Below are 72,089 nucleotides of genomic sequence, written 5' to 3'. Positions count from 1 at the left end.
ATGTAACCAACCAACAAAAAAAAATTATAACATTTAAGGGAATTCGCAACTGCCGATCTTAATATATATATATTTTTCTTATAAACAAAACTTGATTCTTAAAGGAATTGATAACATGAAAATTCGCCATATAAACAAATCATAAATATTGCTAACATAATCAAACTGATATGTTTAGCCAAAACATAATAAAAAAGTTATGATAATAAATTCATAAAAAAATTAATGATTAATAAACAATCACCATTAATGATTAATTATCAATCACGTTTTAATAGTCAAGCATTAACTTATATTTTATAAGAATAATATTCATATATAGGTAATAAATTACAGGACCAAATCAACTGAAGTCAATATCACATGGGTTAGGTCATTGTGAATTGAAAGACAGTAATTTACAAAAGACAATATCAAAAATTGAAAGTAGAAATTATGTAGGTTTAGTCCATAGTAATTTCAATTTAAAGGAAAAGTTAAATCTTTTATGTATAAACCCTAAATGGATTTAATCTTAATTAAGCAAAACTTAAAAGAAATTTATCAGGAATTTTAAAAATTCAACATGAAATATCATATCTATGAAATTTGAAAATCGAATCAATCAAAATTAATAGAGAATCAATTCATTCTCAATGATTCAACATGGCGAGGCTCTGATACTACTTGTTAGATTTGTAAAATAAATCTGAAATAAAACTTAATAAACCAGTATCTATCATGTTAAATCATCAAGAATAAATCAAAAACAAAACTAGATGCGGAAGTGTACCTGAATCCATGAATTTCTTGAAGTTTTACCGGATCTTGGGGACTTGATCTTCCAAATTAGCACACAAGAAATTCAGAGAATATCTGCTCCCTCTTTCCTAATGATGGGATATTAGAAAAGATATCTTGTGTATAATTTGGGGACCATAACCCTAATATTTATAATCTTGGCATATTAGTTCTAATCAAATTCTAATTAGCCCATCATTAATCAGAGATTAGAATTCAATTGCTAGAGTATCTACACATATTTGACCATACTTTATTTAATAATAAAAACCCAATAAAATTTTAACCAAATTAGATCACTTTTAATTTGGGCTAACCTATTATGATAGTAAATAATACCATATAATTACCCATATTATATATGTAATGTCTATATTTTCCAACATTCTCTTTCACCAAACCCTTCTTCAAGTCTATCCCAATACCTCTCTGCTTTTGAATTTTTAACTGGTGTTATAGGCCATGCATAAGAGCCCGCAACTGAAGCGCACATTTCAAACCATTTATGTTCATTTTGGGTTATTTGGCCCGACATGATTGACTCATTACTCGAAAAAGACTCAAAGTCCATTTACTTGGATCCTGGTTAAAATGTAAACATTCTAGTAACTTGCATTTTTACCAGGATAATTGTTGTAAATCCTAAAGGATAAGAATGTATAGAGTTTAAATCACTTAGAACTCTCACTTTTTAGATAAGAACTAATCTCAGCCATTGATGTAACTTAATTTGTACCATTGGATTCGGGAGAGCTCAACTATAAATAGGGCTCTCCCCTTTCATTTGTAATCACTTCATTTTTGAGTTAAAAATATATTTTAAAGCATTTACTCAAACACTTGGTGTGCGTTGCTTTCTTGTGGCTTTTCAATTCTTTTGTTGCTCATTCGCTTTTGAGTTTGCTTTCGCTTTATTTTGTTGTTTTAGAGAATTTCCTTTGTGAATTCTCCTTTTTGAGAGTAAGAATGACTTAGCAGATTTGAATCAAAGAAGTCCCCTTCGTGAATTCTACCTTCGTGACACTAGCACCTATATATATTGAAAGTAAAGGCCTAAATGGGTTTAATATCATAAATCAAGTGAAAACATCATCTAGCACAAGCTAGTGGATGATGTAACACCCCTAAATCGTAACCATTGTCGGAATAGTTTAAGAGGCATTACCGGACTCATAACACAGATCAGAACCGTTAAATATCAATTATCCTTCCATTTCAATAAACATAGATTATTCATATTCAACGTGAACTTAAAACGACCGTACGAAGTTTAAAACATGCTTTCAGGATCAATTCGATAACATATAAAAGTTTCAGAACTTACAAAAATTTTCAACTTTTAAAAGGTCACAAGCCCATGTGTACTGGCTGTGTGCCCTACACGACCTTAGACATGCCTGTGTGTTTAAGCCATGGCAAATTAGGGCATAGCTACTGACTTGCCCACATGGCTACAAGACACGCCCATGTGCCTTGGCCGTGGTCGAGTCTTACTTGGGCCACACGGCTAGCCACACGCCCGTGTGCTTTAGCCGTGTTCGGGCCTGACCTACAATTGTAAGGTACCCCTGAGGACACACGACCGTGCAACATAGTTGTGTGTCGCACACGGCTGAGACACACGCTCGTGTATTTGCCCGTGTGGACAAAAATAGGCCATTTGAATAGCCAATTTGCCACCCCAAATTTGGGTCAACCTACAAGCAAAGAAACAAGCATATATGCACCACCATTTCAGCCAATTTTGTGCCAAAACATTCATCATTTATATCATAACTATATCAACCACTTTCCTATTTTTAAACCTTACCAATTCATGCCAACATAAAATAAGATCATACCAAAATATTTCCTTCCATACATCATTCAATCTCAAGCTAAACTTACCAAAACTTACCAACTAAAACAAACCACAATTGCATAAGCCATTATCAACTATGAGTTTAAACACCAACTAGCCAAATCACATGGCTAAGTATATACATCACAAAACATAATTCCACAACCACTAGCCTATACATGCCATACTTTAAAAATATACATTTTCAAAAGTACCAAAATGAGATTCGATAGTGTGGTGATCCCCGAGCTTGCAGTAGCTTCGATATCTATAAAACAATGCAAACACACACAAAGTAAGCTTGCAAAAGCCAAAAATCATCAATACATAAGTACTTACGAATTCTCAAATCATCTATCAAATCTATACCAATACAATCCATATGTTTATACCAAATCAATGAGCTTCACATACATAGTATCATCTACCACATAGGTATCATACATACCTGAATCTTCCTGTACTTATTCACTTTCGTTCTCACCTTTCGTTTAAATATTTTAAGACTTTTCGTAAATTATTCGTGCTTTGAACATCCGCACACTTAGTGCTGCAACAGTTAGCCGAAGCTAGAACGATTCCGCACACTTAGTGCCATCTCAATTAGCGGAAGCTTAGTGCCATCTCAATTAGCGGAAGCTAAGTCGGTATTGCACACTTAGTGCCTCATATAGCCGAAGCTAGTTTAAATCGCACATTTAGTACCAAATACTATTGATTTATCATCGTATTCATCCAAACCAAACATATATACAATGTATATATAATCAAAACATCAAAATATACTTAACATCATGTTTTAAGTATGAACATACCTCGTACTCAAAATTATCGACTCGATCATTTATTCTATAATCTTTGACTTCCCTCGGTCTAAATCCAAATTCCTCTTTTCTTGATCTATATGTATTCAAAATTAACCCTTTTATTCACCAAATAATTTAAAACAATCCATACACGCATATTTAGGGCATTTTACAAAATAGCCCTCACATTTTCACATTTCAACACTTTACTCCCTAAATCACAAAATCACAAAATCACAAAATACACATAATTTGCTTATACTCATGCTTGGCCGAATTCTCCTAGCTCTCATACAAGTCCATACATTTCATTTATTTCACATTTTAGTCCCTCAAAATGACATTTTTACAATTTAGCCCATAATACTCAATTTCATAAAAAATTCAAAGACAAAACTTGTAAACCCAACATTAAGCTTTCATAATTCCCCAACTAACATCACAAAGCTCATAGCTTTATCAATGGCACATTTCAAAATCATCATCAAAATCAGAAATTGAGGCATGGGTTTAATAGTAATCGAAGCAACGATTACAAAAATATAGAAATTATCAAAAACCGACCAAAACACATACCTCAATCAAGGATTACAAGTGCCGAACCCTAAGCAAACTTTTCTTTTTTCTTTTCTTGTATTTTCGGTCAAAGAGGAGCATGAAATGGTTTATTTCATGTCTTTATTTTAATTATAATTCATTTATAATTAGTTTACCAATTTTCCCTTGTATCATAACATTAATAAACCATGCATATCAAGGTCATATATGTCCATTAACCATGTAAATGGCATAATAGCCACAAAAGGACCTCTCAATTATAAAGCCAAGTCAAATAAGCACTTTTAACATCTAGCACACAGCTTTTACCTTTTACGTGATTAGGTCCTTTTTTTTGCAAATTAAGCACACAAACAGTTAAATTTTCACACGAGACTTTCACACATGTCAATTCACTTATAATAGGCATGGAAAATAATATTAAAATATTTTTCTAACTCGGATTTGTGGTCCAAAAACCACTATTCCGACTAGGGTCAAAACCTGACTGTTATAATTCTCCCCCCTTAGGGATTTTCGTCCCCGAAAATCTTACCATTAAACAAATTCAAATATTGCTGTCTCATAAAATCTTCAAGCTCCCACGTGGCCTCTTCAATACCATGTCGTTGCCACATCACTTTAACTAACGGAATTTTCTTATTTCACAGCTTGTTAACCGTACGAGCTAATATACGGATTGGCTTTTCTTCGTAAGTCATATCAAACTAAATCTCTATCTCAGACGGAGGAATCACATCTGAAGGATCGGCTCTGTATCGTGAAGCATTGACACATGAAACACATTATGAATCTTTCCTAACTCTGGTGGCAATAACAATCTATAAGCTACCAGCCCAATACGCTTGATAATCTCGTACGGCCCGATGAACCTCAGACTTAATTTGCCTTTTCTACCAAACCGAAGCACTTTCTTCCACAGAGACACTTTGAAAAACACTTTATCACCGATCTCAAACTCAATGTCTTTTCTTTTCAAATCTGTATATGATTTCTGACGACCGGAAGCTGCTTTCAAACTATTTCGGATCACTTTCACTTTCTTTCAGTTTCTTTTATCAAATCAACTCTGTGAATCTTATTTTCGCTGAGCTCAGTCCAATACAAAGGTGTATGACATTTGCGACCATATAATGCTTCGTAGGGTGCCATTTTAATGCTTAACTGAAAACTGTTATTATAAGCTAATTCAATCAAGGGCAGATATTGTTCCCACGTACCTTCAAACTCAAGAATACAACATCTCAACATATCCTCTAGTAGCTGAATAATCCGTTCGGATTGACCGTCCGTTTGCGGATAAAAAGTAGTACTGAAGTGCAATTTAGTACCCAAAGCATATTGCAATTTCTTCCAGAGTCGTGATGTGAATCTCAGATCTCTGTCTAACACTATAGACAGTGGCACACCATGCAATCTCACAATATCAGAAATATATAACTCAACTATTTTATCAAGTGAGTAATCGGATTGAATCGGAATAAAATGAGCTGATTTCGTTAAACGATCGACTATAACCCAAATTGCATATTTCTTTCTTGAAAACAGGGGCAAACCCGAAACAAAGTCCATGGTCACTAAATCTCATTTCCACTCTGGAACCATAATCGATTGTAATAATCCCGATGGCACTTGATGTTCCGCTTTAACTTGCTGACAGATCAAACATTTAGAAACAAATTCAGAGATATCTCTTTTCATTCCAGACCACCAATATTGTTGTTTCACATTATTATACTTTTTCGTACTACCCAGATGCACAGATAAACGACTACTGTGAGCTTCACTCAGAATCATTTGAATTAATTTTGGATTTCTCAGAACATAAATTCGATCTCGAAACCTAAAACAATCATCTTTGTCAACTCTGAATTCTGAATCAGGCTCTACATCGCATTGAACTCGTTTTGCTAAAATTTCATTATCAATCTTCTGAGCTTCGATAATCTGCTCTAAGAACAAAGGTCTTGCTTTCAATTCAGTTAAAACTAAACCATCACCGGATAGAACCAAATGAGTATTCATCGCATGCAAAGAAAACAATGATTTTTTACTTAAGGCATCAGCAACAACATTTGCTTTTCCCGGATGATAATCAATCACAAGTTTGTAGTCTTTTAGCAATATATCCATCTTCTCTGTCGCAGATTCAAATCTTTCTGAGTCATCAAATACTTCAAACTCTTATGATCAAAATACACGTGACATTTCTCACTGAACAGGTAGTGACGCCAAATTTTTAGAGCAAACACAATTGCAGCTAACTTAAGATAGTGAGTTGGATAGTTCTTTTCGTGTGGCTTCAACTATCTCAAATTATAAGCAATGAATTTTCCTTCTTGCATTAAAACACATCCTAAACCAATTAACGAAGCATCACTGTAGATCACAAATTCTTTACTCGATTCAGGTTGTACTAAAACTGGAGCTTCAGCCAACAAAGCTTTTAACTGATCAAAACTGTTCTGACACTTTTCTGACCACTCAAATTTCACATCTTTCTGAAGCAGTTTTGTCAACGGAGTCTCAATCATTGAAAAGTCTTTTACAAATCTTCTATAATAACCAGCAAGTCCCAGAAAACTGCAGGCTTTAGAGACATTTCTCGGAGGTTTCCAATCCAGAATAGTTGAAATTTTGCTCGGATCAACTCGGATACTAGATGCTGATACAATATGACCCAGGAAACCAACTTCTCATAACCAGAACTCACTTTTACTGAATTTCACCTACAACTGCTTATCTCGCAAAATCTGTAGCACTAATCTCAAATGCTCGGCTTGTTTGGATTCATCACGAGAATAAATCAATATGTCATCAATAAATACAACAACAAATTGATCTAAATACGGTCTGAAAATTCTATTCATCAAATCCATAAAGATAGCAGGTGCATTAGTCAATCCGAAAGGTACAACTAAGAATTCATAGCGGCCGTATCTCGTTCGAAAGGCAGTTTTTGGAATATCTGAGTCTTTCACTCGCAACTGATAATAGCCCGATCTCAAATCTATTTTCGAAAACACAACAGCTCCTTTCGACTGATCAAACAAATCATCAAATTGGGGTAGAGGATATTTATTCTTGATAGTCACTTTATTCAACTTACGATAATCAATACACATTCTCATCGTACCATTTTTCTTTTTCACAAATAGAATCGGAGCACCCCAAGGTAAGAAACTCGGTCTGGCATATCTTCTATCGGTCAACTCTTGCAACTGAGACTTTAATTCTTTTAACTCGGTCGGAGCCATTCTGTACGGAGCTATTAAAATTGGAGTAGTACCAGGTACTAATTCAATACCAAATTCTACCTCTCTAACCGGAGGTAATCCCAGAAGTTCTTAAGGAAATACATCAGGGAACTCACACACAACAGTCATGGATTCAACTTTGTTTTCTAACACTCTTGAATCAATCACATATGCAAAATAAGCTTCACAACCTTTTCTCACAATACTTAAAACTTTCATCGAAGCTATTACAACAGGCAATCAATTCAAATCACTAGATTCAATTCTATCTATTTTGTTATTCTTGCATCTCAAATCAATAGTTTTTCGTTTGCAGTTCACCACAGCATCATGCAAAGTTAACCAATCCATACCCAGAATTACATCAAATTCATCAAAAGGTAACAACATCAGATTAGCCGGAAAAAAAAGTGTCTCGAAATATTAACAGACAATTCTTGCATACTTTATCAACCAGAACACATCTGCCTAAGGTGTTCGAAACTCTAATTACAAATTCAGTAGACTCTACAAGTAAAGTCTTACTGTTCACTAAGTTCATGCATATATACGAATGTGTCGATCTAGGATCTATCAAAGCAATCGCATAAGTATCATAGAGAGTAAATGTACCCGTGATCACATCTGGCGATGAAGCTTCCTCGCGAGCTCGGATAGCATAGGCTCTGGCAGGTGCACGAGCCTTAGATCTAACAGCTGTGTCTTTTGTTCCTTTTTGACTATCGCTTATATTTCCCGAATTTCTGGGAGGTATACCATGAGATGCATTACCACTCTGCCTCAGATTCTGAACGTTATCTTTTTCAACTAAATCTAAACAATCTTTTATAAAATAATTTCTTGAACCATAACTATAACAAGCTCGATTATTACTTTTTCCCTATCTTTATCCGAAATGTTGTCTTCCATATTGATCACACTCAGGCTTTTCATTCTTTGCATTATCAACACTAGTAACAGACGTAGCTGAAGATTTGAAATTTGATTGTGATCTTGTAACATCCTAAAATAGGGCCTAAACAGAATAGTGGTTGTGAAACCACGAATTTGAGATAGAAAAGTTTATTGCGATTAGTTTTATGATTTACCGAGTGATTAGATGCATGTGTTAGAATACTGAAAAGAAATTTTAATGATTTCATGTCTGATTTGCATATTAGGGCTTAATTACAAAAGTTGATAAATATAAGTTCTAAATGCTAAAGGATTAAATTGAAGTGCATAATTGAAGTAGAGCTCCTTAAATGGTAATTAGACCATTATATTTTCATGGACAAAAATGGATATATATAGGTAGCAATAACTAAAAATTTTAATGAAGGGCATTTTATTAAAGTGTCAAATAAAAGAATTAAAAAGGGAAAAAGATGGCAAAAATGTGCTCATCTTCTTCCTTGGGCTGAATGTCAAGGGTTCTCCATAGTTAGGGTTTGTTTCAAGCTTCCAAGCTCTATAGTAAGTGATTCCAAGCTCCGTTTTTAATGTTCTTTACGTTTTTGGAGTCCCGGTAACTTGATTAAGCTTATTCTAGCAATAATTTAACCTAGGGTTTATATTTGGAAAAATACCCATAATGTTTATTTTTATGTATTATGGTAGAAGAAGCATGAAATTGTGTTAAACAACTTTTGCTAAGCGATTTTACGTGAAAACGAGTAAAACGATATAATCGGTAAAAATACCTAATGTTCATAAGTACATGTTAGAGTGAGAATTTGATGTTGCCATAGAAGGGAAAAATGATCATTATGTCATAAAAAAGAAGAAAATAGGATGAAGTTTAATTTCTGAACCTTGGGGAAAAGTGAAAATATGTAAAAGTTTAGGGGCAAATGTGTAATTTTTCCAAAGTTTAAGTCAAGGATTGTTTTAATAAATGTGAGTATTAAATAAGCTAAATTTTTTATTATAGATCAAGAAGAACGAAATCCAGAGTTAGACCGGGGAAAGAAAAAGATAGTGGACTAAATCGATATAGTTGATCGTATTTTGTTTCGAGGTAAGTTTGCGGTAAATAAATGCAATATTCTATTGTTTTATGTTACTGTTGTTAATTTCCAGCATGTGTATATTTATTTTATGAAATTGTTGAAAGAAGACTCAAGCATGAATTGACGGAGAAGTAATTTCAAAAAGTCCCTGTTGAACCTTAGAAATGTGTAGGATACAAATGTCATGACATTAGGGTTTAAGGATACCATGTAAGTTCATGCCAAGGCATGGCAATTGGTAAGGTTTCTAAGGCAAGGACACCATGTAAGACCATGTCAAGACATGGCATTGATAAGTTACTATAAGGCAAAGGTCCCATGTAAGACCATGCCAAGGCATGGCATTGATGAATTCATAAGGCAAGGATACCATGTAAGACCATGTCGAGACATGGCAATGTCAAGTTTCAAAAGGATACCACGTAAGCCCATGACAAGTCATGGAAATGGTAAGGTAGCCATGTATCCTTAGTATTCCAAGTGGTTCAACGGGAAAATTTAAAGAGAATATCAATGTAAGGTAAGGTAAGATGAGTTATACTAAAAAGGTAAGACAAGTTTATGCTAGAAGAGCAATGGTAAGTATATAATGTTCATGTATGCTTGATAAGGAAAAAGGCAAGTAAAATGTATTAGTAAATTTGATTAAGTGAGTAAGTGAGTAATTGAAGAAGTTTAAAATATGTATATGACAATTAATGAAGTTGCATTAAGTAGTATCATGCCAAGTAGTAAGATAATTCTTAAGAATGTTGTTATTTATTTGCACGCAAACTTACCAAGCTTAATGCTTACCCCTTTTTCCTTCTTTTTATAGTTTTTTCAAGCTAACTCGGTGGTCGTAAAGTACATCGAAGGTCTAGGGACACTATCACAAGGATTATTTTGGTATAGCTAGACGTTTCATTTTGAGTATGCCATGCATAGCATCGTAGCCATTTTGTGTGTATATTTTATGATATGGCTAATGAATGGTATGTAAATGCTTGATAATGATTAGCTATTGGAATAGCTAATCAAGGACATGTTTGGTGTTATGTATGCCTAAATGTTAGTTATTCCATGGAAATCATGAAAAAGGTGAAATTAGCTTTAAAATAGTATCGGACAGCAGTAATGACGTGAATTTGAAAAATCACTAAAAATAGTAGAAATGGATTTAGTTAGTGAATGAGATATAGAATTAAAGCTTGCTGAGTCTATTTTCATATCAAAGAAACAAATAAATAAAGGAGTTGTATTTTATGAGATATTTAAATTTTGGTGAGACATGGTTAGAGTGATTTCTAAATCCCCTATTCTAACTTTAGAAATTCACTAAAAATTGTACAAAAATAATTAGGAGTTATACTTGATATGTATAGATTAATTATTGAGTCTACTTTTAAGAGAAATAAATGGCATGGTTATTTGAATTCTGTACAGGGAGGAAATTAATTTGTAGTGAACAGAGATCAGAGCAGCTGAACACTAAAATAGGGGAAACTTTAAAACTTACTAATTGGCTAGACCAAAAATTCTGAAACAAATTTAGTAAGAAGATATATGAGTATAGTTTCAGAGAAAATTTACAGATTTGAATTTCAAGTTTCATAACTCGAGTTATGATTTATTTAGTGACTATGACGCAGATAGACAATTTATTTATGAAAGATGAAATAAATTGTTTTGATTTGTTTAAGTGATTGAAAATTTTTTATTGATTCCAATTTGTTCTCGAACCATTTCAATTTCAGGTTTTAGGGTCTCGAGGACCCTTTTTTGGGACATATTGAATTAATGAAACTAAATTAATTTTAAAAGCAAATTTTTATGCCCCAAATTAATAAGCTAAGTCCGGTAACGCCTCATGCTCGACTCAGGCGACCGCCTTGGGTAAGGGCGTTACATTTATTGGTATCAGAGTAAAGGTTTAGTCGGTTCTCGAAATATTTAGTATGGTAAGAGTCTAGCTATACATGCCATACTTATATGTTGATAGTGTGACGACTCTTGATAATTTTAAAAAGTTTTCTTTTATAGTTATGGATCCCGAACAAGCTGGTGTAGATGATGTAGAGAGTAACGCACCCGCTCCCGTAGATGGGACGATGCTACCATATAGTAGTGATAGGCCCGTTATAGTTAGCCAGAGAAGAGGGGCTCGAGAAGCCTTCTTCCAAGCTATGAATGAATGGTTTGCCGAGTTCGTTCGTAGGAATCCGGCTGTTAGACCACCACCCCCTCATGATCCTCTGACCACCCATGTAGCTTCCCCAGTCACAGGTACAGTTATAAGAGAAAAGCCAGCAGTTGATAAAATCAGAAAACAATGAGCTGAAGAGTTTCGAACTACAAAAGATGATGATGCAGAAAAGGCAGAATTTTGGCTCAAGAATACTATCAGAGTCTTTGATGAGTTATCCTGCACACTTGAGGAGTGTATGAAATGTGTTGTATCACTTCTTAGAGATTCGGCCTACCATTGGTGGAAGACACTTGTATCAGTTGTATTGAAAGAGAGAGTCACTTGGGATTTCTTTCAGGAGGAATTCTGTAAAAGTCAGAGGTTTATTGACCAGAAAAGAAAAGAGTTTCTACAGTTGAAATAGGGCAATATGATAGTGACTGAATATGAGCACGAGCTAGTTAGACTTAGCAATTATGTTCGAGAGTGTGTGTCTACAGAGGCTATTATGTGCGAAAGATTTGAGGATGGGCTTAATGATGATATCCGATTGTCTGTTGGTGTCCTAGAAATAAAAGAGTTTGTTGCCCTAGTTGAGAAAGCCTGTAAGAAAGAGGAGTTGTTAAAAAGAAAGGGAAAAGTTGAAATTGAGACGCAAGACACGAAGAAAAGACCAATGAGCAAGTCATTTTAGTCTACATCCAAGAGGCCAAGAGAGTTCTCTACTAGATCAAATTTTTCAGCTGGATATTCTAGCCGAAACAAAGATAGAAGATTTATGAGTCTGAAAGCTCAGACCACTTCGATTGCAAGTGTTGGCAGTGTTCAGCCTGATGACCAGAGTGTCCCCGATGTGGTCGATGTCACCCAGGTCAAGCTGAGCAACTGAGGCAGGTTGTTTCTAATGTGGTGCATCAGACCATTTTATTCGGGAGTGTCTCGAGATGATTAAAAGAGAAGCAATACCGAGTGTAAGATCAGGTAATGCTCATGTCAGAGGCAGACCACTGAGAAATCCAGGAGCTGGGGCAAGTAATAGAGGTGCATCTAGAGATTCAGCAGTGAGGCTAGATGTTAGAGCACCTGTGAGGACCTATGCTATCCGTGCTCGCGAAGAGGCATCCTCCCCCGATGTGATTATGGGTACATTTTCTCTACATGAACTAGAGTTATTGCTTTGATTGATCTGGATTCAACCTATTCATATGTTTTCTATGCCTATAGAATCTACAAAATTTGTGATTAAAGTATCGAATCCATTAGGCAAGCATGTATTAGTAGATAAAGTATGTAGAAATTGCCCTTTGATGATTAGAGGTCACTGTTTCCCGGTCGATCTCATGCAATTTCCGTTTGATGAATTTGATGTGATTCTTGGTATGGATTGGTTGACTACACATAATGTGATAGTGAATTATGGAAAGAAATTCATTAAGTTGAAATGTGAAAATGGTGAAATTCTTCGGGTTAATTCAGAAGAGTCAGATAGTTCATTTGTCATGATTTCTGTTATGTCTGCTCAGAAATGTTTGAGAAAAGGGTAGGAAGCTTGTCTTGCTTTTGTCTTGAACACTAAAGATCTAGAATTGAAAATTGAATTAGTGCCTGCGCTATGCGAGTTTCCTGATGTTTTTCTGGAAGAACTACTAGGTTTGCCTCCTGTTAGAGAAGTTGAGTTTGGTATTGAGTTCATTCCAGGTACCACACCCATTTCTATTGCTCCTTATAGAATGGCCTTGTTGGAATTGAAAGAATTGAAAGCTTAGTTGCAGGAATTAACAGATAAAGGCTTTGCAAGACCTAGCAGTTCACTATGGGGTGCACCAGTGCTATTTGTGAAAAATAAATACAGATCGATGAGATTGTGCATAGATTATCGGTAGCTTAACAAGGCAACAGTAAAGAACAAGTATCCACTTCCTAGAATTGATGATTTTTTTGATCAAATGAAGGGAGCCACTGTGTTCTCCAAGATAGATTTGAGATCCAGATATTATCAGTTGCGAGTTAAAGAGTCAGATTTCCCGAAGACTGCTTTCCGGACTAGGTATGGTCGTTATGAGTTCCTTGTGATGCCATTTGGCTTAACTAATGGTCTTGCCATTTCCATGGACTTAATGAACCAAATTTTCAGACCATACTTGGATAAGTTTGTAGTTGTGTTTATTGATGATATCTTGATTTATTCTCATGATAAGACTGAGCATGCGAGCATTTGAGAATAGTTTTATAGATTCTGAGAGATAATCAGTTGTATGCAAAGTTCAGCAAAAGTGAGTTCTGGTTACGATAAGTTGGTTTTCTTGGACATATTGTCTCAGGTGAAGGTATCAGGGTTGATCCGAGCAAGATTTAAGCTATTGTTGATTTGAAGCCTCCTAGAAATGTATCAGAAGTCAGAAGTTTTCTTGGTCTTGCTGGATATTATAGACGATTTGTTGAGGGATTTTCCATGATAGCTACCCCGCTGACAAGATTGCTACGAAAGGATGTCAAGTTTGAATGGATTGCGAAGTGTCAACAGAGTTTTGACAAGTTAAAGGCATTGTTGACTGAAGCTTCTGTTTTAGTACAACTAGAACAAGGTAAGGAGTTTGTGATTTACAGTGATGCATCCTTGAATGGACTTGGTTGTGTAATTATGCAGGAAGGAAAGGTAATTTCTTATGCCCTTAGACAGCTAAAGCCACATGAGATGAACTATCCGACACATGATTTAGAGCTAGCTGCCATTGTTTTTGCGCTGAAGATCTGGAAACATCATTTGTACAGTGAGAAGTGCCGAATATTCACTGATCACAAAAGTTTGAAATATTTGATAACTCAAAAAGATTTAAAGTTGAGGCAAAGATGGCTAGAGTTGATTAAAGATGGCTAGATTTGATTAAAGATTATGAGCTAGTGATCGATTATCACCTAGGCAAGGCAAACGTTGCTGCTGATGCTTTGAGTAGGAAATCTTTGTTTGCATTAAGAGCTTTGAACACTAGTCTAGCCTTATCAGATAATGGTTTTATCTTAGCTGAGTTGAGAGCTAAACCGATGTTTCTTGAAGAAATTTATGAAGCTCAGAAAATGATAGTGAGTTGCTAGCTAAAAGAGCTTAGTGTGAGTCGGATATAGAGTCAGATTTTCTGATAAGTTTTTATGGTTGTTTGATGTTCAGAGACAGGGTATGTGTACCAAAGAATGATGAGCTTATTCAAAAGATCTTACAGGAAGCACATAGTAGTTCTTTGTCTATTCATCCAGGTAGTACAAAAATGTATAATGATTTGAAGGAAATGTACTGGTGGGTAGGAATGAAAAGGGACATTTCGGAGTTTGTTTCTAGATGCTTGATCTATCGACAGGTAAAGGCCGGACATCAGGTACCTTCAGGTTTATTGTAGCCTGTGCTAGTCCCTGAGTGGAAATGGGTCTGAGTTACTATGGATTTTGTGACAGGATTGCCGTTGACATCGAGAAAGAAAGATGCAGTATGGGTTGTGATTGATAATTTAACGAAGTCGGCTCATTTTATCCCAGTTCGTATGGATTATTCACTTGACAAGTTGGCCAAGTTGTATATTTCAGAGATAGTCAGACTACACGGGGAACCATTATCGATCATTTTAGACAGAGATCTGAGATTTACTTCACGATTTTGGAAGAAGTTACAGGAAGCTTTGGGCACAAAGTTGAGTTTTAGTACAGCTTTCCATCCTCAGATTGACGGTCAGTTAGAGAGAGTTATTCAGGTACTTGAAGATATGCTTAGATGTTGTGTACTGGAATTTCAAGGTAGTTGAGAAAAGTACTTACCATTAGTAGAGTTTGCCTACAATAATAGTTATCAGTCGAGTTTGAAGATGGCACCTTATGAAGCTTTGTATGGACGTAAATTTCGCATACCTTTGTATTGGACAGACCTTAAGGAAAATCAAATTTACGGGGTTGATCTAGTTAAAGAAACAGAAGAGAAAGTAAAAGTCATCAGAGACTGCTTGAAAGCAGCTTCAGACAGACAGAAGTCGTATGCAGATTTGAAGAGAAAAGAGATTGAGTATCAAGTTGGTGACAAAGTGTTTTTGAAAGTATCCCTGTGGAAGAAAGTTCTCAAATTTGGCAAGAAAGGCAAACTAAGTCCACCTTTTATTGGACCGTTTGAAGTGATTGAGAGAGTCGGACCATTAGCATATCGGTTAGCTTTGCCAATTGAGTTAGAGAAGATTCATGATGTATTTCATGTGTCTATGCTACGTCGTTATCGTTCAGATCTGTCACATGTGATTTCTCAGACAGAGGTTGAGATTTAGCCAAACATGACTTACAGTGAAGAACCAGTAAAGATTCTAGCTCGAGAGGTAAAGCAATTAAGGAATAAAAGTATTGCACTTGTGAAAGTATTATGGAATAGACATGGGGTAGAAGAAGCTACATGGGAGCCCAATGTAATGGCCTAAATTCAAGGTTATCGGAACAATGGTTTCGTAACCATAGATCCGATTTAAAGAGAAATTTATTTCAATATTTTTGCTTGAAAATTGATATGATAGGAAAATCGTATGAAAATATTGATAGAAAAATTTTACCAATTCAGTGATTAGATAGAAAAAGAAATTATTGAAGAAATTGGGTAAAAATAAGGTATCGGGACCTCTATCTCGTAAAACCGAGTCGAAAATAATTTTATAAATATTTATGAAATGTTATTAATGTGGTATTAAAATTTCGTTAGGAAATTTTAATGTTTGGGTAGTCAATTAAATAAAAAGGACTAAATTGTAATAGGTGTAAAAGTTGCTAGAATGATTAAATAGCTTAAGAGTCTAATGAGAAAGGATTTAAAAGGCAATTAGACCCAAAATTTATTTGGGCTGGACGGCAAGGGTATGAAATCAGCAGAAAAATTGATAAATTAAGGGTAAAATTGGAATATTGCAAAATTAACTAAATAAAACTAGGACTAAAGAGGAAATATCTAGATTTCTCTTCATTTCTCTTCAATTCCAGCAGCTAAAAACGCCATAAGAGAGTTCTCTAACCTGGTATTTCATAATTTTTGCACCAAGTGAGTTAATCCTTGCCTTTTTCTTGTAATTTTTGTGTTTCTAAGACTTTTACAACTAGGTCCTACTATTAAATTCATTAGTTTTTGATTTCATTAAATTCATTAGTTTTTGATTTCATGGATGAAATTGAAAGTTACCATGGTTGAGTGCTGTAAGTTTATGATGAAATAGAATGAAATTAAAGCTTTAATTTGTTTATGAGATGATTTTATTAGGCAATTTCAATGGAAATTGATTTTTAGGCCCTACTTGTGAAAATGTTTGGAATTAAAGTCTATTGCTGAAATTCTGATTCCTAAAGGTTGTAAACTAGTTTAAGGTGATAGAATAAAATGTTAATTGAGAAAAATCAGCTCAATTGAGAGGCTAATTGAGTAGGGACGAAATTATCATTTATTAAAAGCTTAGGGGAAAAATGGTAATAAACACCTTGCACTAAAACAGTTTGGACAGCAGCAGTAGACTAACTTTGAAAAATCACCATAAATTGTAGAAATCGAATTAGAAGATAAAAAAAATAGGTAATTAAATCTTATTGAGTCTAGTTTCTCATAGAAGAAATAGTGTAAGCAATGGATTTTTAAATTTTGAGATATAATGAATTTTGTGATACAAGGTCAGAATGAATTGGGGTTCCCCTGTTCTGACTTTGAAAAATTATAAAAAAAATTGAATAAAAATAATTAGGGACTTAAATTTATAATTATAGAATTCTGAATGAGTCTATTTTTAATAGAAACAAACGAGAACATCATTTGAATTCTGTATAAAGAGATAATTTATTTTTAGTGAAGAAGGGTCAGAACTGTTGACAACAGAACAAGGGTGACTTTGAAGAATAAACTGTACTGATTGGCTAAACCAAAAATTATGAAAATTTTATGGTAAAAATATATATTAGTCTAGTTTCAGGGAAAATTAACAGATCTTAATTTGGAGTTCCGTAGCTCAAGTTATAAATAATTTAGTGACTATGACTCAAGTAGACAGCTTTGAATGAACTATAAATAATAGTTGAATTATAGAGAATGTTGCATATGAACATGAAATGTATTAAATTGATAATTAAATTTAATTATTTAGATCCAGAAGATTCAAATACGAAGCTAGATCGAGGAAAGGAAAAAGTTCGGGATTAGTAGATTTTTACTGTTTACAAACAAGTATCAAGGTAAGTTCGTGTAACTTGAATTATATTCTTAAATGCTTGAAATGCATGTTTTTTATATGAATATGATTTGAATGTTCATTATATGAAAATTTATGAAACATTGATATATTTGATAAAATGGGAAGAAATCCTATTTGAATGAATGGAAAATTCGATGGATCTCTGAAAAGGAATTGACGGTAAAAAGGATCTAGCCCGGACGGGTGATCCTATCCTGATATAGCCCTCCCGAAGAATATGTGTAAAATGGATTTAGCCCGGACGGGTAATCCGAATTAGGGTCTGAATTTAGCCTGGACTGGTAATTCAGATCCAAGCTCATTAGAGTAATTGTCGTTGCAGGGGATTTAGCCTGGACTGGTAATCCCGCTACAAGGTTGAGGTTCGCGGGAGTGTGCTCTCTGAAATGGATATTTGCGCACATGAATATGAATTGACGGACCTGGAATTGTACACTAAAAGTGTACCTCTGAAAATCCATCAAAAATTCCAAGAAATTCAACGGGATAAATATGGAAAAATAACAAGGAAATGGAAATCATGGTATTGACGAGCTCATCAATCATAGTATATATTATTGGTACATGGAAATTATTGTACTAACTTGAATGTTGAGTTTGTGCATATTAGGGTAATAATGCATTGAATGGATATATGGATGTTTATTGTATTGTATTGAAAATATTAGGTAAGTATAATTTTTGTTACATGAGCTTACTAAGCACAAAGTGCTTACCCCGTTTCCTTTTTCCCTGTTTTATAGTGTTAAGAGCTCGGAGGTCGGATTTCGTCAGAGACACATCACACTGTCAACCTCAGGATTTCGGTATATAAAGAAACTTTATTTTGGAAATCAATGGCATGTATAAGCTAACAAAGTAAATGTTAACGTGAAATGAATGTAAAGTTAGCCATTAGTATGGTTAACAAACCTGGTTTTAGATATGTGATGACGTTATCTTATAAATATGCATGAATTTATCTTGAAAATATGTTGAATTGATTTGGTTGATGTGGATTGGTCTCGATTTAATATTGCAGGGAAGGATAGATATTTATAAAGGGGCTATATTGAATATAAAAAAAAAATTAATTCGTAAACTCCAGTAATGCCTCGTACCCTATTCCGGCAATGAATACGGGTAGGGGTATTACACCCAAAGAGGCTTTGCAAAAAAAGTACCCAAATCTCTTCACAGGTAAAATTTTTGAGGACGAAAATCCCTAAAGAGAGGGAGAAATGTAACATCCCGAAATAGGGCCTAAATGAAATAGTGGTTACGAAACCAAGAATCTGAGATAAAAAAGTTTATTACGATTAATTTTATGATTTACCGAGTGATTAGATGCATGTGTTAGAATACTGATAAGAAATTTCAGTGATTTCATGCCCGATTTGCATATTAGGGCTTAATTGCAAAAGTTGATAAATATGAGTTCTAAATGCTAAGGGATTAAATTGAAGTGCATAATTGAAGTAGAGCTCCTTAAATAGTAATTATACCTTTATATTTTCATGGACAAAAATGGATATACATAGGTAGAAATAACTAAAAATTTTAATGAAGGGCATTTTAGAAAAGTGTCAAATAAAAGAATTAAAAAGGGAAAAAGATGGCAAAAATGTGCTCATCTTCTTCCCTAGGCTGAATGTCAAGGGTTCTCCATAGCTAGGGTTTGTTTCAAGCTTCCAAGCTCCATAGTAAGTGATTCTAAGCCCCGTTTTTAATGTTCTTTACGTTTTTAGAGTCCCGGTAACTTGATTAAGCTTATTCTAGCAATAATTTAACCTAGGGTTTATATTTGGAAAAATACCCATAGTGTTTATTTTGATGTTTTATGGTAGAATATGAAGCTTTAAATTGTGTTAAACAACTTTTGCTAAGCGATTTTACGTGAAAACAAGTAAAACGACATAATCGGTAAAAATACCTAATGTTCATAAGTACATGTTAGAGTGAGAATTTGATGTTTCCATAGAAGGGAAAAATGATCAGCATGTCATAAAACATAAGAAAATAAAATGAAGTTTAATTTTTGAGTCTTGGGGAAAAAGTGTAAATATGTAAAAGTTTAGGGAAAAAATTGTAATTTTTTCAAAGTTTAAGTCACGGACTGTTTTAATAAATGTGAGTATTAAATAAGCTAAATTTTTTATTATAGATCAAGAAGAACAAATACGGAGTTAGACCGGGGAAAGAAAAAGATAGTGGACTAAATCGATATAGTTGATTGTATTTTGTTTCGAGGTAAGTTTACGGTAAATAATTGCAATATTCTATTATTTTATGTAATATCTTGATTTTGGGCCTAGTCAGAATGGTGGTTTCGATACCACAAATCCGAGATAGAAATAATTATTTTATAATTATTTTGAGGTCTATGATATGATTGCATAATTGTGTGAAAATTTCGTGAAGAAATTCTATGCATAAAGTGCTTAATTTGAAGTTAGGGACTAAATTGAATAAATTGCAAAACTTGTGTTCTAGAATCATTTTGCATAAAATTGAATTAGATTATTAATTAGAGGTCCTTAAAGAGTAATTTGACCAATTTTTAAAAAAAACTGGACAAAAATGGGCTTGGAAGGGTAAAAATTTAGTAAAAATGGCAGTTTGGTCATTTAGGGGTAAAATGAATTAAAAGACAAAATTTAAAACCCAAATGTGTCCATCTTCAACCCCATGGCCGAATATAGCAAGGAGAAACCATGGCTAGGGTTTTTCAAGCTTCCAAGCTCGATTAGTAGGGAAAACTGAAATTCGGGCTAAAATGGGGAAAATACCAAGTTGTGGACGAAATGGTAAAAGTAGCCATTTTCGCATACGAGGTAAGTTCATATGTAAATGTTGGTAACATAGTTATTATTTTAAATGTTTTAATGTTATTTAAATGATATGATAATTATTATGAAATATTATACTTGTGATAATTGTTTGATAATATGTCAAATTATGTGATATACTTGGAAAATGTGAAATACTACCGAGTATCGGTATCGGCATTCCGTAGAAGATGGTTGAGACACATGATTGGGAAAAAGGTCCCGTTGAACATTAGGAATGAATTAGGATACAAGTGACATGTCACTGGGATATTTGGGCATCCGAACTCGTTGAGTTGAGTCCGAGTTCACTTATGGATGCGAATGTCCGAACTCGTTGAGTTGAGTCCGAGTTCTTGAGATGTAACTAGGCATCCGAGCTAGTTGAGTTGAGTCTGAGTTCACTTATGGATGCGAACGCCCGAGCTCGTTGAGTTGAGTCCGAGTTCGCTTATGGGCGGGTTACATGGTAGCTTGGCTACATATGTGGCACTTATGTGCAAACTTTCCATGTATCCGAATTATATTCCGATGTGTTCAACGGGTAAAGTTCTACTCAAATGGAGGAATACTCGAGATGAAAGGGACATTTTGGTAAGTGTTGTGAAATGGATGCTTTGAATAGGTATGTACTTAACCCTCGGGTTGAAAACTCAATATAACAACAATATGGTAAGATGATAAATGAAAATATGATATGAATGTCTTGGTGATGATTATGCAAATGATGTTTTATGTTTGCTTATATGGTTATGTTACTTGCTATTTGCATGTGAACTTACTAAGCATTTATGCTTACTCCCTCCTTTTCATTCCTTGTAGTTTTGACAAGTCAGCTCAGAAATCGGGAACGGTCGGAGGCTCGTTCACACTATCCATATACCATCTTGGCATAATGGCTTGTATATTTTGGGTATGGCATGTATAGCATTATAATCATTTTGTATATATGGTCTTATGATATGGTTATTGAGTGGTATGGAAATGCTTGATAATGATTAGCCATTGGAATGGCTAATCATGATCATATTTGGAGTTATGTATGTCAAATTGCTAGCTAATCCATGGAAACCATGAAATAGATAAAATTTACCATAAAATAGATTCAGACAGCAGTAGTGACGTGAATTTGAAAAATCACTAAAAATAGTAGAAATGGAATTAAATGATAAATAAGTTATGTAATCGAACCTTGATGAGTCTATTTTCATATGAAAGAAACAAAACAGGTATATGAGTTATATTTTGTGATATATTTAAGTTATTTTGGAATAGGGTCAGAGTAATCTCTGTATCCCCTGTTCTTACTTTAAAAATTCACTATAAATTTTAAAAAAACAATTAGGAGTTTTATTTTATATGTATGAAATCCTTATTGAGTCTAGTTTTATAAGAAATAAACAGCATAGTAATTGAAACTCTGTACAGGGAGATATCTAATTCGTAATACACAGGGGTCAGAGTAGTCAAACCCTGAAACAGGGGAGCCTTTAACTAATAAACTGTACTAATTGGCCAGACCAAAAATTATAGAAAAAAAATTAGTAGATATATATATGAGTCTAGTTTCAGGAAAAATTTACGGAATTGGATTTTGAATTTTGGAACTCGAGATATGAATTTTTAAGCGACTATAATGCAGATTGCCAGCTTGTCTGGAAGTTTTAAAAATAAATTATTTGAGCTGTTAAATTGATGAATTAAGTTTAGTAACACCTCAAGCTTGACTCTGGCGACGGTCTCGGGCGTGAGGGAGTTACATTTTATGTTAATGTTGTTAATTTCCAATATGTGTATATTTATTTTATGAAATTATTGAAAGAAGACTCAAGCATGAATTGACAGAGAAGTAATTTCAGAAAGTCCCGGTTGAACCTTAGGAATGTGTAGGATACAAATGTCATGAAATTAGGGTTTAAGGATACCATGTAAGACAATGCCAAGGCATGGCAATTGGTAAGGTTTCTAAGGCAAAGGTACCATGTAAGACCATGTCAAGACATAGCATTGATAAGTTACTATAAGGCAAAGGTCCCATGTAAGACCATGCCAAGGCATGGCATTGGTGAGTTCATAAGGCAAGGATACCATGTAAGACCATGTCGAGACATGACAATGGTAAGTTTCAAAAGGATACCACGTAAGGCCATGAAAATTCATGGCAATGGTAAGATACCTGTGTATCCTTAGTATTCCAAGTGGTTTAATGGGAAATTTTAAAGAGAATATCAAGGTAAGGTAAGGTAAGACGAGTTATACTAAAAATGTAAGACAAGTTCATGCTAGAAGAGCAAAGGTAAGTATATAATGTTCATGTATGCTTGATAAGGAAAAAGGTAAGTAAAATGTATTAGTGAATTTGATTAAGTAAGTAAGTATTTAAGTAAGTGAGTAAGTGAAGAAGTTTAAAATATGTATATGACAATTAATGAAGTTGCATTAAGTAGTATCATGCCAAGAAGTAAGATAATTCTTATGAATGTTGTTATTTATTTGCCTGCAAACTTACTAAGCTTAATGCTTACCCCCTTTATTTTCCTTCTTCTTATAGTTTTGTCAAGCTAACTCGGGGATCGTAAAGTATGTCGGAGGTCCGGGCACACTATCAAAAAGATTATTTTGGTATAGCTAGACGTTTCATTTTGAGTATGGCATGTATAGCATCGTAGCCATTTTGTGTGTATGATTTTATGATATGGCTAATGAATGGTATGTAAATGGTTGATAATGATTAGCTATGGGAATGGCTAATCAAGGACATGTTTGGTGTTATGTATGCCTAAATGTTAGTTATTCCATGGAAATCATGAAAAAGGTGAAATTAGCTTTAAAACAATATCAGATAGCAGTAATGACGTGAATTTGAAAAATCACTAAAAATAGTAGAGATGAATTTAGTTAGTGAATGAGATATAGAATTAAAGCTTACTGAGTTTATTTTCATATGAAAGAAACAGATAAATAAAGGAGTTGTATTTTATGAGATATTTAAATTTTGGTGAGACAGGGTCAGAGTGATTCATAAATCCCCTGTCCTGACTTTAGAAATTCACTAGAAATTATAAAAAAAATAATTAGGAGTTATACTTTATATGTATATATTACTTATTGAGTTTACTTTTAAGATAAATAAACAGCATGGTTATTTTAATTCTGTACAGGGAGAAAATTAATTTGTAGTGAATAGAGGTTAGAGCAGTCAAACACTAAAATAGGGGCAACTTTAACTAATAAACTGTACTAATTGGCTTGACCAAAAATTCTGAAACAAATTTACTAAAATGATATATGAGTTTAGTTTCAGAGAAAATTTATGGATTTGAATTTCAAGCTTCCTAACTTGAGTTATTATTTATTTAGTGACTATGACGCAGATGGACAATTTATTTATGAAAGATGAAATAAATTGTTTTGATTTGTTTAATTGATTGGAAAATTTTTATTGATTCCGGTTTGTTCCCGAACCGTTTCAATTTCATGTTTTAGGTCCTCGAAGACCCTTTTTAGGGACATATTGAATGAATGAAACTAAATTAATTTTAAAAGCAAATTTTTATGCCCCGAATTAGTAAGCTGAGTTCGGTAATGCCTCGTGCTCGACTCCGGCGACGGTCTCGGGTAAGAGGTGTTACAGGTCTAACACGATCTCTGTTCGAATATCCCACACTAGTCTTTGAATGACTTCTATCATCTCTAAACTTTGATCCAGATTGAAATGATTTGCCCGATAATCTCTTTCGTACCTCTCTAGCTTCAAAATCAGCTTTTCTTCTCTTTCCCAAGATCTTCAGCTTTACATGTTCGTTCCACTAGTACAACGAATTCGTTGATTTCCAGAATCCCGACTAACAAAGGAATATTCTCATTAAAACCATCATCAAATCTATTTCACATTATTGCTTTTAAAGATACACATTCTTGAGCATACTGACTCAACCTTACAAATTCCTACTCGTATTCTGTGACAGACACACGACCTTGTTTAAGCTCGAGAAACTCTTTACGTTTCTGATCGATGAATCTCTAACTGATATATTTCTTCAAGAATTCAACTTGGAAGAAATCGTAAGTAACCTGTTCCCTCGGAACCACAGATGTCAAAGTCTTCCACCAATGATACGCTATATCTCTTAGAAGGGAAACAACACATTTTATGTATTCTTCTGGACTCAACGACAATTAATCAGACATTCTTATCGTATTCTCTAACCAAAACTCGACTTTTTCAGCATCATCGCTCATTGTAGCTCGGAACTTTTCAGCACCATATTTTCTAATCTCATCAACTGATGGTCTATTTAACTGAACTAGATTCACTGGTGACATCACAGGAGCTTGAGAAAGATTAACCGGGGGTGGAGGTTGTTGTACAGTTGGATTGGTTCTAATATATTGGGTGAACCAATCATTCATCATTTGATAGAAGGCTTGTTTAGCCTTACCATCATGGCTGCTTGTAGCCGGTCAAGAATCAGATGGTATCGTCCTTTGCGCAAGAGCAGGCGCATTGCTTTCAACATCGTCTGCTACGACTCTTTCGAGATCAATTTGCTAAATAAAAGCACATTTCAATGTCAGGATTCATCACACTACCGCAATTCATAAATATGGCATGTATAGCTAGACTTACAAACGCTATGGTAGTCCTAGAACCGACTAAACCATAGCTTTGATACCAATTAAATGTAACACCCCTAACCCATAACCATTGCCGGAATAGGTTAAGAGGCATTACCGGACTCATAACACAGATCAGAACCATCAAATATCAATTATCTTTCCATTTCAATAAACATAGATCATTCGTATTCAACATGAACTTAAAATGATCGTACGAAGTTTAAAACATGCATTCAGGATCAATTCGATAACATATGAAAGTTTTAGAACTTATAAAAATTTTCAACTTTTAAAAGGACACACGCCCATATGAACAGTCCGTGTGCCTCACACAGCCTCAGACACGCCCGTGTGTCGAAGTCGTGGCAAATCAGGGCATAGCTATTGACTTGCCCACATGGCTACAAGACACGCCCATGTGCCTTGGCCATGGTCGAGCCTGACTTGGGCCACACGGCTAGCCACACGCCAGTATGCTTTGGCCATGTTCAGGCCTGACTTACAATTGTAGGGTACTCTAGAGGACACACAATCGTGCAAAGTAGCCGTGTGTCGTACACGGCTGAGACACACGCCTGTGTCTCTGCCCTTGTGGACAAAAATAGGCCATTTGAATAGCCAATTTGCCACCCCAAATTTGGGTCAACCTACAAGCAAAGAAACAAGCATATATGCACCACCATTTCAGCCAATTTTATGCCAAAACATTCATCATTTATATCATAATAATATCAACCATTTTCCTATTTTTAAACCTTACCAATTCATGCCAACATAAAATAAAATCATACCAAAACATTTCTTTCCATACATCATTCAATCTCAAGCTAAACTTACCAAAACTTACCAACTAAAACAAACCACAATTGCATAAGCCATTATCAACTATGAGTTTAAACATCAACTAGCCAAATCACATGGCTAAGTATATACATCACAAAACATAATTCCACAACCACTAGCCTATACATGCCATACTTTAAAAATATACGTTTTCAAAAGTACCAAAATAAGATTCGATAGTGTGGTGACGATCCTTGATGATCCACGAGCTTGCAGTAGCTTTGATATTTATAAAACAATGCAAACACACACAAAGTAAGCTTTCAAAAGCCAAAAATCATCAATACATAAGTACTTACGAATTATCAAATCATCTATCAAATCTATACCAACACAATCCATATGTTCATACCAAATCAATGAGCTTCACATACATAGTATCATCTACCACATAGGTATCGTACATACCTGAATCTTCCCTACTTATTCACTTTCGTTCTCACCTTTCATTTAAATATTTTAAGACTTTTCGTAAATTATTCATGCTTTGAACATCCGCACACTTAGTGCTGCAACAGTTAGCCGAAGCTAGAACGATTCCGCACACTTAGTGCCATCTCAATTAGCGGAAGTTAAGTCGGTATCGCACACTTAGTGCCTCATATAGCCGAAGCTAGTTTAAATCGCACATTTGGTGCCAAATACTATTGATTTATCGTTGCATTCATCCAAACCAAACATATATACAATGTATATATAATCAAAACATCAAAATATACTTAACATCATGTTTTAAGTACGAACATACCTCGTACTCGAAATTATCGACTCTAACGTTTATTCTATAATCTTCGACTTCCCTCAGTCTAAATCCAAATTCGTCTTTTCTTGATCTATATGTATTCAAAATCAACCCTTTTATTCACCAAATAATTCAAAACAATCCATATACATATATTTAGGGCATTTTACAAAATAGCCCTCACATTTTCACATTTTGACACTTTACTCCCTAAATCACAAAATCACAAAATCACAAAATCACAAAATACACATAATTTGCTTATACTCATGCTTGGCCGAATTCTCCTAGCTCTCATACAAGTCCATAAATTTCATTTATTTCACATTTTAGTCCCTCAAAATAACATTTTTACAATTTAGCCCATAATACTCAATTTTATCAAAAATTCAAAGACAAAACATGTAAACCCAACATCAAGCTTTCATAATTCACCAACTAACATCACAAAGCTCATAGCTTTATCAATGGCACATTTCAAAATCATCATCAAAATCAGAAATTGAGGCATGGGTTTGATAGTATTCGAAGCAACGATTACAAAAACATAGAAATTATCAAAAATCGATCAAAACACATACCTTAATCAAGGATTACAAGTGTCGAACCCTAAGCAAACTTTTCTATTTTCTTTTCTTGTATTTTCAGTTAAAGATGAGCATGAAATGGTTTATTTCATGTCTTTATTTTAATTATAATTCATTTATAATTAGTTTACCAATTTGCCCTTGTATCATAACATTAATAGACCATGCATATCAAGGTCATTTATGTCCATTAACCATGCAAATGGCATAATAACCACATAAGGACCTATCAATTATAAAGCCAAATTAAATAAGCACTTTTAACATCTAGCACACAGCTTTTATATTTTATGCGATTAGATCCTTTTTTTGCAAGTTAAGGACACAAACAGTTAAATTTTCACACGAGACTTTCACACATGTCAATTCACTTATAATAGGCACAGAAAATAATATTAAAATATTTTTCTAACTCAGACTTGTGGTCTCGAAACCACTATTCTGACTAGGGTCAAAACTAGACTGTTACAAATGATATCCTAATAATCCAAACCAAAAGAAAGATAAATGATCTCAGCCATTGAGCAATGATCCAATCTATGCGCAATACCATTGGTTGATCAATGAACAAAATGAAAATAAACATAGTCAAACCAATTACAAAATCTATTGGCTTCAATAAAATGGCCATAAAAAGACAAATCCAAATTATTACAGTTGAGTTTGTTAACAATAGCTAGGCAACCAGGTTCAACTTCCATGTGGTGAAGATCAAGATCCCTAGCTATTTGGAGGACTCCAATAATAACTATGGTAAGATATTCTGTGCAGCCCGCACAACCCATTCCTTTAGAATCACGAACTATCGTTTCATAGGTCGTCATTCGCTTCCTTACAATCCAAGCAACATCAACATTGATTTTGAGCATCTCTCCAAGCGAGGCTTCCCAATGCTCAACTTTCAGTCTTCTAGGCAACATGGGCACATATAATAAGATAAGGATTTAATTCCTTTTTCCTCTCATTTTTCGCCTCTTGTCACTTGTTGCAACTCCCTTCTCCCTCTTTTCCAATTTTCTCATCCCCCTCTTCCCCTGTTTCCTTATTTTTCTCTCTTCCACCATATATCTCTTTCACCAGCATTATTTCCCTTATCCTCCACTTATTGTGATCTAGTGCCATTACTGTAGTATTTTTATTTATATTTACTTGTAGTTTTTGAACAAATTGGTTTAATAAAATATCTATCAGTTTGTTGGTCACTAAACTAACTAAAAATTTGACTTAAGGCAAGCGCACCTATCGAACAGTAGTATAGTTATGGTGAGACCGAAAATATCGTATCCACGAGGACTAAAAGTACTAATAATTACTATCTTTTTATTATCTAGCCTAAGAATTAAAGGGTGTTTTTAAACTAAACTAATTTTCTAATTTAACTAAGATTACGACAAAGATGAAAGTTGGAAAATACTTTAGAAAACCAATGGAGAAGACAATACCCAAGAAAGAATCCACCTAGACTTCACTTATCACCTTTGACTTTGACGATTTATTCACTTGACTTATTCCGTAGAAATCCTTGATATATGTTAATATCCCTTTTGGGACTAAAAACAACTGACTCTAGGTTGATTAATTGAAATCTTTTTCTAATTAAAACCGTTATTGTCGCATTAACTCGTTCTATGGATTCCCTTATTAGATTGGACTCTAATCCGGCAGATTTATGTCGTCCTATCTTTAGGATTGCATGCAACTCCGTTTAATTATGAATGATCTACTCTTAAACAGTGACTTTTCCTCCACTGAATAAGCACATAAAAAACCTGAATTAATATCCTAGAATATTAAAGTAAGGATCAAAACTCACAATTAAGAATAAGACAAATATTTATCATATAAATCAAAGAGTAATAAGAATCGTCTTAGGTTTCATCTCCCTTAGGTATTTAGGGAATTTAGTTCATAATATTAATAAAAAAACATCTCAAAGTTTGGAAAACAACAAAACATAAAGAAACCTAAAGAACTTCTAGGAAATTGGATGGAAATCTTCAGTCTTGATGTAGATCCTGGCTCCGAGGTGATTCCGATGGCTATTCTCGAGTATTTTCTGCCTCCAACTCTGCGTGTCCCACCTCTATTCCTCTTCTAGGGTGTTTATGTAGGCTTTAGAATGCTTCTAAACCCTCAAAAGTGGCCTTTTCCGATTAGAACTAGACTTGGGCTCGACAGGGACATGGCCGTGCGCCACGCCCGTGTGTAAGTGCTCAAACCGTGTGTAATTTTGACTTGGATTAATGTCGACACGGCCATGACACATGGGCGTGTGGACTGCCCGTGTGCCTCACACGGGCATGTGGTTTACCCATGTGGATGTGGCTAGGCCATGTGTAACACTATTTTAAGTCCAATTTGCCTGTTTTTGGCCTGTTTCTCGCTCTTTTTGCTATCTTAAGCTCTCCTGAGTATAAAAACATGAAATTAAAGGATTAGGAGCATCAAATTCACTAAAACCAAAGAAAAATCGTTCATAAGTATGCAAAGCATGGGGTAAGAATATGTATAATTTACGGTTTATCACAGTTACATTAATATTCTTTGTATATTGTCCTTAATGGTTTTTTCACACAAAATAAAATGGAACAAATATTGGCTCCCTGAATATTTAATGTTTAAACTAATACTAAGCGGTATTACGTGGCCAGGTCATAATATATAAAGACAGTTTATATTAGTAGATAATCTAAACATTTTCTTAGTCTAATCATTAGCAAATTAATTGAAAGATTAATATGTCATTTATCAAGTCTAATTGGGAAGATACATTGTCTTAAGTATTGAACCGGATGATTCCTAGAAGATAGAGACATAATGTAATTGACTAGACTGACAATATATCGGACATGACCCAAGTAGAACAAATCCTAGATCTATTTATGGATTTATTCACTTGTGACGTTTATGGTATGAGATTCCTTAATCTTGATTAGATGATGGACTATATATGAATGACTCGTATACTTTGATGCAAATAAAAGTTTGAGTTCAAATAGATAATGAACGGAAAGTTGGTACGTTGAATATACCACTTTTGCAATATGTAGCATCATTCCATAATAGTGGAATTCATAGCCCGACAAAAGGGTAAAAGATATTCTCATCAATATTAGACGAATGGATGAAAAGTAAAAAGACCATGGTTTATTTGTTTTTGTGATAAATTATTTAATTACTATTTGATAGTAATTGACTTTTCATGAAAGAAGATGTAATGGTTACCATGAGATCAAATAAGATCATAATGGGAAAATGGATTTATCCTAAAGAGATTAATGATATCCCATGAGGGTAACACACTTATGATAAGGTCATTGGACGAGCACTGTAACATCCTTAACCCGTGTCTGTCGCTGAAACAGGATCACGAGGCATTACCAGAGTTTACAGAACATTTTCAGATAAATCGAGTCAAACACTATTCATTTCCCAAGATTAGTCATAATATCCCTTAAATGGACTCTCGAGGGCCAAACCATGCATTAGAATCGATTCGGGACTAATTGGTATCTCGAGGAAATTTTTCATAAACTTCAAAAAAAAAAATTCTTACTTATAGGAGCACACACCCGTATGGACAAAATAACATTATTTTCCAAGCCCTATTTCTCACCCATTTCATCCAAACCTGCACAAAACTTTCCCAATACCAACCAACCAATTCAATCATTATTTACAGCCAATTTCAAACATTTAACATGATATGTATGCTTTAAATCTTCATTCATATATTACATTTCCATAACATACATGTTTAAATCTAATTACCCCAAAATGTACCAAGCATACATGTATAACCATAATTTACTTTATAAACATACCAGAATCAAGTCATTACTAAACATTCCAATGGCTAGATTACATTCATCCAATTTATCATTAACATTGGTACTAGTAGCCTATACATGCCATTATACCAAAATAAAAACATTTTTGTATACCAAAATGAGTTGGTTGATAGTGTGATGATGCTCCGACTTATCTCCAACCTTTCCGAGCTTCTAAGCACTATAAAACATAGAAAATAAAATCTAGTAAGCATTTGATGCTTAGTAAGTTCATGTAACCAGAAGCTAACTTACCGAGTGTTTCCATTAAATTTAATCAAACATGCATCCATTCAAGCAAATAAATCATTATCCTATCACATACAACTTCATCATCAAAGTTAGTCAAGCAATTGCACATAATATCATCACATAGATGAGCTCATCATATCATAATTTATACTTGCTTATAATTCCATACCACATGTACATTTTCAAGAGAAATTTATTAAAACGCATTAACCATTTTCTAAATTTTTCCCGTTGAAATTATCGGAATATCGATGGATACTCTCGTGTAGTGCACTTAAAGTGTACAAAACTCTCGAACCACCCTTTCAAGTCATTTAGGTAAATCATATACTTCAATGCTCACACAGAGCTACAATAGTCCGCAACTTATGCGGAATTACTACCAATACATCAATGCTTACACAAAGCTACGGTAGCCCACAACTTATGCGGAATTGCTACCAATCACTAAATTTATACCTCAATGCTCACAAAGAGCTACGGTAGTTCACAACATATGCGACTATCAATTACTATGCTTGTACCTCATAATGCTCAAGAGACTTATCAAGATTACTTGTCTAAGCTAAATCTTGTCTGCAACATATGCATAATCACCTTTACAATAATCCGTCGAATTTCCTTTATTCAACCGGGACTTATTTCTTTTCTCAAGTCATGTTAAACATACGATCACATTTTATATATTTTAAATATTCAAATAACATTCATATCACATAATCATACAATCCAACATTTCAAGAATCAATATTAAGTTACACGAACTTGCCTCGATACTTGTTTGTATACAAAAGTCTACTAATCCGAGACTTTTTCCTTTCCTCGATCTTGCTTCGTATTTGAGTTTTCTGAATCCAAATAAATAAGTTTAATCATCAATTTAATACATTTCATATTCATTTGGACTCAATTTACACTCTAGGCAAAATTACTATTTTGCCTCTAAATTTTTCATTAATTCCAATTTCGTCCCTAGGCTCGAAAAATAAAATTCATGCAATTTAATCTTTGTTTCAAGCCTAGCCGAAATTTCCTTATATCAATTATAGCATTTATGTTTCACAAAATTTAAAAATTTTCTTTGAATTTCACAAGTTTACAATTTAGTCCCTATTACACAAAACTTTTAACTTATTCTCCAATTTAATCCTTTACCCAATTCTAACTTGAAATTCTATCAATTCAACCCCTAATTCATCAATTAATTCAACATAAACCATGTCCAAAAATCTACTAACTTTCAAAATTTCAACATATACTAAGTAGTATTTTGTTCTAGGATCATAAAAACTCAAAAATTACAAGAAAATGAGTTAACTTGACTTACCAAATTAAATTTAAAACCTTAAACCTAATTTCTCTTTTTTCTTTTTCTTTCTTTCTTTCTTCCCTGTTCATTTCAACCTATTTTGTTTCTTTGTTTCTTTTTCATTTGCTTTACTTATATATATAATAATATAATATATATAATGTAATAATATAATAATATAATAATATAAATTAATATATTACTTATTTATTAAGTTAATATAATATAATATTTTTAATTAAAATATCTTTGATATTTTTTATTGTAAACTGCCTCAACATTTAAAAATGGCATAATTCTTATTTGGTCATTTTAACTTTCTTTAATCTATAATTAAACTTTTACCCTTGATGTAATTTAGCCCTTTTTCATAATTACTCTTAATTAAGTCAAATTCACCTAATTAACTACACAACTAGTTTCGTAAATATTCATTAAAAATATTTATGAATCCGATTTACCAGAACGGAGTCTCGAAAATTCACTTTTTTTTTATTTGGCCCTTTTTAATCAATTAACTACAAAACCAATAAATTTTTCTTATCAAAATTTTCATGCCACCTTTCTATCATAATATAGACCAACACATAATATTAAAATAAAATTTTCTTTTTAGCTCGGATTTTTGGTCACAAAACCACTATTTCGATTTCACTGAAATTGGGCCGTTACAAGTACTTATTAAGTAGCTTTTGTAATGATATAAGATAAGGGAGAGCTCAGTCACGAAACTTAAGTGGAATGACTTCATGACTAAATAATGTTATAATTAATAGACAAAAAGTTGAAACTTAATTATAAATTATTTGAGCCCTAATTATATATGTTCAATCAGTTCCTTCACTAGTTTGAGATAATCATAAACAAATTGTATATAGAACCAAAGAATAGAAAAGAATGGAAACGATGAAATAAGATAAATAGATTGCATGTATCACAAAAAATGCCTTTTCTCACTAAGTACAAAAATGACTAGAGAATTAATTTAAGGTTATTCGAATTATTATTTAATTAATTATAATTAAATAATTGAAGTTCGAAGATAAAATTATAATAATTAGTTATTGTGAAATTTGTTGAATAAGGAAATTGAATATGATAAAGTTGTTATAACTTTAACTGTATTAGAATTGAGTTGAGAAAATTAATTAATTGAGAAATTAATTTAGTTAATTAAACTAATTGATTAAATAATATTTATTTTGGGTAATAGAAAATAAATATTAAATTGGATTAAATTATAAAGTGTTGGGTGCTTAGGAAACGCACATAATTGGACTCAATACCTGAAATGTCCAATTAGCCCTCGTATGTACATTAGGGGCAACAACTTTATTTAAATAATATACAAGGGTGTGCTGCCCCTAATCTAGTTAGAGTAGGATTGTATTTTCTATTTAAATAATATTATTTAGTTAGTACTTATTCAACCAGAACTCTTGTGCTTTTTCCTATAAATAGAGAGCACCAGTTGAGCTATTTACACACAACATTCATACATTGTTATTCTGCCAGAAAATAGTGGTAATTTATTTACATAATAAATTTTATTTTCTGAGAGTTATGAGTTTTACCACTTTATAGAGAGAACTTGTTTTTCTACTGAAAATAAGTAAATCGTTTCTTTTTTGTGATTTTGTTTGTGTTACTCGAGCCCATTCTCGACGCAATTTGAAGTTCAAAAATAGCGGAGAATGTTGTTCTATTGAAAGCTAAGATCGACTTAAGTCTACCTCACACAAAGCACATGTACAAATTTGGTCTAAGTTTATTGCTATAATTTCACAATGACTAAAAAAAACCTTTAAACTTCTATTGTAACTAAATAATTATTTTCTTAAACTAGATTTTTCCAACACCACCACCTTTGTTCCCTTCGTCATCCACCTTTTTTTTTTGCAAGTGATTGCTTGGAACAATAATTACGTTAAAGACTTTTCCCTTGGTTCCTCTTTTGAATGAGGTTTTTTCGAGTCAACAATGATTTTTGTTTTCTTAGGTTCATGATGACTCACCTCTCTGGAGTCAATAGGGACTTGGGTGACTTTTTTTGTCTAGGTTTAACTAGAATGAATCAACATTTTCCAATGCTTGGAACAATAATTAGGTCAAAGAATTTTCCCTTGGTTCCTCTTTTGAATGAGGTTTTTTCGAGTCAACAATGATTTTTGTTTTCTTAGGTCCTTGATGACTCACCTTTCTGGAGTCAATAAGGACTTGGGTGACTTTTTTTGTCTAGGTTTAACTAGAATGAATCATCATTTTCCAATGCTTGGAACAACAATTAGGTCAAAGATTTTTCCCTTGGTTCCTCTTTTGAATGAGGTTTTTTCGAGTCAACAATGATTTTTGTTTTCTTAGGTCCATGATGACTCACCTTTCTGGAGTCAATAGGGACTTGGGTGACTTTTTTTGTCTAGGTTTAACTAGAAGGAATCAACATTTTCCAAAACCTTATACTGAATTTCGAGAAGGACAAGATTGTTGATGGTAGTTACAACGTATCATTTCATGTGTCCTGCCCTAGTATCCATGAAGGTGATGTTCTCTTTGGCATTTTCTCCTTGGTTGAGACGTTTTATCGGTATGGCTTGACTCTGTCAAGGGTTCATATTGCTCTTTTTTATGCTTAATTGAGTAATGGTCTGAGGTACCTAAACCTTTTTTTTTTTGAATCATTTACCTAAATTATAGCTTTGTAACCATTATGGGCCTAATTGTTATCTCCGTTAAAAAACCCACTTGAACCAATAAAAATGACATGTTAAAAAATGTGCAACATGTCATTTTTATCCACATAATCATTTGCTTGAAATTAAATATATACTTACATTAAAATAAATAGTTTTTCATTTTCACGGTCTCTCTCCACCCAAGATAAGTACCAAAATTATTTATGAACTAAATACAATTTGCAATATTATACATAAACTTTAATTTTAGTTTAATTTTCATATTTTACTAACCCTATATCTATGTGACACAATTTTCTATTAAGTCATGTGTAAATTATTAACATGATATTTTATTACGTTAAAAAACAATTAAATTAAATTAAATTATTTCCACTTAAATTTAAAAAAAAATCCTAAAATTTTAGTAAAATTTAAAAGTGGGAGTTAAAAGGCATGAAAGAGGAGTTGTCAGTAATAGCAAAGGAGAAGGCTACTGATGGGTTCTCTTTTCTTTTAAAAAAAAACCCAAGTGAGCATTTAAGACAAATCCATTTACTTAAATCATATATAATGTCTAAAATACTTTTACGATCTTAAGTTATTCTTTTTGTGCACAATAATTAATTATTAATCAACTCAAATTCTATAATTCTCATTTAATATTTAATACACATCATTAGGTATTGAAAATCATACTTTTACCTTTTTTTCCAACAAAATTAATAAACTTACAATTCAATCCTTATATTATAAAATCTTTCTAATTTGGTCTCAAAAGTGATTGTCATCTCACTAATACATATTCCAAATTATTCTCACGTCAAGTAGTTAATAAAAATTCTTATTCCTCTTTTGGTCAAATTGCATTTAGTCCTCCAACTTTTTTAAAAATACAATTTAATCTTTTTTGTCATATTCTCATATCCACCATACTTATTTTTTATTTCCATATTCACTATCAAATTCCCTTTTAAATTTTTTTATTAGATTAATTTTCCAAATTTTCTTGCAATCTTCATTTTATCCACTATAAGTATAATTTAAAAAAATTGTGTGTTACACTAGAAGAACTTTACTAAAAAAGTTGATAAAAAATTGTTAAACATGATTGTAAATCATAAAACCTAGAACATTAAAAAGAAAAAAGGATTGTAGATGAAGCCTTTTATTGAAAAAACTAAGATATCATGTTTTAAGGGAACAATAGAAAGATAACCAACATTTTATATTTAAAATTAAAATTAGGGTAAATTATATCAACAGTCACTCAACTTTGGAGCAACTGACAAAATAGTCACTCAACTCTCGAAAAATAACAAATCAATCATTTTAATCATTTTTCGTTATGGACGTAATGGAAAAATGACATGGCATCCTACTTGTAAACGGTCCCAATTTAAAACCCTAGCTGGGCTAGGCAATAAAAGAAAAAGAAGAAGCAAAGAAGAAGAAAAAGTAAAAAAGAAAAGGAGGAGGAGGAGGAGGAGAAGAAGATAAAAATTCTAGAATGGTTTAACAGCAACATGAGGTTATGGAAGAACCATGCTCCTAGGGTGCCAGAAAACGAGTTCTCACTAAGTTCAATGACTTCTAACTGAGTTAACCTGTAACACCCCTCACCCGTACCCGATGCCTGGATAGGGTTCGAGGCATCACCAGGACTTTACATTTTGAAACGTACCAAATTGGGTCACTAAGTTTTACTCAAATTTTAAGCTTTTCATCCATGAACAACTCGTCCCTTATATAGGCCTTCGAGGCCTATAACCTAGAGGCAGTGCAGGACAAATTCGGGTACATTCGATAAACCTTGGGTTCCTTAGGAAATTTTTTCTATATCATAAAGTGTCACACGCCCGTGTAAGTGGGCCGTGTGGACTCACATGCCCGTGTGACTTGGGGCACGCCCATGCTCTTCAGCCGTGGGCAGCACTGGCTTATCAACATGGCCATGGCACACACCCGTGCTGCCTGCCCGTGGACGACACAGCCTTTTTAACACGGCCGTGGTGCACGCCCGTGTGGCCTACCCGTGTACAACTTTGAGCTAAAATTTTAAGTGTAGGGGATACACGGCCATAGCACACGCCCATGGGAGGGAACCGTGTGTCACATACGGCCTAGACACACGCCCGTGTGTCTAACCATGTGGACTCTAATAGGCTATTTTCGAAGCCTTTAGTCACCCCTTTCTACTACTTATGCTTAGTGGTTACCAAATTCAAATTAAAACACAATTATACACTTGTAATTAATCTTGATTAAAATAGATGTATGGAGACCTCATATCATTGGTTTCATACATGATAGGTTATTTCCCACTTAGTGTTTATGGGTCCCCATGTCACTTTAATTCATCCGAAATTGGCTCGTTCATGTGACTCATTGCCAATTGGTAACGACCCATCACTTGTAAATAAAACCATGCACAAATTCGTAGGTCATAGCCTACTTCAATTAAGTCAATTTTCGTGGCCATATACAAAGAGATAAACATATTCTTACATGCCTTCATTTGGCAAATCAAATGACACATATAACAAAATACTCAAAAATACTATACATGCCATTGAACAAAACAAACAAAGTCTTTATACCAAAGCTTGTCTAGTTGATAGTGTGTTGACTCTCCAATCGTCTTCCAATCTTTTCAAATCCTCGAGCTCTGTGAGACAGGGAAAAAGAGAGGGATAAGCATTTACATGCTTAGTAAGCTCGAATAATCAGAAAGTAAACTTACCGAGTAATTAGCATACATCCATATTTAAATCATGAAATCATCAATTATGAAACGATTCCCTATCAGATGCACTCAATCAATAAGTTAGTTACGTAACAAAGTATCATGTAATTTATGTAGATGAGCTCATCATTCATCATCTTATTGACATGCATCATATTAATCCCGTTGAGTTTCTAGGAAATCTTGATGGAATACCCATTATCCGTCAATTCTTACGAATGATCATTTCACATACATGCACTCCCGTGAACCTTACATCTCATGGCAGGATTACCAGTCCAGGCTAAATCCCTTATAACGACAAACACCCTTAATGAGCTCGGATCTGAATTACCAGTCCAGGCTAAATTCAGTCCCTAATCGGATTACCCGTCTGGGCTAAATCCATAATGCACACATATTCTTCGGGAGGCTTGATCATTCAAGGAACACCCGTCCAGGTTAGATCCTTTTCATACTTGAGATCACGGATTACCCGTCCGGGCTAAATCCTTACTGCAACACATGCAAGATCTCTTTACACATATCAATGAGGGTTTATCCATTGAATTCCCTTTGTCAACCTCATCCAAGACATTTTTCACATGTTACTATCAAATATGCATTCTATGATATTTCATGCTAATAATAAATGCAATCATCATGCATTCATAAATCATTCAATTATGCATATTAGGGGTTTACTTTAAGTTATCCGAACTTACCTAGTATTCTTTTTGGAGTTGTGTTTCGGTTATTCTGAAACTTTACTTTTACCCCGATCGACTTCCAGAATTTGTTCCTCGGGGTTATTGAGCTTGGAAAGCTTGAAAACCCTAGCTATGGAAACCCTTGAAGTTTTGGCTGAACAAGGAAGAGAATGGGCTAATTTTGGTTCATTTTTCCCATTTTATTTCATTAAAATACCAAATGACCAAAATGCCTTTAAGTCCTTTCCTTAAAATTCCATCCATGCAAGCCCATTTTTGTCCAAAAACTTAGAATTTGGGAAATTTTCTCTTCAAGACCTTCTAAGTCATAACTCAAAGCGATTTCATATAAATTTCTTCTAGAATTCAAGTTTTGCAATTTATTCAACTTAGTCCCCAATTTCCAATTGAACACATTACTCAAAGAATTTCTTCATGAAACTTTAACACATGTATATACTCATATTCTAGGCCTCATAATAGTCATAAAGTAAATATTTTGATGTCTGATTTGTGGTCCCGAAACCATCATTCCGACTAAGCCCTATTTCAGGATGTTACATAACCCGTCAAAAGTTGATTTCAAGATATACCCAAATAAAGATTTTGCTTTTAAAGCAAGCTTCAATAAGTTAAATGGCTATTTTGGTAGAAACCCAGTAAGTTTGTTATAACTCAAGTCAAGTCTCTTTAAACTCGTAAGCGAGTTAAGCGATTTTGGTAATTTCTCGAATAGAGAAATATGAGAAAATGTAAGGTTTCAAGGAATTTGAGAGTCGTGACTGAGTCAGGAATTGAGAAAAGAAGAAAAAAGGTTGTGGATTGTGGCGACAACGGTGAGGCAAGCTTCACAAAGAACAATTTTGGTGACGAGAACGGTCGAGAGCTTTTTTTCATCGTATCCGACCAAATGCACTATCTCATCTCTATTTCTTCTTCTTCTTCGTACCAGATACTTTGGACTTAGAATATGCCATGGTTTAGGGATAAAACGATGTGATTGTTGTTATTTTCTTTTTCTTTTTCTGTATGGGGTTTTTGTTTTCTTTATTACCTTTTGTCTTAAAACTTTTTTATCAGTTTACTACCATGGTGATATGTGGTAGGTATCTAATTCTAAGTGTTTTGTTGGGTATATATGGTTTGTATTGAAATGGAAACTCATTTGTCAGTTAATGCACCTTGTTGGTTATATCCATGTGAGGTTCAGACCCACAATAGTTAATGGATGATGATGATGATGTTTAAAGTCATATTTCTTTCATGGAAAAGTGGAAACTGCAGTTTTTTTTTAAAGTTGAGCATATCCGTGTTAGTGAAGAAGAAGAAGAATATAACACCCCAAACTCGACAGGAACGGGCCGACCCAAATTTAAAGTGACACATTAGCCACCAAAGTAACTCTCCAGCACAAAACCACCCCAAAACACGTCCCAATCTTGTAACACCTCAATTCTAGCTAATAATTGTCTAATTTTATTGCGGAAGCGATCTGTGAACCATTTTAAAACTATTTTTAAGGATTTAACCCTAAAAATATTTTAGTTATTTTACCACTTAAAAATAAACGATCTCGATTTTAATTCTAAATGATTACCAACATCCTTTTAATCAATTTTGGGAAACCCCTAAAATTTATTTTAATTAACCATTTTTCCTTAATCCATTTACTAATTAATGCTATATTAGCTAAGTTTTATTACTTCAATCATATATATACAATTTTAATTAATCTAATTACAACTAACAAACAACTTGTATTCAGAATTTAAATATTCAAAATCATGCTTAACAAATAACAATTAAATCATACAATGGACTTACCTTAGCCACAAAGCTATCCACTCCTTAACAAGATACAATTAAAATGTATTAGTAAAAAATTCATGCTTCAATCACCATGATACAACTTAGCAACATACCATAATCCACACAACATTTAACCATAAAATCAATCATTAAAAAAAACATGTATAACATTTCAAAATTAAAATCCAAATAAAAGTCTCAAATGTCCATTACAAGTATATCAAATTATCCTAATTGAGTGCCACAATGACCTCTAATGTTTCTAAAGAAGAGTCCTTAATCTATACTACCAAATAGTCTTAAACTTGGACCAGCCTTGCTCTTGCTCCTCAATTCCCTAAAGCTAAAAATAAAAAAAACTCTGCACAAAGCTGTGAGGGTGTGAGCTGAAAAAGCTCAGTGAGTGGCCATGAATTCAATAAGTAAATCACACAAAAAACATACTTAAACCAAGGCAAGTCATGTATCAAATTTTGAGTATATGAATCATAGTTCCAGTTATATTTTCATGCTCAATTATAGCATTCAATTGTTTGAAATTTCCAGCAACAATACAACATCATAACATCATAATTACATATGTTATTCCATGAGTAAAAATCACATTTATTATGGCATATGGAAACATAATTTAATTAACAAACAGACACTTATATTGGCAAATGACATCCATGGAAAAATATAAACATATGATTATGCATTGGATAAACGGATCCCCAACCTCCCAAATATCGAATACAATATTCCGATTGAGTGGGGCGTAGCCACACACTCCCTTATATCGCCTCGAAATCACCAATAATTAAGTGGAGAAAAAGGCTCAACACTCCCTTAACCACTCTAACAAAATCAATACTCCTACAGCCATATGCTCACAAATAACACATATAGTAGTGAGTACTCACTGATCCTATGACATGCCATCTATATCCAATGGATTCACCATGCACTGTTGCCAATATAAGCAATCACACAGGGCATAAAAACTGATATTTAAGCACTTAATTCATGATATAAAAATTCAATTTAAATCATGTCACTTAGCAATTTTAGTACCAACTTAGATAAGCACAATATGTGTCTTTGTCCATGGTTCTAAAACCAATAATAAAATCATCATCAAGTGCTCTAATATATAGTAATCCATGCTTCAACTATTATTCAATTCAATCCAAATAAATCATACCAAACACAATTCACAATTTCTATAAATAGTTTACAAATATGCTTATATAAAATTAAAATCAATTTAAATAATCTAAACCATTTGAGATACAATTGAATCATTAGAAACACAATTTAAAGTCTCAATTTAGAAAGTAAATAGGCATGTTTACCAATTGCCTTTAAAAACCACCTACCTTCACACTTTGCTTTTCAAGCCAAAATGTATCAAGTAGCTCTGTTTGGACCTTGATTCTTATTAACAATGGCCTCTCCTTGTTGTGGAGCTTAAACAAAGATAAAATACATGTTACAAACTATCATTAACAACAAGAAAATAAAAAAAAAATCATGAACTACATGGATCTAAAACGCCTCTATAATCTACCTTACAGAAAACTCACGGTATAACCGAAACACAAACTTCAGCCCTTAAATGACCTTCTTTGCACCAAAAACCATTTCTAAACATCATTTCTAATCTATCAACACAAAATCTAAGCATCAATTTCATTAAACAAACCATTTCATAATTTTTCGGAATATCAACTCATGTTCTTAGTTAAAAATGAATTTGTTAAAATTGATCAATCAAACGAGTTTAATCTTTTGTTTTTTGATAAAAAAACCTCTTAATAAACATTATTTAAGCTTAGATATCCATTTAAACTTGGATTTCAACTCAAAACCATGAATTCACCATTGTTGAATTCCATGTTCAAGAGAGAACAGATCAAGATTGGAAAAACCATTTTAATCGATTTAAATAAAAAATAATGATTAAAAACAACTTTAAAATGAATTTAGAGTTGAGAAATTACCTTCAATCGATCTAGAATAATCAATATTGAATCAAGATCTTTTGAAGAACTCGAATGAGTTTTTTTCCCAACTTTGAAAATCTTTTCTGGGGAATTTTGAGAGAATTTGGAAAAAAAATAAAAATAAAAGATGAGATCTAATCTGTGATATGTGGACTTCGAAAATGAAAAAAAGAATGAGAGAAAATGCTTAGAAATCGGGTGAAAATTGTGTGTGAAGTGAGGGGGTTGCAGTGTTTTTGAGCTAAAGAAGAACCCAACTTGATTTTCAAAAATTGGGAAAATTGCCATCAGGCTACTTCCACAATTCTCCCTTGTTTTACAAAGTAATCATTTCCCTCCAAAATTCCGAAAATATGGGTAACTTTCCATAAAACCACTCAAACATTTCCCTTGTTTTGCAAAATGGTCCTATATAATTAATATTTTAAATTCTCTCAATTAAACCCTCATTTTAATTTATTTTTCAATTCTAATTTGACCAAAAAATATTTATTTTACCCAAAATTATTTAAAATTATAAAATTAATTTTTCTAAAAATATTTTTATTTTCTGGAATATAAATTCCCTATTTTTTAAATGTAATTAAGCTAACTAAACTAAGATAAAAATTATTAATAACCTCTATTAGCTCCTAATTTTTCACTTGAAACCCGATAAACTTACTTGAAACTACTAGACCTATTTTTAGGACCATACAAAAAAGAAGTAGATCACCATATTTAAAAACAAAGATTGTTGGAATGGAGAAGAAGAAGCATAAACATGTTGGGCAATTTAAGCAAAAAGTAAAAATATTGGGCCATTTATTAAAAAATGAAAAAGGAAGGACAAAAAAAAATAGTCATTCAATTTTGCCTCATCCAACGTGGCAAGTTAACTGGCCACATCAGCAGTCCCGTTAAGCTTATGACGAAAAATGTTAATGGGTGACTAATTTGTCACTTTTTGATACCATTAGTGATTGATTTGTTATTTTTCGATAGTTGAGTGACTGAATTGAAATCAGAGTGACTGTTTTGTCAACTGCATCAAAGTTAAGTGACTGGTGGTGTATTTTACCTTTAAAATTAACCCAATAGTCGACTCTTTTTTTTTTGGTACACTTTAATACTTAGCTGCAGAGGCGGATTTAGGGGGGCTGGCAGGGGCCCCGGCCCCCTTAAAATGTAAAATTTTTATTTAGGCCCTTAAATTTAAAAAAAAAATTAAATTATTAAAGGTAAAATTGCACTTTGACCCCATAAAATTATAAAAATTCGATTTAATTCTTTAAAAACTATAAATATATAGACTATAAAAAATTAAAATTTCATTCGCCCCCCGCTTAGCTGGGTATACTCTAACACTTAGTTCATTGTCCCATCATCCAAATCCACCTAATTTTACAAATAATCAGTATGATTCACGCTGAAATAATTATGAAAATTTAAAAAATAAAATATACTCTAATGCTATTTTTATTTTTCACTCTTTAGTTTTTAAATTTAAAAATTTAGATTTAATTATTATCACGATTTAAATTTATTTTATTAAATTTATTGTGTAACATTTTGAATTGGATTGATTATCTGTTTGTATCAAATTATGGAGTAAAAAATTGAAGGTTAAAATATGATTTAAGTCCCTATACATTTCATACATTTGTAATTTAGTCTCATTATTTTATTTTTTAAGATTTTAGTTCCTCTATGTTTCAACTTTAAAAATTCAGATTTAATTGTTATCATTGTTAAAAAATGTTCAGTTAAATTCAATGATGTGACATTTTAAAATTAAAAAAAAATTCATTTTGTAGTGATGTACTAAAAAAATGTGTTGAGAATGCTTATGTGATTTTTTTTCTTCTTAAAACACACATTTGAATTCGTCATGATTAGAATAATTTTTTTTGTTGAAATAATATTTGATATAGTTAACAATGGTAATTATTTAGACTAATTAATGACATTATAAAAGTAGAATAGCCAAATTGTGTCAAAATTAAAGTATATGGATTTAAACCAAGTTTTAGCTTAGCATAGAAGCCAAAATTAAAATTTAACCATTATCTTGTAATATATATAAAAAAAAGTAAGGCAAACCCAAAATATGATGTCTTTAAAACCCTTAAAGTTTTCAATTTATATATAACCAAAAATAAATTTTAATAGAAAATTTAATTATATTAACTATTTGGACTAACTAATAATCATGAAAATATAAGATTGAATTATGTTAAAAATTAAAGTATAATGATTAAATTTCAATTTTAAGTATAATAAAATGTCTAAATCTGAAATTAAACTATTTTTGTAAAATGAAAAAAAAAACATGGTGGTGCCCACGTGTCAATAGGAGGAATAGGGTGTAGTTATATAGATTTCAAAACTGTTATATTCCTCTGATTTTTCACGGTATGTATCCAGCTATTCCTCGTGTTTTGTAAGCTAATTAAGAGATAAATATTGACTACGGATTTTAAATTGTTCCATATTTAGAGTAAAGGTCGAATCTTTAATCACTAGTTAAGATAAGAAAAAACTTTGAAATATTGAAAAAAAATTGATTAACTAAGGTTGTACTTAGTTTGTAAAATAAATATTTATTTTCAATAATAGAAACATGAAAACATTTGTTATAACAGAAATATAAGAAATAAAATAAAATAAATTTCAATGAGGGTAGGATTTAATATTTAAAAATTTGTTGAAAAAAAAGAATATTTTTGTGTTTATATGAGTTTGAATGTGAATTCATTTAAAGTTAAAAAATAATTTTTTTATCATTTTCAGTTTTATAAAACATTTTTAGTAAAAATAATGAAAACAAATTATTGTTTTTTACATATCTTTATTTTTAACAATGTTTTCTATTTAAAAAAGAAAAAGAAAAAGAAAAAGAAACAGAGGCTAATTGTTTAGGGCTTCGGCTTTGCTTCTCTATATAAACTTGGGCTGGATTTAGAGTCCAGAAAAATGTGGAGCTCCCAGTATCAGTCTTAGCATACAACAGGAAAGCTCATAGTCCATTATTCTGATTTGGTCTTGATTTATCATCCCAGAATAGAATTGTGGCTCTCAGTTCCAAACATTTCTGCTTCTTTGGCGTCATCCTTTTAACAAGATTTCGAAACTAATCCACCCAGAAATCAAAATTGGCATCAATTGATTACTTTCAGTGTTATATAAATCCAATCTGCTACTCTAATAACAGTGCAGAAGCAGGTGTAGGGGCTCCTAATTCACATCATAAACCCCGATTGTAAGTGGAGAAACAATGAGATCTCGGTCTCAGTTTCAGTCTCACAAGAAATCCACGCTTCTCCCTGTGGTTTGCGCTGCTGCATTCTTTTCTCTTCTTCTTTTCGGAATCCAATCTTCTTTCTTCTCAGGTTCTTTAGTTCTTTCTGAAGCTCTATTTCTGAACTATTGAAGTTTCCTTTTATTGCTTATTTCTGAATATGCTTAATTTTATTCTTGGTTTTCAGGTCGTATTAACAGAAAAATAGATCTCGGTAAAGAAAAAGTGCAGGTATCAGATCTCAGCCCTCAGGAACTCAGGAGTTTAGCCGACTTTCAAACCAGTGTTCAACAATGCGTGGTCAGTTCTTTTCTATATTAGTTTAAAGTTTTTTATTTTATTTTATTATAGTTTCTGTTTGCCATAAAATAAAATATACATGACAAAATATTCAACCTCCCTTACAACGCTTTTGACCTCTTTCTTTGCTGGCTTATATTTCTCGAAGCAATCTGTATCCACGGTATTTCCTAAGTTTCTATAGAAAATTCGTTTGTTCTTAATAGTTGTACTTCTTCGTTCCATCATGATGCATCCTTATATGGCGGCATTATATCCTTTGATTCACCAAGTTACTCAGTCACCTCTTTAGCACAATAAACCATTTTTTTCCATATCATACTGGGTATGAAATCGTCTTCTCAATTTGCCTCTCAGGTTACTCTATTACTTAAAAGTGCTTGCGTGCCCCTGTTCAACCTCCACCATTTAATCCTAGGATCTAGAATAGGTCTAGCTTTTTTATACATATTTAGAAAATGAACATATTGGAAGCTGATGTTGTGTAGCTGTACTTGCCTCCTGTATCACCTTACAGTCTATGCAACAACTCCCTCCCTTCTGGTTAGAAACAATCTATTTTGCTGGCATTCCCTCCACTTAGGTGATTGGATGGAAGTCACTTTTCCTAAGCACGTGTTTGCTTAAATCAAGTCTTAAGATAAAAAAAAACACAAAAAAACTCAGATGATGTTCTTGTTTCCATTCCATGTTGCATTAAACAATAATAAGAAAACTTGGATTAGTTTAGTTCAATCTAAATGCTGATTTTGCCGAGAATTGGATGAGTTTGTGAGTTGATGATGATTGTATTTCATTTGTGGAAGTCTGCATTTACTGACATGAATGGATGTAGGCGAATAGAGGACTTGGACTCACTGCACATCTTGTCGACCTTTGCAAATTGACTCTTAAGTTTCCTGAAGGCACAAACAGCACTTGGGTCTGGTTTTCTTTCCTTCCTCTTAATAGTGCATCCCCCCTCCCCATTTTTGCTCTTCAATTATTTTTAAATGCATTTGTCTGCTGATTGTTATGTCCTGGTGTTTACAGTATAATGAGCAGTTTAAGGTTTTTGAACCATTGGAGTACCATTATGATATTTGTGATGCCATTCTTTTGTGGGAACAGGTTAATGTTCAATCCTTTTCCTTGTTATATTTGCCCACTGAGGAGTCATTTGTCCTCCTAATAATGCCTTTATAAATGCAGTACCGTAACATGACAACAGTGTTAACTAGAGAATATCTAGATGCCCGGCCAGATGGATGGTTGGACTATGCAGCAAAAAGGATTGCACAATTGTATGATTTTCTTGACACATACACTGGTTTATCTTTTCCGGTTTTCTGATTTGGCTTTAAGCATATTTGCTGCAAAAATTGTTTGTCGGAATTAAGTGAACTTGTAAACTTTTTTCGTCGTGGTTTGCAGGGGAGCTGATAAATGCTACAATCAAACACTTTGTGAAGAACATCTTAATGTGCTTCTACCAGCAAAGCCCCCATTCCACCCACGCCAGTTTCGCACATGTGCAGTTGTTGGGAACTCAGGTGATCTATTAAAGACAGAATTTGGGAAAGAAATTGATCGTCATGACGCTGTTATACGAGACAATGAGGCTCCTGTCAATGAGGTAAATTGAAAATACACACGCCAAATGAGTTATCCAATTCTCTGAAAACTTTCAATGTTATTTCTTTGCATTGACTCAGTTTTCTTTTCTATCATTTCAAGGCAATTGATTATCAATAATTTCTCTTAGAAGCAATTAATTCTGCATTTATTTGTGTGTGTTTGCATTCATGCTCTACTAAGATTTTAGACTTTCATTTACTTTCTTTAACTTATCCGAATTAGTAGCAAATTCCACTCTGTTTTTTCATCTTTGTCTTTTTCATGAGGCTGCATGGCCTTTGATTCATTGTTCTTCTGGCTTATGTCGGTATTTAGTCTATGTGAATGCTTATCTCCATTATCACTCGCTTAACAGAAATATGCCAAATACGTTGGTCTTAAGAGGGATTTCCGCCTTGTGGTACGGGGTGCTGCTCGAAACATGATTAAGATTCTCAAAGGATCCGGTGAGTGCCGGTCTATATTAATGTTGCTAATAAAGTTCTGGAATGCTTGTTTTGGATGCTCTTATGGTGTGTTTGGGTCTGGTATTTGGAAGAGAATTTCATTTCAATCCAGGTTTCAAATATGAATTTAATTGTTTGGGTTAAAGTATTGGGAGAATTACAAAATTTATGAGGATTTTCAACATGAGATTTAGCATTTCAATTTCCCTATTGAAATTCCTCCTAAAAGAGGTTGTTTTTCAAAACACTTGAAGATTTCCTTTTACTTTTATCTCACATGGCTCACTATAAAATGTATTCCTTAAAAAAATTAAATATCATATAAAATTATCCTGATAAATATATTTTTGCTGCTACCTTTATATTATTAATAATATCTCTACATTTTCGCAAATCTAATGGTACTCGTATTGCATATTGTCCAGCAGACGTAATTTCTTTTAACATCATTTTTCATTGTTTATATTTTTTCCATCTTATGGAAGTTCAATGGCCTAAATTTCATTTGAAGAAATGATTATCCTAACAATAATAATTACAAATGCTAGCATTTCAAACATGAGTTGGCTTCATTTCAAAGTTCTTTCAAGATTTAAAAATTCCCTCTCCAAACTCTTATTTCATTTTACTTCTACATTTGCGGGGAAAAGAAGGCTTCCCCTCTCTCTCTCTGTTTTATGCACATATAATCTATTTCTTGTTAGCAAATGTGTGTCATTCATGCATGTATTGATGTCTCAATATGATGTTAAAACATAGTGACATTGTCAGTTTTCCCATGCAGATGATGAGGTACTTATAATCAAGAGTGTCACCCATAAGGACTTCAATGATATGATCAAGGTGAGAATCCTATATCAGGAAATAAACAATGTTATTTGTCAGTAGCTGGTTGAGTGATTAAGAAACAGAATTTAAAGTTGGCTGCTATGATAGCTTATTTGATTTTGGAGTGCTAGATATCAATTCTGTGATCAAAGTCAAACCCCAGCAACCCTTAGAGTTCGGTGTTTATTTATTCTTGTTTGCTGTTGGTACTCTTTCTTGCTAGATACCTTTTATTGGGATGGTTGTGAGAACTTATACTTCATTTATATGGTTCTTTTGCCATGCCAAATTAAAATATTTTATTGTTTTCTATCACAGAGCATTCCGAATCCTGTTTATCTCTTTCAAGGAATTGTTCTACGTAGGGGTGCCAAAGGAACTGGAATGAAATCTATAGAGCTAGCACTTTCTATGTGCGATATTGTTGATATATATGGTTTCACTGTTGATCCAGGCTATACTGAATGGTCAGTTAATTCTTCAATTATCCTTTACTCATCTCTGTGGCTTTTTGTTCTTTTGAATCTAGTTCCCCTCATTTAGATTTTCATATAAGATTACTTTTCTTTTTTATCAGTTTCCTTACAATTGGTTTCAGGTTTGAGGCTTAATGTATTAAAGATAGTATTGTACACACTTTTGTTCTTAATTCTGTCAGTTAAAGAGGAGAATGCTTCTAATAGTTTCTAGTTTGCATTTTGAATAATAGAAGTCAAGTGATTTAGCCTTGGTTTCAATAATTTGTTTTTACTGATTGATTGTTGAAGGTGAAAGTTGACAATTTACAAGTATGTGGTAGAGTAGATGTATTGTCCAACACCTTTTCAACTGAATCTGAGATGTTTTTCTTGTGCAAATGGTCTGCCTTTTGCATTCATCCCAATTTCTTGCTTATAGTTTCACAATGATTTTTTGTAGGACAAGGTACTTCTCGACACCAAGGAAAGGGCATAATCCACTTCAAGGAAGAGCATATTATCAACTGCTAGAGTGCCTTGGTGTATGATACTTGCACCCTGCAAAAGACTAGGAGCTTTTAATTCCAATTTTGTCACATGTCAAATGAAATCCTACAGATTTGAATTCATGGTTTTGCTTCTTTGCAGGTTATTAGAATTCATTCTCCTATGAGAGCCAAGAGGAAGCAAGACTGGTCCGATGTACCAAGTAGAGAAATGATAAACAGAGCTCATGCTGCTGCCTTGCACTTTAAAAGGGGTCCAGATGGTCAATTGGGACAGTTTGGTAGTTGCAAGGTATGGGGTAATGTGGACCCAGACGACAGTGGGCCCATTTCAGGATCTTCAGACATGAGTGATGTGAGGAAACACTCAAATTACAGCAAATGGGAAACCATGCCTTTTAAGAGCATAAGAAAGGAAGCGCAAGATCATTTTAAGCAAATGGAAGGTGTTTCTATGTATAAAATAGATGGTAACAAATTGGACGATCTAGTATGCGTGAGACATTCTGTAAACTTCAAGGGCTAAGAAATATTACAGGTTGATGCCCTTCTGTATTCCTTTTGGTGGTGTGAGTGGGAGAAACGTTCCTTATCACCAACAAATCAGCAATGAGATGATGAGTGGCCGTTTGGGAATAGCAATCTGTCATTTTGAGTTTGGTGAAATGTTGTATGGTACTTCTGAATGCTGTCCTGTGTGTGAAGCATTGCCCATGCTTCCAATGTGGAAAAAGCCATGGAAGACATTTTGCTCTGTGGTCGCAAACTATGATTACTTGCTACAGGGTTTCTCTCTCCCTCTTTCTGGCTTTTCTGTTTTCTGATTTGAAGATTGTAATTGAATGGTGGCGAGGTGTCAGAATATCTCAATAGAGGGCAGTACAGTTGCTGTTTATGTCGAGGATGGATGTGGACTGGATAATCTGGGATGTTTGAAATTCAAATCTAAAATCTACTTAATTTAGGACATATCCGGGTTTCTTTTTTTCTGTTTGTTTTGTATTGTTTTTTTTGCATGCTTGTGCTGTCTATCGTTGCGAGTTTCCCCTTCATATCTACAAACTGTGGTTTTGTTGTTAGTTCGTTTGTGACATGTTTCGGTGACGAGGCTGGAACCGGACAAAATCTGTGATTCTAAGCATGGGTACATGCTCTAGACATATTGAACTATGATTCATCCAACCCCTTTTTCTTCAACACAGATATGTTTTCTGTATCTTCAAGATTGATTTCTTGTGGTAGAATGAGAAACTCATAAGCTTAATCGTACTAGTATTACATGAATTGGGCTGGCCGCCATCACCGTTCATAACACAGTTTAGACTAACTAAATAATAAGAGTTGCGATGCTGATATGCGGATCAAAGCATATCCACTTCCTTCTATTTTGTTTTGGGTTTTGAATCCCTTTCTCATAAATCTTTCTGCAGACTAATAAATTTAATAATCAGAAAAGAAGCAAAGCTATGTTTACCCCCAACAAAAACCTTTTACTTGTTGGTTTATTTTTCTTGAAGATAACTTGGGTACAAGTCACTTTTTCTTTTTTAAATGCCTTTTTTATTTTAACTTGAGAATTGGCATTGACTTTTAGGCACAACAAAATAAGTAAGATTTCTATTTATTTTTCCATTAATAATATCATGGTCTAAGTTTTTGTTTTTTTTGGAATCTTTTCTCATAAAATTCTTGAGGAGGAGGAGAATAGAGGGTTTAGAGGGTAATAAATAAGGGAATTTATAACCAGATGATAGTTTGGCGTTTTGTAAGGAGAGGATAAGAAAAGTGAGACGACAAACATAGTCTACATACATGCATTTGGCATGTTGAATCAAGATATACGCAAAGCAAGAGTAATAAAATATGGTTTCAATGGTAAGTTATTGTTTTCATTTGATGTGAATAAATACAATCTTGAAAATCCGATTCTCTTTGCATTCCCGTCTCGTAGTTGTTAATTCTCTAGTTTAATGCATGACTAGATCTAATAAAGTGGGTTTAGTTATTCATGTTTTATTGATACATAGAGATAAAAGCTTGGTTCTTAGGGGTCTGTTCTTTCGTCCAAGTATTTCTCTGCTCATAACCTTCCTTTCTCTGCGCTGGGGTGTTGCCATGTTATCAAATTTCCTTTATATTTTTTCTTTTATCTTATTTTATACAAACCATACTTTATCCACGCATTCAAAACCACTTAAATTTTGTTATTTCCAAAATTTTATATATGTGTAGTATCATCTCTCTTATTATTTTCACATAATCATAAATTTTATTCAATATAATTTTTAAAAAGTATCTTATTTTGTTTAATAGATTGACTCATATTTCAAAATTTAAAAAATCTAAAATTGAACAATAAGGATAATTGCAAATTTAATCTAATGATTTTAATTACTACTATTTTGTATCAAATTAAAATTTCAAATTTTAAAAGATTCTATAATTAAAAATAACTATAAAAATTAAATCCAGAATTCAACGGAACAAAAGACAAAAGCATTGTGTTAATTGTGCTTACCGTTTCCAATGGGGAAAAAACTGCAATTGTCTGTCTATTTATCTAATTGTATAATCCCATGTTTTAAAATTTGGTTTACTTCTCAAATTAATTATGCCATTAGCTATCAATTTAATTCAGTTGTTGGTTTAATAGTAATAAAAAAAATTATAAACTAATTCAACTATTATATTAAACAATTTAATTAATTGTTCCAATTTCATTCAAACAACATTAATATAATCTATTTATACAGATAAATGGCTTAATATCTCTTTTGGCCCTTATACTGTAGCTAAATTATCACTTTATTACTTTTACAATTTCTTTTATCAGTTTAACCCCTTGTATTATTATTTTATATACGGCTAAAAAACCTCCTTATCCAACCAAATGTTGCCACCAAGAAAACTCAAATTCCCTTAAAAAAATATTGAAAATTTATAAAAAAGAATTCCTAAAATTCACCCAAAAGAAAAATCTATAATTTTCTAAAAAAAGCCAAAATTCCGAATTTTTAAAATTTTATGAATATGTTTTTCATAGTTATAATTTTGAATGGCTACACCATCAAGGTTAAAGCCTTCTCAGCCACTTTATCTACAAGAACATCCTTCATTTTCTTTTAAATGAACTAATATTTGATGTATTCTAAGCTAAAAATTTAATTAATATTTAGATTTAGTCCCTTAACTCTATTCATCATTTCTATTTTCTTTATTTTTGAAATGTGTATTTCCTTTAATTTAACCTAATATTTTGTCGTAATTTATTTTTCATTAATTAAAACTATCTTTTATCATTTTTAAAAATAGATTATTTTTAGTTTTTCATAATTTTTTAAGTTTTAAGATTTTTTTTAAATGTCTGGATTTAAAAAAAAAATCAAGTTTAGCATGCCGTTGGTTATAATGATAGTAACGGAAAATTGAACAGTTTTTGAAATAGAAATTTGGATTGGGTAAAACTTATACAGATACCAAAATGGTAATTTAGCTATAGTGCAGGGCCAAAAGAGATATTAACCCAAAAGTAAAACACATGAATTTTATCTGCGATACTATCTCAAATAAACAAAGGCGTCGTCCACCCAGTTCACAATCTGAAACCCTAATCTCTATCTTTTCAGTTCACTTTCTCTCTCTATTAAATTCTCATGTTATAGCAAGGAAGAAGAAAAGAGATCGGTTAATGGAGACGGGCAGTTCGAGTACGAAGTCGGGTTCAACAGCCGATTCCTACATTGGAAGCGTAATAAGCTTAACTTCCAAGAGTGAGATCAGATACGAGGGCGTTCTTTACAACATCAACCCTGACGAGTCCAGTATTGGATTAAAAAACGGTACCCTCTTCTCTTCACTTCTCTTCCATTGACAACTATTTTGCGTGGGCTCTTTATTGACTTCAAGTCGTGCACCTTGATTTTGCTGGGATTTGTTGTTTGTACCCGCAAATTCAACTCAATTACTATATGGGCATCCGTCAACTCATTCTTTAGCAAATTCAAGTGTTTTTTATTGGTTTCTCTGCTCTGCTCTAATTTGTTTACTTTCTCGAAATCCGTCACTACTAGTCTTTTATGCAGTTTTATGGCGTGTTCCTTTTGAATTCATTGTATATACTTGTGCTTTTATTTCTGTTTGGGCAGTACGATCATTTGGAACTGAAGGAAGGAAAAAAGATGGTCCGCAAGTACCCCCAAGTGACAAAGTTTATGAGTACATATTATTCCGCGGAAGCGACATTAAGGTATTATTATGCTTACCTGCTTTCACAAAATTCATTTGCCCCCAATCTTAATTTTCTCGTTGTGGAGGTTTTTTCCTGTGCTTCTTCACTTCCCAAGTAATAAACTTGACCAAGATGTTATTGAATTTTATAGTCACTAATGAAATTTCTTTTGGCTTGGTTTTGCAGGATTTACAAGTTAAATCTTCACCACCTGCACAGCCTACCCCATCCATAAATGATGATCCTGCAATTATCCAGGTTAAGAGTTAGAAATGAAACATTAATTTAAGTCTGACTCATTAAATCCTGAAGATTTCCTATCATTGCAGTCTCAGTTTCCGCACCCAGTTTCCACAACTACAAGCGCGCTTTCTGCTGCTACCCGACCTTTAACCGATCCTGCTACACGTGCTGCTCAAATGGGACTACCGGGGTCTAATTATCAAGCAGCCCTACCTTTATATCTACCTGGAGGGAACTTACGTTCATGGGGGGCATCGCCTCCACCTCCAGCTGCTAATGGTAATGAGCTTCCTATGCCAATGTATTGGGAAGGATACTATGGTCCCCCAAACCGGCCTCCACATTTGCACCATCAATCTTTGCTTAGGCACTCTCCAGGACAATCAATGCCACCTTTCATGCAGCAACCGATGCAATATCCAAATTTTAATGCCCCTTTTCCTATTGGACTTGGCAACTTACAGAGTTCAAGTTTGCCTGAAGCTCCTCCTCCTTTATTTCCTTCCAGTACAGGTTCCCCTAATGTAACTTCTACGTCGTCTGATTTGCCTCCTGCACCCTCTGCTTCACTAGCTTCAGAAGCCTTGCTTAATAAAGCTCCAAGTCCTGCAATTTCTCCAGCTGCTCTTGGTGCTAGCTTACCAGCAATTTCTCCTTTGACTACTGGTCCAGAATTAAATCCTATTGTACCACCAATTGCCCACAAGCCAATTACGAATCCTACCTTTTTGCATCAAACTACTTCTCAGGCTGCATCCTCTATAATTGGGGTTTTGAATTCCGTTTCCATGGAAACACCTACACCATCAATGGTGACCCCTGGTCAGCTCTTAGAGTCGGGAACAGCTGTTGTTCCTTCACCACAGCCTGATGCAACTGTTCATAAAGATGTAGAAGTGGTTCAAGTGTTCTCGTCACCAACTGAACCATCAGCACCTGTTGTCTCAGAAGCTCAGCCTCCAATATTGCCATTACCTCGTGCTGCCCATAAGGTACTTGGCATTTTCCATTTTCATTTCTGTTGTTAAACTAGTGAAACTTGGTAATGGTTCTTTCTTTTGGGAGGTATAGCTGTAATTTGTTTGTAAGTCTCGTTTAATGCATCTCATAACTGCCTCAGGACTGGTTTTTGACTTATTGTGTCGAGTGCAACAGTAATTTTGGTAAGGAAATTGTTCAGGCGCTAATAGTGTTGTCAAGACACTAAAGAGCATCACAGATAAAGTTTCTGCACACCTTTATGCGCCTTTGATGAGGGTACATGCCTTCTGCATCTTGGTGCACCTTTATCAAGGTGAAAGGCACATAAAAAGCACCCTTGACTTTGTCCTCTGTTTCTTTAGTTTTGGAGTTTGTTTACCAGATACAATAATAGCTTTCTTTACAAGAATATTAAGTAAACAGTGAGCATTTTGTAGCGCTTAAAGTACATGTTGTGCCTTCTGGCTTTGTTTAGTAATATATTGTACAGAAATTAACTTTATGCCTATGGGCTTTGTCAAAATTGATTGCAGTTGAGCGATAAGAATAGTGAGGGTGTTAAAATTTGCCGACAGTCTTTTTTTTCATAATAATGTAATTTTTTTCCGAAGCTACTTGTTTAAGATGGTGGACACATCATATAGATAATACTCTTGTGCTTTGACTGTTGCAGCATGAAAGCTTTGGGGTCTTTTTCTCTCCTTTTTGTTGCTATGTTATGTGGGTGCATATTTTCTACGTTTTCTGTTAATTTTTTGTTGACCATGGGCTGCTTGAGAAGGTATGAATTTGGTTAGAATTTCAGCAATTGCAAATATAACTGATCTGGAAGATTACACTGAATAGTGATTCTTAGAGTGTTAATATCTGGCCAAGTGAATTGAAGTGTTATCCTTGTGATTTGCTCTTACTGAAAGTCTATTTCCTTTTGTAAGGATTTCTTTTGTAGATTTTGATTACTTAGTACAGGTAGGCATTTTTAATGCAGAAGGGTGATTTTTGGCATTAACACTTTACAAGAACCAAAACTCTTGATCAATGGAGGAACAGTATCACCATTTTTGTTCAATAAGATGCAAAGTGGGTGATTGACACATTCCATACTAGAAATCATCGCAGGAATTCTTTTGATAACATGAATTCCTATTTAGCTGTGACTGTATATTGAAATGTAAAAGTTGCTTTGTTGGTGGATGGTGAAAATCTTTGTTGAGTTGAAGTTTGTATATTAGTTTTATTTACACCAATTTGTTTAATTAAATACTGTTAGGGGCCTGATGAAAGCCTTTCTTTTTTCTTTTGTTTCTCTAGCCAAATGGACCTTCCTTCCAACCTCGTCATGGTTATAGAGGACGTGGACGAGGAAGAGGAACTTGGGTAAACATCATTTACATTTGCAGTCCAAAATTTTAAGAATTCACAAATATGACAAGATGCAGCAAACTGAATATATTTTTTGAAGCCTTGTGATTAAAGGGTAAACTATTTCATTTGAGTAGGTAATTGATTGAGGAAAAATATGGATTGGATTAGTTTGTAAATGTTTTAGAGATGCACTTTTGGCAGATTCTGTTTCTGTATGATGAGTTTTAGTACATTTTTCAGTGGTTAGAGCTATTCATCAAGACTTTGACATGATATTATGAAAATTTCTTTTTGGTAGAATTCACGTCCAGTTACAAAATTTACTGAGGACTTCGATTTCATTGCAATGAATGAGAAATTCAAGAAATATGAAGTATGGGGTCATCTTGGTAAGAGTAGCAAATCAAATTCTAAGGATAAAGAAGGGGATGCCAGTGATGAAGATGGTTATCAAGATGAAGATGATGCCGAAACATCTAAGGTTCAAGCCAAGGTCACATTGCGACCTTTTATTTGACTTTCATACCAGTTTGATTTCTGTTAAAGGCTCCCTGCCCACTCTTTGAGTTTGGTTTTGTATTGCAGCCTGTTTACAATAAGGATGACTTTTTTGATACTCTCTCCTGCAATGCCCTTGATAACAACACACAAAATGGAAGGCCAAGATTCTCTGAGCAGATGAAATTGGACACAGAGGTCATGATGCATTTCATGTTTTTCTTCCTATTTGTTCTCCGAAATATGCAGACCTTGTTTGATGTCATTTTGGTTTTGGTGGTGCAGACTTCTGGTTTTTTTTCAGGACATCGAGGTGGACGTGGTGGTCGCTTTGGGGGTGGTTATCATGGAAGAGGGTATGGGCATGTGGGGAGGGGTAGTGGGCGAGCTATGTCTATGCGAGCTCCATAGGTGTGCTTGATATTTCAAAATGTTTATTGCCGCTGGCAGGCCATGTTAAGGTGTTCTCTTTTGTTTGAAATGTTACAGCGGATACACATTGAAGGCCTAGCTACCCAGCAAAGGTAAAGACTGATTTAGGGGTTATGCTCAGAATTTGTTTTTCTTTATTAATTCTCCAGAAATAAAAGTAGGCATTAAGCTTTGGTTTATCAGTATGACCTATTTTGTTTCTCGTTGTCCATAGTTATTTCATGGATCTAATCTAATGAAAAGACGCATTCAGTTTTAATTAAGATGAGCTTGTTTTGCCACTTAGCATAATTTCTATATGGTGGTTGATTTACCATATATGTATTTTGGGGAACTGTATGTGTATATGAAAAGCAAAATTATTTGAAGGGAACTGCTTTACTTACCGTGGATTAGATGGGTGATGGGGATCTGAAGAGTTCCCATCATACAGCAGGTGTATACAGACCCAATTATCGCATCATCTCTATTGTCTACGATAACCAATCTTTAACACTGCATGTGGAAGTTGAACAATGCTCTATTGGAGTAATCAAATCACATGATTGTGAATTGTTATACTTTCAAGTACCGATATGTTATATAAGAATAATATGTCTCTACTAGAGCATGAAGTGACTGGACTTATTAAACTTCTAGCGTGATGCTATTAGAGTTGTACCTGGTTGGATTTATATGATGATTTTGTTTTGAACTTTTCATACATAATGTTTGAAGGGATTAATTTATGTAGTATATATAAGCACATTATTTTTCCATTGAACAGGAATATCGTATATAAAAGGTTACTGATAGTATTTGCATTTAAGGAATCATAATGGTTTGAGATGAGGGTAAATGAAGCTTGTGTAAAGGAGGTGGAGGCAAGGGACAAAATCAAGGGCCTTTAAAGGCAGATTGGTTCATCTTGCTACCTGTGGCTTATTAAAGAGTTCAATTTGAAGGGATACCCATCAAAATAAAATTTGATCACTATCGTTTCAAGAAGACACACTCAAATGTGGAAAATTTTGATCAGAAAGCATTTATCGAATAGTGATTACAAGACTTCTTTCAATGAACTTGGCGCCTCCTACCTTACCTTGCATTTGTGGTGGGAGAGAAATGACTCGTCTTTGGTCCCCCGCTTCCACCAGCAACTCTGATCCTCCTCTATACTGCACTTGTCATGCAATGAACAATCATCAGCATAATTCACCAAATCAAAATTTTTACAAGTGATGACATGGGAGGAGCAATGAGAACTTAAAAACGACTTTTGAACCTTCAAAACTATCACACAACTTGAAAAGAATTGAGGGATTCAGAACTGAACATACTTGATATAGCTTGATCTCTGACTTCTCGAAACCTGGCATGAGAAGGGTTGCTGTTTTCTTTGCTGTGTCAAAAATCACAGATGAAACCTTCTGGCTTGCTGGCAAAGAAAGAAGACCCCTTGCACCCTCCACGCTATTGTTCATCATGATGGCATTCCAATCTTGAGGGGAATCCACTGCAAGATTCGGAATACAAGCAAAAGGCAAGGGATACAAATTCTTCTTCAGATTTTCCACTGATTCAACATCCAAATGATGGGTAGGAATGGCAAATGCACCACCCACCTGTGTATCAGCTTGGATTGCACAACCCCAGAAACGTAATGCTGAACTGATTGATATTGAAATGTTTGGATTCATCACAAGAAAGCACCCAAATTGATAAGATCCTGAAGATCCTCTCTGCACAACTTACAGCCTTTCAATCTCCTATATCAAAAAATTGGTGAATGATAAAATGAAATACATTCCGTGGTTACCTCAAGAATTCGTTCTAGACTGTCCCATATTTCAGCACTGATTGTTCCAGTGAGTTGGGATGGGTTACCACTTATGCCCATAGCTTCATCTACGAGTCTCAGGAGTGAAGGACCAGCCAATCTCCCAAGGTCAGTTTTCTCAGCCATGCTCCGCAGGTACTTCAAGTAGAGTCTGTGCAGAGTTAGAGGGGGTTGTGTACATACTTCATTTTAGGAAAGAAAGATAAATTGTTTTGCCTATTTCCAAACCTTGCTTTACTGCTTGCACCTATCATTCTTAGGGTTTCTTCGGTGCTGATACCATCATATATGATAATGTCAAATTTATCGTTTTGATGGTTCTTCCGAGCCCGTTTCCCGAATAAACCCAGAAGCCTCACAAGTGCAAGTAGTGAAAAGATAGAATCCATTCCGGGAAGCACCCCAAGCTCTTCTCCAACAACCTAGTAGACTAATACATGTCAAAATCAACATTCATAGTGTGAAGTGCAAACACCTAAGGTAAAAAGGATGATGAGATATTACATACACACCCCTTCCAGAACTCCTTGTGTCAAATTAAGACGGCCATCTGCTTTCTTCAGCTCATTTAGAGGTTCAAGAAGCATCTGCAGTTTAACGAATGATCCATTCTCAGCGTAATTACAATAAACCCATTTGAAATGGATAGATGATGAAGCATGGAAAAGGAACATACTTTAGTAGTTTCCAGCCTAACAACAGAAAGGTTGCGGGTGCATAGAGTAGGAGAGGAGTCGATCTTACAATTGAGAAGACAGTCAGCAGTGCGATCCTGTCCTTGTAACACTAAGCATGTGCTGAGTCCAGCCATTGCATAGTGCTAAGCAGCAGCAAAGAAAGGCATGAAACAAAGAGATTAGATGATGATATTTGGAAAAAGGGGCCATTTCTAATTAACCCTATCTGTCAGCTTCAGCTTTCCTTTTCCGTTAATTGGGGACAAGTGTAACTAGGAAGTAGTACCTGGGCAGCGAAAACAGAGGAGATGGTCTTGCCGGAGCCGCCTTTGCCTAAGAAGGTGATCAATCTTGGAGTGTTTGAAGAAGAATCAATGATGTCATCACCATTGTAGACCGAAAGTTGAGAGATTGTTCTTCGTGAGGGACTCCAAAGACTGGATTTGGACTTGGAATTGGAGAGAGGGAAGATAACAGGGGAAGACACAAGCACAGAGGACATTTTTGTTTTTCAATTTTTAGACATAGAACAAGCCTATGGCTTTATAGTTTACAAACAATTACAGACAGGAAATGGATTAATTAGCCGATTAAACAAAGCGTTCTTATGCCGGGCCGTGTTGGCCCAATCAGACAGATCCCATTCCCAGCACCGGCTAGATTACATCATACTTTTTCTCTACTAAATGCTATTCATATATTCGTATTTTAGTATTTAGAGTAACAAACAAAAATATAGAAGGTATATTATGACATAAGTTCTCTGACCAAGAAAGTATATCGAGATAAACTTCATTTTACTCCTACTAAAATTTGCTCAAAATTAATTCTTGTACTAAAAGTTATTCAAATAATGGCATCGCTATAATTTTCTGTGGAATTACTGATAATTTAAATAAAACATATCATTTCATGCTCGTAAAATTCTCAAATTATTCCAAAAAATCTGTGTGGTTGAAAATTTATTCGTTCAATTTTGTATTTTTAACTTAACACTTACAGCTTTCTTTACCATTTCATTGAACCATTTAGAAATGGTTTCTTTTAAATCCCAAATATTCTCTTCACTTGCCTGTCAAAAACTTGCATGACTTGAGGATATTGGCTTCCAACAATGGCGAGACCAGGCTCCAATATTCTTTCCTTTATTTTACTTCACCCAATTATACTTTGTTTTTAAATTTTTTTTAACTTAGATTCTAACATTTAAATTCACTCCTATTTTGGTATTTTATCTTTAAATTAATAACGGAAAGTTTTTTAATTGATATTGTTGAGTATGACTCATATTTCAGTCAAATTTGAGAGATAATCTCTCAGTTACACTCTGTCTATTTGTTTAAGTCAAACTCTGATTAATCTAGATTATTTTATTATTATTTGACTTAAGACACCCAGTAAAAGATTAGAATATAACACTTTTGGAGAATTTTGTGTTAACGTTTTGAGGGTTCTTTATTTTTGAGTTTCGGGGTTTAGTTTTTATTTTTATCTTTTATACTCTTCGTTCTTTTTCTATTATAGTAAAATTATATTTGTATGTGATTTTTTATCCTCTTTGGAGGGTTTTTCCATGTTAAATTTATGTGTTCGATTTCTCAATTTATTTCATTATTTTTTACTTGTTCATTGCTTAATTGGGTCGATCCCCAACAAATGGTATCAGAGTTAGTTCAATTTTTGTAGATCAGCCTGTTTAGAGATGAAAGCAGCAAGGTTTGACATTGAGAAGTTTGATGGTGCCACAAATTTCAATCTGTGGCAAGTTCGGATGATGACAATTTTAGTTTAGACTGGCCTGAAAGGTCCTTACCGAGAAAAATCCTAAGAAACTCTTTATTTGATTAAGTCTCTAGCTAACCATTTAGTGTTGAAACAACGTTTAGTTACGTTTCACATGAATAAAGGTGAGCTTCTTAGAGATCATATTAGTCAATTTATTACCCTTTTGAATAATTTAAAGAATGTTGAGGTTAAGATTGACGATTAAGATCATGCTATGCTATTATTGTGCTCTTTACCCTCTTTCAAGGAGACCCTAATTTATGGCAGAGACAAACTCTCTTTCGAGGATGTAAAGGGTCATTTGTTGAGTAAAGACAAACTCGATAATAAGTTTGGTTCGAATAGCAAGGTAGATAGGCAAGCTTCCGTTTTGGTTGTCACACCCCAAAATAGAGCCTAGGAGTTTTAGGGGTATTTTAGGAATTTTAGTCTTAGAGTGTTCAAAATTTTGAGACATGGTTTATTGGTAATGTTTTTTACTATGGTTTTTAGAAAATTAAATCAATTTTGGAAAATGAGTTTTAAATACCTTTAATTTTGAAAATAGAACTGATTTGTAAAAGAGTCTAAATTATGAGTTTTTAAAAGGCAATTAAACCAAATTTTAATTTTCACCCTATTTTCCCCCTTTATATTCACAAAACCCACATTAGTCTTCTCTATCCTTTGTGTATGTTGCCGTCACTTTGCTCTCCCAAATCCCTCATCCAATTTTCTTTGTTAAATCTTCAATCTTTTGATTTTTATCATTCTCCAAGTCAATTACCTTCATAAATCTTCAAGAAAACACTCAAAAACTCTATAGATTTCATCATCTTCTTCTGTATGGATTTTCTGGGTTTTTTACAAAAGTCCATTTTCCTTCTAACTAAGGTAACCGTTCATATTTCTATTAATTTTAAATGTTATTTAGTCTTTAAAACTAAGTTTTTGGACATTAAATCACATGTTTTAAATAAAAGTAAAAAATTAGCTCGTTAATGGTGGATTTCAAGATTTTGAGTAAAAACATGGTTTCAAAGTGTTTTTAAATTAGTTTTGACATGATTAAGAGGTTTCTAAACTTAATTTGAAGTTTCGTTAAAGATTTCTTAAATTTTAATGAATTTTTAGAAAATTGCCATAAACATGTCGAAAAAGTTAATACTATGAACTAAGTATTTTTGTGTAGTTTAAAGGTTGGGAATTAGTCGTAGGTGACTTATAAGATGAACAGAATTTGTTTTAGGTGAAAAGATTAAGTATAGATCAAGATATTTGAGTTTTAAGTTTGCTATGTTAAAGGTTTTGGTTACATGAGAACCTAGCTTAGACTTGTGCTTTTGGATTGTTTGATGAGAATATTTGGATTAATGTTGCTGTGTGAATTGCCTTGTTGAAGCGTTGGAATCAATAAGACCCTTTACGAGTAGAGATAAAGGCAAAGAAAGGCTAGTTTGAACTTTCGGCTTTTCGGCGAAAGCGTGTTGGTAGTGTTTGAAATAATTACTTGTGGACATGATTCAATGTGTTATTTGGGAATTTAGTAGTAGCCTAAAACCCTACTCTAAATTTCGAGTATAAGCTTTTTCATACCTATGTTATCTTATGAATAATGTGCGTATGTATTTCTAAATATGTGAATTGAGATGAGATGCTATAACATGTGAGATATAGTTATGATAACCGTTGAGAAAGTGTAGATGTAAGCATGTTATACATGCTATATGACAGTGATAATTTTATGTTATAATGTGATATTTGTAGTGAATAAGTACAGTGAACGGTAAGTGATATGTGTGTGTTAATAACAGATATTTTGGCCTTGTGATCATTGAGACCATTGGATATAGTTGGCATGCCATAGGGTTGTGAGCACTCACTTATATGTACAGTGATTTTGGGAGTTGGGGCCCTGGGACATGTTAGAACGATAAGAGAATATGACCTAAGCTCTATTCAATGGGACATGTGAGAGGAAATAAGGAGAATGTTAGCTTTATACTTTACTTTTGGGACATGTTTGACTTTATAAGTCTATGTGGTATGTTGGAGATCCGTATATCCGATGAGTGATGATAAAGCTCACTTTTATGTTTCATAGCTCAAGTGTCAAATTATCTTAACTTATAATTATATTAGTATTGTGATATACGCTTAAATGTTATGTGATTATATGTGTAATGTGATATATGCTTAAAAGTGAATATGTTTACCATATAAAAGAACTAGTAATAATGCATGAGTAAGTATAATATGACACTAGAGTTGGAACTGTTGAGGTTATGCTATATGGTTGTTTCATTGATGCTTGATGAATTGTTTACATTGTGGTTATTCTGAGCATTCACTAAACTTGTTAAGCTCACTCACTCCTCTTAAACCATTGCAAATTAATTATGTGCTGGTGTAAACGATGTGGTTTCCGAGGGGTGATTCCAAGCAAGTCCATTTCCGTGACTTCGTAGGTGTTATTGTTATTTGTTTATGTTTTGGGAACAAGAAAATGTGGTAAACTTGTTTATAGCCATGTTAACATCTAGGCATTTTGTTGGTTTTTGGTTTGGTTTATAAGGATTACATATTATTATTATGCTTAGGTTCATGAACATAAGGATGGGTTGTCATTACTTGCTCGAACATGATTTTCCATTATTGAACTCTTAATTAGGCCTTGAGTGATTATTTGTTGAAGTAATTGATATATGATGTTTAGGAACTAAATTGGAATGGATTAATTGCTTATGTATGTTGTATCTTTGAGGTTTGAAGTAGAGGTATCGATAATTGGGTTTTAAAATCGATACCTCTATGTTTTGAAACATGTAGGGAGTCAGAATAGAGATTTGGTATCGATACCTTTGCTCAAGTATCAATAGTCGGGGTTAAAATATAATTATTTCGTGGCAGGTACTGATAATTTTCGAGACTTTGGCTTTTAATTGAGAAACAAAATGCAAGTTTGGTATCAATTTGTCATGTGGTATTGATACCACTTAAAGAAAATATTGATACCACTCCTTTAGTACCGATACCTACGTAACATTTTTTGGGAAATTTGCTAAGTGGTCCCAATGCTTGATGTATGTCCATTTTTTGTTTGTTTGTTGAATGTTAGCATGGTTAAACATTAATTTGAGTTTGCATGTCTTAATATTAGCATGATTTCTATAGTAACGAAAGAAAATAAGGTGCTTGTATATTAAATATGACGATTATGATGAAATCGATATGAAACGGTGTTGTAGCATCCTAGAACTCAGGCTCAACGACTGGGCCGGGTATAGGTGTTACATTGGTAGCATCAAAGAAGCAATACAAAAGGTGTCGCTATTGTAAGAAGTTAAGTTATGTCAAAGCAGATTGTTATAAACTACGAAATAAAAGGGCTGCTGAAAGTAACGAGAAAGATGTAGTTGGTGTTAATTTGGCCAATGAGAGTGGTGATGATTTCTTGTTAGTGTCAACGAGTGATAGCTTCGAGCTTACGTCCAAATGGAACCTAGATTCGAGATGTTCTTTCCTCATGTGTCCTAACAGAGAATGGTTCTCCACATACAATTTGGTTGAAGGTGGAGTTATGCGCATGGGAAATGATTTATCCAGTAAGCTAATTAGTATTGGTACTGGTAAAATTAGGATGTACGTTGGGACGATTAGGACACTCTTAGATGTTAGTTATGTACCTGATTTACGAAAGAATCTCATCTCCTTGAGTTTTTTAGATTCCAAAGGTTGCAGAATCAACATTGAGTCAAGTGACAATAAGATGTCTTGTGGGGCTTTCATTTTTTTAAAAGGTAAAAGGAGCAATAGTCTTTATATTCTGGAAGGTTCTAAAGTGATAGTTGAAACCGAATGTCCCTCGTCTGTTACGGAGTCGAAGTCAACTCATTTGGAGTGGAGGCAACTTGGTTATAGGAGGGAAAAATGTATGACCATTTCGTTGAAGAGAGATTCTCTTTTGGATGCAGGTTTTGAAAAGTTAGGGCATTATGTTCGTGAAAGTCAAACTCGAGTTAGTTTTGATTTGGCAGTGCACAAGTCAAAGGCCAGAAGTCTTCCAACTTCTAAGCACAGATTCAACTCAATTAATTCATTACATAGTTCAAGATAGGACCGTGGTGGGATTTAGTAAAGATGATGTTGTGGAAATACGAGTCAAGGTGGAGAGTTGTTAAGTATGACTCATGTTTTAGTCAAATTTGAGAGATAATCTACCAGCTAAACTTTGTTTATTTATTTTAGTGGAACTTTGATTAGTCTAGATTATTTTTTTATTATTTGACCTACGAATTTAGCCTATAAATAGGCTCTTTTACAACCTTAGAAAACAAACCCATAAAAGATTAGAACTCATAACACTTTTGGCGAATTTTGTGTTTACATTTTGAGGGTTCTTTGTTTTCAGGTTTCGAGGTTTAGTTTTTATCTCCATCATTTGTACTCTTTATTCTTTTTGCCGTTATAGTAAAATTATCTTTGCTCGTGGTTTTTTATCCTCTTTGAAGGGGTTTTTCCACGTTAAATTTGTGTGTTCAATTTCTCAATTTCTTCCGCTATTTTTTACTTGTTCGTTGCTTAATAGGGTCAATCTCCAACAAATATAATAGCATATTTAGCTTCAATACTTACATATTCTATCAATCTGATCCTAATTCTAAATATTTCAATAAATTTAGCCTTTTACATTTACAAATTCTATTAATTTGATCTTTAAACTTCCTAACCAAAGCTTTCAACTTTTAAACCAGAGGCATTCCACTTCTAAATGCTTTGGTTAGGAAGTTTGATGATCAAATTGATAAAATTTGTATAAATTAATTTAAATTTATTGAATTATTTAGAATTAGGATCAAACAGATAGAATTAGGATCAAATTAATTTTTTAAAGTTGAGTAACCAAAACATGAATGCTGACATAGTTGGATGACCATTTGTATCGTTTACCCCTTGATGTGACCTAGTAAAGTCCTACACTAAACCTTTAACACATTGAGTTATAAATCTTTATTTCTTTAGTTATTAACATATTGATTTATAAATTCTTATTTCTTTACTTAATAATCAACCTATGTAATTATATTTTTATATGGTCAACTTGCCATTTAAGACCTCTACCCTTTTATGGTACAATTTCAGTTAAGTCCCTTTTAGTTCACTAAAATCTCAATTTAGTCATTATCTATACATTGATTGTAACATCCTTCGCCTAACCCGATCGTAGGATCTAAGCTGCAGAATGTTACAATCGTCTTTGGAATAACTTTAGACAAATAAACAATATCCGACCAATCACATATGAAAATAGGTATCTTTCACATTCTAAATATATATTACAATCACTTCTAAGTTCCACACGAGCTTATGAAAGATCTTTTTTAAATCGTACATGAATTAGGACTAAATTGTAAAGTCTTCACCCACGTTGTGACGTCGACAATTCAGTAAGTCACGTCGTGACTTCATGCATTTCGATGTCACGATGTCACTTACTCTCGGTTGACGTTGCGATGAGGTATGTTGGTCGTCAAGACGTGGCCCTTATTTTTGGAAAAATGTACATTTTAATATCAATTCAATTACCTTCAAGCAATTCCAAGTGCTATCATACTAACTCAATTCAAGCATTGACTTATGTAACTTATTTAGTACATGATTGTGATATTAAATGATTGTGATTATAAGCCAATGCTCACAGGTATAAAGCTATTTTACCATGCCAAACTAACTCAATTCAAGCATGAACTCAATTCACCAAATCATTTATTACTATGCAATTCAACCAGTCATCACTTAAGCCTATTTAATCCATATATCTACCTAACTATGTCAACCATGCTCAATTAAACCCAACATTTGAATTCATATACATTTCCATTATCTAAAAACCTATATGACCTTAAAATAGACCAAAATAACCATACACCCAATGCATATCTCACGCATGACCATCAAACATGCCATTTCCAATTATGTACCAACTTAGTTATCTTACTTACCTCATTTTACCATCTTTAATATACAAATTTCAAATAAATTCACGTTCCTCCTTTCTAATGGCATCAAATATTGCCAAATCATACATGCAATGAATGACATGCCATACTGAACAATCCAAATCATCATTTACCATAATCGTCACAAATTTTCAACTCAACAAGAATTATACACACTAAGGTATACACCAACAAATTTATATACATGCCACAACCCTAGACTCAAAATGGTCACATAACTATTGATTCGATGAAAGTGTGAGTTTCGAGATAATCCAGCTTGACGAGTTTCATAAGGTGACGATCTACAAGGGAAAAGAAACAACAAAGGTAAGCATATAGAATGCTTAGTAAGTTCAAATGTATTATACAAGACTTACCTTATTTTTACCTCAACATTTTAAGTTAGCTTAATGGCATAACTTTGGCTAGACATGGCAATCAAAACACTAACAAGGTGTGAGCGTTGACTTATAATCACAATCATTTAGTACTACAAGCACTTAACATGCCAATTCGTGCCACTTTTATGTAACTTATTTCTAAAGCACATTTAATCAACAATCATAAGGTATTAACAAGTATATAAAATTCAAATCAATCATTGGTACTATTATTGATCATAAAAAATGTATCATTTACAATTCAATCAATTCAATGACTTTTCAATTTGGATAACAAGTTCATTTCATCACATTTCAAATTCTCAATTTCATTTAAATTGTTTTGGCCAATGAACTCTAGTAACAAACTCGGATACAGAAATAACTGCACCACACTAGTTGCTCATCTGAGCTGAGTACATTTATATATATGGTTACCCATCCAGGCTAAACCATTATCACAACACATTAGGTTACTCGTCTGAGTTATACTTGAGTCACATAAATACCAAAAATCCGTAAAAAAATGTTGGATCTAGTTAACATTTGTAATAAATCTCGTACAAGCGTGCACCAAACCCTATTGACATGCCAATCATATCCTAACCCTTTTGATAAAGAATAAGAGTGGTAGGACGAAAGCGTATCGTAAAGTTTGCTCAAGTTACAGACTTAACTGAGATCTTTAGATGAACGTAAACATAAACAAGAAACAACGAAAACAAATTAGTTGTCACAAAAGAGAATCAAAAGAAATTAAAACAAAAAACAGATGAATAGACTGGTAAATGGTCCAATAGAGAATGAATTAGGGTTTCTTGGATGGAAATAAATAGTCCTTGGACCTTAAGAAAATGCCCCAACTAGATCTGGAAAACAAAATACAGAACAGATTTGTTAGAAGTGATTTTAAAAACAAAAGCAAACTGTTTTGTGCAAGAATGTTTGAAACAATATGAAAAGATTAAAACTTTTAATATTGATGTGTTTCTTGATGGAACAAGATAGGAGAACGTCTCTATTGAAGCAACTTTAACCTAGAACGAAAATTAATAAAATTAGCAAGCCAAAACAATAATAGCTAATTTAAATAAGCAAGAAATGATAAATTAAGGATAAAAAAGAGAATATGACGTCCTAAGAAGCCTTGGAAACATTAAGAATCCATAACTCCTTTCAGTGACTTTAATTCCCCCTCTAAGAAAGAGATCTTGGCAAGAAAAAATTTGAAGATGATTCCCACAACCTAAAAGATTGTTAAAAAAACTTCTAAAAGAAACTCAATAGCAATTCTTGAAAAAAAACTCAAAGAGAATTATTATTAACTTAAAAAAACAAAAATCAATTGTTCATCAATAAGGGTGGACGTCTATGCTACTTATAGGCCCCCTAAATAAATTTTACTAACCCTAATGAAATAACTAACATGACAACTCATCAAATAAAAAATAAAATAATTCTAAGTGTGGACTTTTAATGGGAATTTAGCCAAAGGAATTAAATGGACTCCATGGGCGTAACATCCCAAAATTGGGCCTAGTCGGGATAGTGGTTTTGGGACCATAAATTTGACAATAATTTTTTTTATGATTATTATGAGGTCTAGGATATGAAAATAAACATGTGTTAAAGCTTCATGAAGAAGTTCTAAGTATAAAGTGTCCAATTGGTAATTAGGAACCAATTTGAATAAGTTGTAAAATTTTGGTTCTAGAAGCAATTTGTATGAAATTACTTTGAATTATTAATTAAAAGGTCTTAAAGAGTAATTTTCCCAATTTGTAAGTTTTTGGACAAAAACGGACATGCATGGAAAATTTTGAAAGGTTATTAAGGAAGGGCATTTTGGTCATTTGGTAATAAACTAAATAAAAAGGGAAAATGAAAGCAAAAATCAGCCATTTTTCTTCTCCATGCTGTCGAAAATTGAAGGGTCTCCATAGCTAGGGTTTTCAACATTTTCAAGCTCTATAGTAAGTGCTCCCTAGCCCCGTTTTTAACGTTCTTCTTATTTTTGAGATCCTCGTAACATGCTCTCTCTATTTCTACCCATATTTCAAGTTAGGGTTCATGTTTAGAAACTTACCCATACATGAAATGCTTGTGTTTTGATGATTTGTGGAGGAATATGAGAGTTTAAAGGATAGTAAACAACTTTTACTAAGTAGTTTTTCATGGAAATGACTTAAGGGACCATTTTGTAATAGTTGTGAAAATGGGTAGAAAAATGTAAAGTGAAAGAAAATGTGGGCTGCTATAAGCAAGAAAAATATTCGGCTAGGCTTGGATAACCTAGAAATCTCATGCATTTCATTATACGAGCCTAGGGACTAAATTGTAAAAGTGTGAAAGGTTAGGGGTGATTTTTCCTAAGGGTGAAATTTAGGCCTAAAACGAATAGTGTGATGTATTGATAATTTATTGCTGCTTATATAGACCCCGAGAGACTAACTTCGAAAGTCGACTGAGAAAAACAAAAGGCTTCGGAGTAACCGATTTTCGAATCTGAAACAATTACCAGGTAAGTTCACGTAACTCGAATGTAAACTATTTTAAATACATTAAAGATGTAAGTTCATGTATAAATTATAATATCGATACAAAAAATACGATAATTCATGAAAATTTGATGTTACAATGAAATGTCCTAGTTGAATAAAAATGATACATGATGGATTTCTCGAAAATGAATTAATGGTAGAAATGATCTAGCCCAGACGGGTGATCTTATAGTGATCTAGCCTCCCGAAGAATGTGTGCTGAAATGGATTTAGCCCGGACGGGTAATCCGATTAAGATCTAAATTTACCCTAGACTGGTAATCCCATCGTAAGAGCAAGGTTCACGGGATTGTGTATTTAAAATGATCACTTGCATGATTTAACGGTAAATGAGATATCTATCGAGATCCCGAGAAATTCAACGGGATTAAAATGAGAAATGAGAATAAAAATGCTTGAATTGATGAGCTCTAAGACTAATGTTATAATGTATTTGCCTGAGACTAACTTGATTGTCGAGTGTATGTGATAGGGAAATTATACTATGCATGTTGGCATGAACATCTATTATGATTGTATGGTAAATAACCGGTAAGTTTACTCTCCCGTTATCCGAACTTACTAAGCATGTAAATGCTTACCCCCTTTCATCTCCCTTGTCTTACAGAGCTTGCGGACTTGTGAAGATTGGAAGACGGTTAGAGCATTTCCAACACTATCAACTTGTCTTGCTTTGGTATATAGAAACTTTTATTTTGTTATAATGGCATGTATAGGGTTCTTGGTCATTTTGTTATATATGTCTTTTGGCTAGCCAATGTAAGGGCTTGAATGATATACTTATTCATTTTGTATATGGCCATGGGATATGACTCATTTTAATGTAGGTTGTAAACCTATTAATTGTGCATGTTATGCTTAAATGTTTCATGTGATGGTTGAATGTGGTATATCATGAATGGACATGTGAAATGTGGCCAAATCACTTGGAGATGGTTAGGTCATAATTAGCAATGAGTTATAAAATGAGCCAAGTAAAAAATGTGATAATTGAAGTGGTAATCCTTAATACAAAAATGATAACCTAGCATGTGCTAAACCAATGAGATGAGGTTAACATGCGTTCAACTATGCCAAGGTGGCTTATGGACATATTTAGACCATGTTAAATACCATTGGTATTTATAGATGTGTATGAAAGTTGAGGGTGACCATTGGCTTGGAAA

The 72,089-nt window shown here is 33.5% G+C and overlaps 3 protein-coding genes across 7 annotated transcripts; 2 read left to right on the top strand and 1 right to left on the bottom strand.

Moving 5' to 3' along the window:
* Positions 1-45,543: 45,543 nt before the first annotated feature.
* Positions 45,544-51,189, top strand: LOC121222835 (sialyltransferase-like protein 1). Its single transcript, XM_041103842.1, has 11 exons — positions 45,544-45,909; positions 46,006-46,118; positions 46,954-47,040; positions 47,151-47,228; positions 47,310-47,401; positions 47,532-47,733; positions 48,091-48,181; positions 48,966-49,024; positions 49,328-49,476; positions 49,928-50,009; positions 50,116-51,189. Exons 1-11 carry the CDS (start codon positions 45,795-45,797, stop codon positions 50,497-50,499), a joined length of 1,452 nt encoding a protein of 483 aa, XP_040959776.1. The 5' UTR covers positions 45,544-45,794; the 3' UTR covers positions 50,500-51,189.
* Positions 51,190-53,023: 1,834 nt separating this feature from the next.
* On the top strand, positions 53,024-57,983 carry LOC107887148 (protein decapping 5). Of its 4 annotated transcripts, none has more exons than XM_016811299.2 (8): positions 53,024-53,812; positions 54,119-54,219; positions 54,388-54,459; positions 54,531-55,436; positions 56,737-56,802; positions 57,089-57,283; positions 57,376-57,486; positions 57,574-57,983. In XM_016811299.2, exons 1-8 carry the CDS (start codon positions 53,512-53,514, stop codon positions 57,697-57,699), a joined length of 1,878 nt encoding a protein of 625 aa, XP_016666788.2. In that variant the 5' UTR covers positions 53,024-53,511; the 3' UTR covers positions 57,700-57,983. The 4 variants fall into 4 exon arrangements, with proteins under 4 accessions (XP_016666788.2, XP_016666789.1, XP_040959775.1 ...); XM_016811300.2 differs by having other exon boundaries at positions 53,526-53,812; positions 57,089-57,271; XM_041103841.1 differs by lacking the exon at positions 56,737-56,802 and having other exon boundaries at positions 53,538-53,812; positions 57,089-57,271.
* A 513-nt stretch (positions 57,984-58,496) lies between these two features.
* On the bottom strand, positions 58,497-60,943 carry LOC107887149 (uncharacterized protein At1g26090, chloroplastic). 2 transcript variants are annotated; one of them, XM_016811304.2, is made up of 7 exons: positions 60,503-60,943; positions 60,216-60,359; positions 60,052-60,126; positions 59,768-59,961; positions 59,519-59,690; positions 59,040-59,441; positions 58,497-58,882 (listed from the first exon to the last, which is right to left on the bottom strand). In XM_016811304.2, exons 1-7 carry the CDS (start codon positions 60,716-60,718, stop codon positions 58,793-58,795), a joined length of 1,293 nt encoding a protein of 430 aa, XP_016666793.1. In that variant the 5' UTR covers positions 60,719-60,943; the 3' UTR covers positions 58,497-58,792. The 2 variants fall into 2 exon arrangements, with proteins under 2 accessions (XP_016666793.1, XP_016666792.1); XM_016811303.2 differs by having other exon boundaries at positions 58,497-58,877; positions 60,503-60,937.
* Positions 60,944-72,089: the final 11,146 nt, after the last annotated feature.

The sequence above is a fragment of the Gossypium hirsutum genome, chromosome A03 (genome assembly GCF_007990345.1).
Source record: "Gossypium hirsutum isolate 1008001.06 chromosome A03, Gossypium_hirsutum_v2.1, whole genome shotgun sequence".
Classification (NCBI taxonomy): Eukaryota; Viridiplantae; Streptophyta; class Magnoliopsida; order Malvales; family Malvaceae; genus Gossypium; species Gossypium hirsutum.
This window is presented reverse-complemented; position numbering and strand designations above follow the sequence as displayed.

Bases quoted from the DNA above. Each gene is read 5' to 3' on its own strand.
- LOC121222835 (XM_041103842.1), top strand. From the start codon at position 45,795: ATGAGATCTCGGTCTCAGTTTCAGTCTCACAAGAAATCCACGCTTCTC. The intron at 47,041-47,150 runs GTCTGGTTTTCT...TGGTGTTTACAG, and splicing joins AAGGCACAAACAGCACTTGG to TATAATGAGCAGTTTAAGGT. The intron at 47,734-48,090 runs GTAAATTGAAAA...CTCGCTTAACAG, and splicing joins ATGAGGCTCCTGTCAATGAG to AAATATGCCAAATACGTTGG.
- LOC107887148 (XM_016811299.2), top strand. From the start codon at position 53,512: ATGAATTTTATCTGCGATACTATCTCAAATAAACAAAGGCGTCGTCCA. The intron at 54,460-54,530 runs GTTAAGAGTTAG...CTATCATTGCAG, and splicing joins ATGATCCTGCAATTATCCAG to TCTCAGTTTCCGCACCCAGT. The intron at 57,487-57,573 runs GTCATGATGCAT...TTGGTGGTGCAG, and splicing joins AGATGAAATTGGACACAGAG to ACTTCTGGTTTTTTTTCAGG.
- LOC107887149 (XM_016811303.2), bottom strand. From the start codon at position 60,718: ATGTCCTCTGTGCTTGTGTCTTCCCCTGTTATCTTCCCTCTCTCCAAT. The intron at 60,360-60,502 runs GTACTACTTCCT...GCTGCTGCTTAG, and splicing joins CCTCTGTTTTCGCTGCCCAG to CACTATGCAATGGCTGGACT. The intron at 59,691-59,767 runs GTTTGGAAATAG...AACTCTGCACAG, and splicing joins GGTGCAAGCAGTAAAGCAAG to ACTCTACTTGAAGTACCTGC.